This window comes from Colobus angolensis, unplaced genomic scaffold, assembly GCF_000951035.1.
Source record: "Colobus angolensis palliatus isolate OR3802 unplaced genomic scaffold, Cang.pa_1.0 Scaffold231, whole genome shotgun sequence".
Lineage (NCBI taxonomy): Eukaryota > Metazoa > Chordata > Mammalia > Primates > Cercopithecidae > Colobus > Colobus angolensis.
In genome coordinates, this window is record NW_012115500.1 from 3,700,815 (window position 1) to 3,764,990 (window position 64,176).

A 64,176-nucleotide genomic window follows, 5' to 3' on the forward strand; every position below is an offset into this window, starting at 1 on the left:
GTATCAGCAGCGGAGGCTGCAGAAGATAGAATATTGCTGAACAGCAAGTGTTGCTGTCTGATTCTTGCTCTGGAAGCTTCGTCTCAGGGATGTACCCCACCATGTGAGGTGTGAGGTGCCAGTCTGCACCTTAGTTGAAAATGCAGAAATCACCCGTCTTCTGTGTTGCTCACACTGGGAGCTGGAGACTGGAGCTGTTCCTATTTGGCCATCTTGGGCACGCCCCCAAGATATTCTATTTTATTATCTTTAGAAACTTTTTCATTCACCTTTTATATTTACAGTTTCAGTCTACCTGGTTTGAGGTAAAAGTCAAGACTGATTTGTGTGTGTGTGTGTGTGTGTGTATGTGGGTTTTTTTTGCAGCTCCTCATCTGTTGAAGTTTTTTTTTTTTCAATTTTACTTTTATTTATGTATTTATTTTATTATATTTTAAGTTCTGGGATACATGTGCAGAACGTGCTGGATTGTTAGATAGATATACTTGTTCCATGGTAGTCTGCTGCACCCATCAACCTGTCATCTAGGCTTTAAGCCCCGCATGCATTAGTTATTTCTCCTAATGCTATCCCTCCCCTTGCCCCCTACCCTCTGACACGCCTTGGTGTGTGATGTTCCCCTCCCTGTGCCCGTGTGTTCTAATCTTTCGACTCTCACTTATGAGTGAGAACATGCAGTGTTTGGTTTTCTGTTCTTGTGTTACTTTGCTGATAATGACGGTTTCCAGCTTCATCCATGTCCCTGCAAAGGACATGAACTCATTCTTTTTCATGGCTGCATATTATTCCATGCTATATATGTGCCACATTTTCTTTATCCAGTCTATCATTGATGGGCATTTGGGTTGGTTCCAAGTCTTTGCTATTGTGAATAGTGCTGCAATAAACATACGTGTGCATGTGTCTTCATAGTAGAATGATTTATAATCCTTTGGGTATATACCCAGTAATGGGATTGCTGGGGCAAATGGTATTCCTCGCTCCAGATCCAAAAGCAATTGCAACAAAAGCCAAAATTGACAAATGGGATCTAATTAAACTAAAGAACTTCTGCACAGCAAAAGAAACTATCATCAGAGTGAACAGGCACCCTACAGAGTGGGAGAAAATTTTTGCAATCTATCCATCTGACAAAGGGCTAATATCCAGAATCCACAAGTAACTTAAACAAATTTACAAGAAAAAAAAAACATCAAAAAGTAGGTGAAGGATATGAACAGACACTTCCTAAAAGAAGACATTTATGCAGCCAACAAACATGAAAAAATGCTCATCATCACTGGTCATTAGAAAAAATGCAAATCAAAACCACAATGAGATACCATCTCATACCAGTTAGAATGGCGATTAATGGCGATTAAAGAGCCAGGAAACGGCAGATGCTGGAGAGGATGTGGAGAAATGGGAATGCTTTTACACTGTTGGTAGGAGTGTAAATTAGTTCAACCAATGTGGAAGACAGTGTGGCGATTCTTCAAGACTGATTTTTTTAATGGATATTAAACCAACAGCACAATTTATTGAAAAAAAAAAAAGCACCCTCCCCACTGCTCTGTAGTGTTCGTATGGAAGTGGTTTTGTTCTATTCTCTTTTCTGTTCCATTGTTCTATTATCTATCCTTGTGCCACTGTCATACTAATGTAATTCCTGTAGCTTTATGATCAGTCTTATTTCTGGCAGAAATAGTTTTATGACTTTATTTTTCTAGATCAAGAGTAGTAGTCTATTCGGGCTGTTGTATCAAAATACCAAAAACTGAGTAGCTTTTAAACAGCAAGCTACCAGCAAGGCACTTGAGGCTGAAGTTTTCGACTTGGGAATATGCCTTTTCCTCTGATTGCTTCTTGTTACTGTGTGTTTGGTATATCACTTTTAGTTGATGTACTTAAATGTGGTTTTCTTTGTACTGTATTTATCTTGCTTAGAGTTAAAAGATTTTTAGAAGTTTTTACTTGATTTTTTAAAATCATTTTTAGAAAAATTCAAAGGCATCTAGCACTAAGCCCTGTAGTAGCTTCTGAATAAACAAAAGCCCATATGGGTCAGTAGAGCAGGTACCTTTGCATAATCACTGATGAGTAAAGTGATGGGGACATCAGTGAGTCTGAAATCAATCTGCCCCTATGGTGCACTTCAAAGTAATTAATCCACACAAACTACCTGGAGCTGTGCTTTGCCTGTAGTAGATCTATGTATATTTTGTGATTATTGTTACTGCTTTCGTTACAATATTCTTTTCTCTCTGTCATATTAACATATTTCCATTTTTCAAAACAGAGGAAATATGAAATCCTGTAGTACCAAATGAGCAAAATCCAAAGCACCTTGTAAACTATCATGACCAACACTTAAAACCATGTTCAGAGTCATAAACCACACATTTGATAAATTGAGCAATGAGGCCCAAGATTTGTACTTTTTCTCATCCTTTTCTTTGGAGAATTTAATTAATTAGTCTGCCACTTTTCCAAAGGTCTTCATCACCTGAGTCATTAAGTTACTTTTGAGTTCTCCCAGGTGGCAAATTAGCCATGTAGCTTGAACGTTAAGTGGATAATAGTGTCTCTTAATGATGCCTTATAGATGCCTTTAGAGTTAAGCAATTTTTTTCTTTCAAGGTTGGAAATGTTTTTGTTCAGAAAAACTGAAGAGCATCTTTTTCAGTGATATAAATAGTTATATTAACATTGAACACACAGAGCAGCAAAATATCTTTAAGTACTTAATAGGAGATAAAATCCAGTAAACAGAATTAGATGATATGTTATTTAGAATGTTAACTTGATACTAAAAAATTGACATTTTTGGAGATATATGGTATCATGGTTATGATTTTAAAAAGACTTCTTAATTTTTTAGCCCCATACTGAAATATTTATGAATGAAATGACATGATATCTGGTATTTTCTTCAAAATAACATGGGAGGGCCGTATTACTCAGGGTATCGAAGAAATAAGATTGGCTCTAAGTTGACAACGTAAGCTAGAGGATGGCTGTTTAAGGATTCATAAGGCCAATCTGCCACCCTTCACATATACTTTTAATTATCCCTAATAAAAAGTTTTTTAAACTATTGGGTAAATATTAGGTGACTTAATACCAACAAATCCCAATTGCTAGAAGACTATCAATACCAATTTAATTGCTACATTCTCAAGGTCTATGAAGGCAGGATTCATGGCTTAATTCACTTTATACTATGAACTTTTTATATTACCCATCCTATTGTTAGGAGCTTGATACAAGTTTTTTTGGTGTATTAATGATCTTTCTTTTCTAATTTAATTTTTTGAGTTCTGTGATACATGTGCAGATGTGTAGATTTGTTGCATAGGTAAATATGTGCCAGGGTGGTTTGCTGCAACTATCAACCCGTCACCTGGGTACTAAGCCCCACATGCATTAGATGTTTTTCCTAATGCTCTCCCTCCCTCCTCCCCGTCCCCTGACAGGCTCAGTGTGTGTTGTTCCCTCCTGCCCCCCACCCCTGCTATGTCCATGTGTTCTTGTTGTTCAACTCCCACTTATAAGTGAGAACATGTGATGTTTGGTTTTCTGTTCCTGCTTTAGTTTGCTGAGGATAATACCTTCCAGCTCCATCCACATCCCTATAAAGGACATGGCCTCATTCCTTTTTATGGCTGCATAGTATTCTATGGTGCATATGTACCACATTTTTTTTTTCTTTTTTAAAATAATTTTACTTTAAGTTCCGGGATGCATGTACCAAAGCAGGGGGTGCAATCCTAGTCTCTGATAAAACAGACCTTAAACCAACAAAGATCAAAAAAAGACAAAGAAGGGCATTACATAATGGTAAAGGGATCAATGCAACAAGAAGAGCTAACTGTCCTAAATATATATGCACCCGATACAGGAGCACCCTGATTCATAAAACAAGTTCTTAAAGACCTACAAAGAGACTTAGACTCCCACACAATAATAGTGGGAGATTTTAACACCACATTATCATTAGACAGATCAACAAGACAGAAAATTAACAAGGACATCCAAAACTTGAACTCAGCTCTGGATCAAGTGGACGTAATAGACATCTACAGAACTCTCCACCCTAAATCAACAGAATATACATTTGTCTCAGTGCCACGTGGCACTTATTCTAAAATCAACCACATAAATGGAAGTAAAACATTCCTCAGCAAATGCAAAAGAACTGAAATCGTAACATACAGTCTCTCAGACTATAGGGCAATCAAATTTGAACTTAGGATTAAGAAACTCATTCAAAACCACACAACTACATGGAAACTGAACAACCTGCTCCTGAATGACTCCTGGATAAATAACAAAATTAAGGCAGAAATCAAGAAGTTCTTTGAAACCAATGAGAACAAAGAGACAACATACCAGAATTTCTGGGACCCTGCTAAAGAAGTGTTTAGAGGGAAATTTAGAGCACTAAATGCCCACATCAGAAAGCTGGAAAGATCTGAAATCAATACCCTAACATCACAACTGTAGAAAAGCAAGAGCAAACAAATTCAAAAGCTAACAGAAGACAAGAAATAACTAAGATCAGAGCAGAATTGAAGGAGATAGAGACATGAAAAAACCTTAAAAAAAATCAATGAATCCAGGAGGTGTGTTTTTGAAAAAAATAACAAAATAGATAGACCACTAGGTAGACTAATAAAGAAGAAAAGAGAGGGGAATCAAATAGACACAATAAAAATGATAATGGGGATATCACCACTGATCCCACAGCAATAGAAACTACCATCAGAAAATACTATAAACACCTCTACACAAATAAACCAGAAAATCTAGAAGAAATGGATAAATCCCTGGACACATACACCCTCCCAAGACTAAACCAGGAAGAAGTCGAATCCCTGAATAGACCAATAACAAGTTATGAAATACAGGCAGTAATTAATAGCCTACCAACGAAAAAATGCCCAGGACCAGACAGATTCACTGCTGAATTCTACCAGAGGTACAGAGGAGCTAATATCATTCCTTCTGAAACTATTCCAAACAATTGAAAAGGAGGGACTCCTCCCTAACTCATTTTATGATGCCAGCATCATCCTGATTCCAAAACCTGGCAGAGACACAACAGAAAAAGAAAACTTCAGACCAAAATCCCTCATGAACATGGACACGAAAATCCTCAATAAAATACTGGTAAACCAAATCCAGCAGCACATCAAAAACTTTATCCACCATGATCAAGTCGGCTTCATCCCTGGGATTCAAGACTGATTCAACATATGCAAATCAATAAATGTAATCAATCACATAAACAGAATCAGTGACAAAAACCACGATTATCTCAATAGATGCAGAAAAGGCCTCCGATAAAATTCAACATTCCTTCATGTTAACTCTCAATAAACTAGGTATTGATGGAACATATCTCAAAATAATAAGAGCTATTTATGACAAACCCATAGCCAATATCATAATGAATGGGCAAAAGCTGGAAACATTCCCTTTGAAAACTGGCACAAGATGAGGATGCTCTCTCTCACCACTCCTATTAATGATCTTTGTTCTTCTGTTAAAAATTAGCAGTGAAGTAATGCATTTATTAATTAGCTTGATTAATATATATTGATCTGTACATATATATTAAAACCTCATGTTGTATGCCATAAATACATAAAATTTTTGTCAATTTAAAAAAATCTCATTGATTCCACTTCCAAAATACACCCTGCATCTTGTTACCTCTCAGTCATCTATCAACTGCCTGTAACAGTTAGACATCACTTGTGGGAAGAGCCATTGAATCCAGACTTCGAGAATTCTCCCAGCCTTCACTTTTATTCCTCTACAGTCTCTTCTCCAAGAAGAGCGTGTCAGTCCTCCTCTTAAAACCAGTGATTCGTATTGCCTATAATACAGACTTTTTACCATGGCCAACAAGGTCCATGTGATCTGCCTTCTGCTTGACTCTCCAATTTCATCTCATACTGTTCTCTCCCTCCTTTAGTATATATTTTTGTCACTGAGTTCTGTGCTCTGAGCAGAGGCACATCATACACCTTCTGGCTGGAGCCAATGTTCTTGTTTCCTTTGTTCGCTGTCTCTTCCCCACATTCTCTGCATGACAGGCCTTTCAGTTCTCAACTCAGGTTGTCATTTCCTTAGAGATTGCTTCCATGATGTGTAGTTCATTCATAACACAGGTTACAATCTGCCTTGTTTATTTGCTTGTTTATTATTCATTTCCTCCAGTAGAAACCCTGTGTTTCTCTCTCCTCTTATCTCATCACAAGTCCATCACACTACTTAGCTCACAGAAACCACATTTCACTGAAATCAAAGATGTGATCAATTGTAGGATGCAGTATTTGGTTATACACCATCAAGAAAGTAAAAACACTGCCAAGTAAACTACGTACAATCCTAATTTCTTTTGATTATAAAAAACTTGACTTTCAAGAAATTAAAATGTGATTTTTAAATGCATTCTTGAATTGATGAAATACATACCTTGTTGAACACATGAAAAAGTGTACTTCACTTAATCATAATTAGTTGTTTGCTAGTGATCTTTTGAGGACAATTTTTTTGAAAAAGATACCCATGTAGAGGCCAAGAGATTGCATAGGTGATGAGTAACACTATATTATGAAAAAGAGGATATTGTTAGTATGAAGAAGAATGATTGTATGAGTAGCGGTTCCAAACTGCCAATTACTGGCTTGTCAACAATGACCCCAGTTCTGTAGGCCTTGAGTGGGCCAGGAAACTGGAATGCCCAACAGACAGACACTTTAAGAGACTCGTATACAATTGTTCTGGAAATAGATTCAACCCTCTACAGAGGGAAGACAGAAAACAGAGATGTAAATTGCTAGAGCTGGTAGTGGGTAGGTATGGGAATATGCATCTGATTGCCTCTATGTGTTCAATAAAATATGAGGTCTTTGGTTCAATGTAGTAGGATAGGGATGTTGGAGCCTTGAGAAAGAAGGGAATGGAAGGAATAGTTAATGCAGAGGGTATGAAATCTAGAGGAAGTAATATATTCTATGGAAATTGAATAGGTTTGCAGATTTGAGAAATACTGCAGTAGAAAAGTAAGTGTTTGATTGGATGTTGGATGGTATCCTGATGTGGTTGAGTAATAAATACCCACTGCTGAAGGAGTATCAAGACAACCTGCCCTCTTTAGCTGCCTTGGATTGTTCTAGTCCATAAACTGCATTCAGTTTCCATAAAACCTGTCCATTCCTGAGTGGCTGTGAGATTGCTGCCTCCACTGTTATCATTTATATAGTTAAAATAAACTCATAGGTGAGGAAGACTGGATTCGAACACTGACCTGACAATAAAAAATTCAGGCTCTTAATCACAAAAATGTACTGCTGCCCAATAACAAGTGCCTCTCAAGGTGGCCCAAGTAAGCCCATTTTCTGTGGACTTAAAAAAAAACTATCTTTCACATTCCGAAAACTGCATAGTTTTCTATTTAAATAGGAAAAACATACAGACTCCTAAGATGGCTTCATGCTCGGCCCTTGTGCTCTGGTCCAAGCTGGTTCATCTTTGCATAACAGCCTCATCTTTCCTTACTCACACTTTGTGGTCCAGGCTGCTGCTCATCTTTAAGAGCCATGCCAAGGCTGTGATCTTTAAATTCAGATGCATGTGCATTTGGGCGCTATACAAGTTCAGATGCATGTGCATTTGGGGTATGCTAGTGCTGTGTTCTCTTTCCTCCAGGCCTTTGCCCAAGTTGTCTCTTTTGTCTGCCTGGAACCCCTTCTCACCTTTGTTTGGCTAAATCCTGCTAGTCTTAAGCTCTCACTTGAAACCTCACTTCTTCCAAGAAACCTCTTTGGATCCCCCCAAGTCTGAGGTTACTGTACTTCTCCTGACACCTTGTACTCACCATTTTGCATCCTGATTGCCTCTTTACTGACCTGCACCTGCAAAGCTTCAGTACCTAGCCCGTACCTGCCTCAGAATCGTGCTCGATAAATGTCTACAGAATATTAAAAGAGGAAATATTTAGTCATTTTTTAATGCTTAAGTTCTATACTTCATTAAACCAGGTTCTTAGTATGTTACACAGGGGTTTTTATCTACACAAAAATCTCCTGAGAATTTTTGTCTTGAGGCAGAACAAAATAATTCATTCTAAAACATAATTTGAATTATAATAGCATCGTAACACTGTAACATGAATAATAAAATCTGATTGGGACTGTAAGCAGACTCATCAGAAAAAGTAGAAAAAAATGGGCACATATTTTTAAATCCTCTCTGGGCCATGTTTTGTACAATAGTAGCATAAAGTTATGCAACAATTTATACTTTTAACAGGTCAATACTAATAAGGAGAATTATCCAAAGCCAGCCTCTTTCATTTTGCTTTCAGCTTAGCTCATGTTCTTTACTGATATTCAACATGTCAGCCTGCGACTTCTTAACTACCTTACCTCAAGCTTGTGCCAGATAAATAGCAATGTTAACAGTTACTATGAATTTAGTTTTCTTTTTTTAACTGCTCTCTGTGACGTTTTTCTTTCCCCAAACTGCGTGGCTTTCTCCTACTCCTACCTGAGTCTTCATGGCATACTTTTCTACTGCAAGTGTGTAGGCTTTGCTTTCTGAGAATGTCAGATTCACCCAAAAAAAAAAGAAAGGATTTGGTGTTGTTTGTCATCTGGAGTTTTTAGTGCCTCCCTTTACTACATTAGGATGGACAAAAGAGATTGTAATGCCATGAATATAAAGAGTTATTGTTCACTACTTACGAAAAACACTCTAGCTACTCATTATTTTAAAGTTGTTTATTTTAATCATTTAAAAATTAGTTGTGTCCATACTTTGTGCTATAATCTTTTACTGTAATCTTTAATGCTAACCATATCTAGTACTCCATACCACATACTAAATGTCACGTTTTGATGTATCCTCCCTTCTCTCCTAATCTAGCGCCATAGTCCTTTGAATACATTAATTTTGTAAAGTATCTCAGTAGTAGCCAGATTTCATAAGGATTTTTTTACACTGTTGTAGCTAGTTTCATTTTCTTACTTGTTCCTATGATTCTCATTATATAGGAACTATTTACTTTATGTTCTTAACACAGAAAGTCAGAGGAAACGGTTATTTTTTGTAACATTTTTAAACTATTAGGCATTCTACATTACAGAATCTCTGTTGTCCTTTTAAAATAGTAAAAAGTGCCCAGAGTTTAGTGCTGAAGTATTCTGCAGTGATGTTGAAAAATATGAAACACCTTTTAGTTGGCATGTTGTCTAAATGCTGCCTGACCCTGCAGTTCTTGCAGTTGCTGCATCATCTGAATGCTGTGTAACCTTGCAGTTTCCAGAAACATGAGATGATCATTTGCTTCTTTGGTGAGCCTGTGGCTTAGGTCCATTTCTTTTCACAAAAACAATGATCAGAGAAGACTTAAATGCCCTGTAAATCATTTCAGAAACATTATATAGTGATTATTTTGGTATTGCCTAAAGCAGGTATCAAGGTGATTAACATTGATTATGTTATCTTAAAAATTGCACACAATCCTTTATTGCAATCATGAAATAAGTAATACTGTATACAAAAAAAAAAAAAAATGAAAGAAAATAACCAGTGACTTTTTTTTCCTTCCATCTGCTCTTCCATCATGCAGGTACAACTTGGCCAAGTAGAAATCAAATGCCCCATCACAGAGTGTTTTGAATTCTTGGAAGAAACAACTGTTGTCTATAACTTAACGCATGAAGACTCCATCAAGTATAAGTACTTCTTGGAACTTGGCCGTATTGATTCCAGCACCAAGCCATGTCCTCAGTGCAAGCACTTTACAACCTTCAAGAAAAAAGGACATATTCCCACCCCTTCCAGATCAGAAAGCAAATACAAAGTAAGCATTTTCACCAGAGTTGTGGGTTAGACGTCACATAGCAGAGGCAGCCAGATTAGATCCACTTGTGGTGGGCATTAAGGGGGCTTCTTTCCTTTACGGAGCTGAAGGTGAGCATATATTGGCCATCATTCTGAAAGCCTATGGTTTGGGGAGGCTGATGATAAGAGAGCGCTCTTAAGGAATTAATTACAGTTTTTTCTTTGACTTTAACCATGTTAAAAATTAATCTAGTAACCTTATTGGAAGACTGATCTTTAATAATAGTTACTACTACCAAATACTAAATAAATACTATGGCTTTTTCTTTACTGTTATGGACGTGGTTTTTTTCAGTGGTCCCAATGTAAGTCTCCTCTTGCTCTATCTATAATAGGTAAAAATAGTATAAATGATATCATTCATTTATTCAACAAATACAGAATGCTGTATATGCTAGGCAGTGTGTTAAGTTTGGAGGCTATAGAGCAAATGTGATCTAGTCCCTGCTTCAAAAAAGTCTAATGAAGATAGGAGAGACAGGTGTTCTAAAAATGACCATCCAATATGATTAGAAAAAAACCCACAAAACTGTGTACATATAGGGTGCTTTGAGGACACTTAAAGGAGGGTTGGACTCTAGGATGTCAGGAATGGCTTCACAGAGGAGCTGCAGTTCTCCAGACAGATAAACATGGTGAGCATTTCAGAGCAAGGAATGAGTAAGTGCACAGCCCCTGAGGCTAAGGCCAGGCTTGTTGCAATCAAGTGCTTCTAGAGCTGGTGGAGAGTAGGGGAGAGGCAGCTGATCGGGCAGATAAGAGCAGATCATGTTGAGTCTTGTGCAGTTTGCGCAGAAGTTTGGATTTAACTCTGTAAGCATTAGAGAATTAGAGAAATGTCATCTGGCAGCATTCATAGAAGCTATCACAAGAGGGCCAGACAGAAGCCTGGGAAACCAAGGCAACTACTGTGGCAGCAGAGCATTGCTTCACTGCCCTGATCGTGTATTAGAATCACCCAAGAGCTTTCCTGACACACCAATGCCCCAGGCCCACCCAGAACAATTGTCTTCCAAAGTTTTGAGCCTCACCAGGTGACTAATCCACAGCAGAGAATCTTTGCAGTAAATGAAGCAGAAAACCAGTGAGGCTGTGGCAGTAGTTTTCATCCTTGTCATTACAGCAAAATGGCAGGATGAAGTGGTTTCAAAGGCTGTTTGAAGTCCTCTGCATTTAAGGTAAGTTTCTGGTCACATTCCCTTTCTTGAGAGCAGCGGTTACGTTATTCATCTTGTAGCTTTGAGGGGACCATGGTTTAGCAGGTAGTTTCCTCTGCTGTTGCAGTGATAAGCTACGGTATTTGTAGGTTAATCAAAGCTTCTTCATGAGTCCTTCTTTGAAACTGCTTGACTCTCATAGTTAATTTACTGTTTTTATGTAGGCCATTCTCTATCAGGTATAACTGTTAGAAAAAAAATCCTTTTTTTCCCTTCTATAAAAAGCATTATTTTTGAGGTTGCAAAATTGTATAACTAAAGTATTGCCCTACAGTGGTGTTGAAAGGTAACTGAACATTAATAGAATACTTTTATATCATGCTATATATCCTTAGATTATTTTAAGTTATTTTTATTGCAGTTGTGTGTTACTGTATAAGAACAGGAATTTAGAAGGGCTTATAATTCCGTAAGTTAGGATATTCAATTTTTTTCTAATATTTGATATATAGAAACTCAGACTATATTAAGTTTTAAAATTACAGTAATGAAAACATGTACAAAATTGAGTTAGAGTGGGAATAACTGAGTAATTTTTAAATGTGTTGTTTTCATCAAATGGGTAATGGAGTTATAATTTAAGTCAAAATTATGGCAACAGTGAAATGTTTTATGTCTCATTTCATCTAAAATCACCAAAATCCTGTTGTGATGAGTGTAATGTATCACAGTACACATGTATTGAGAGTGAAATGTGTAAAAATTGACAAATAGAAGATTCTATATTTATATAATTTTGAGTGATCCCATGCTATTCTGGTAACATTTCCCAGAGGTCAGGCTTCTCCAATGTCTATTGATTTGTGAGTAAGGAGAGAAGCTGGGACAAATGAATCAACATCTTAAATTTGTTAAACTCAACTGATTCCTTTTGATTGGTAGAGGAAAAGAAAAATTTGCTTTGGTGTGAGGAGGAATTCAACAACACAATGAATGTTGATTATGAAGCAGTTAAGATCCTCAGCAGTGGGTGTGAGGTGGATATCTCATTACACTATAAAATGAAACTTCAGCAAATTTCAAAAGAGTAAAACTACCACAGAATTTGAGGATGATTATTTTTGTTACTCTTCTTTACTAGTGTAGAAGAGAAGATCGATAACAGAAGTCCGTAATCTCCTTGATCTATGTTGTACAAAGTTCTAGCGATGATTCAAGTAATTCCTGAAGCAATAATTTTTACTTATTTTAGTGTAAAGTTTATATAACATTTTTCATCATGAAACTCTGTGGTCTACATTAACATTAACTACCTGATTTACATGCCCATACCTGTCTGGGTATTATAGGTAAGGAGAGCACTGACATGGATACCCCAGCCAACCAATTGTGAGATTCATGGGCCCAGTATGGCACCCTGTACTGAGATTAAGATCTTTGTTCTTTGTGATGAACAGGTGAACATTTTTTATTTTGCAGTATTTTTAAAAATTCAATAGAATAAGGTAGTTCCAAATTGGTGTCATTTATTGTAACTTTAAGAGAGTGAATTCAAGTACTCACACACAATACTTTGCATCATAAGGCAACAGAAACAGAAAAAAAAAAAAGATTGCTGCTATTGTCTGACATATCTGTGCAATTTAACGTCTCTTTATAGTAATGTTTACAGGCTTAAGTGGGTTTGTATCTATTGATAAAACCCTTGTAACGTTTATTTTAATATCATTCTGAGTCATTGATTCACAGTATCTTGATCCAAGGTGCCATTCTTTGAAAATTTATTATGGCTTTTGCTGTCAGTTCAGCTGTTTGAAAATATTATAGCTGTTTTATAGCTGCGTTAGTGCTTCTCACATGAAATTTGAGACCTAAAATATCATATTTGGGGGTTTTAATTTTTGTAAAGACCACTTGTCAAATTGTTTGTACTCAGCAGGTGGATAAAGGGTAAAAAGAATATAACAATAAGCAGTAACTAGAGCTCTTACCTGTCCATTTATCCTTCTAGGCCCAACACCCAACAATTCCCTTCTGGCAAAAATTTGAGTAAATAGAGCTTTATATTATGTTCTGAACACTGTCAGACTCATACCAGATCAAATAGAACAAGTGCATTTGTGAATTGAGAGATTTACATTCAGACAACCTTGCCTTTTGTCAAATCCAGTCTCACCTTTTCACTCATAGTATTTCTGTCTTCTTCTCCCTAAAACTCTTGTCATGATGCCAAAAAGGCTTACCATTCTATTTCTACAAGATTGACTTCAATTTCCAACTAGAAATCTAATTTCTAACCTTAATAGTTCCTATAATTTATCAGTGCAACAGCAACCACATATCAATAAGAGAACAAGTTAATGATGGAGAAATAAAAAATATTGAAGTTGTGACTCTAATGTCCTCATGTGATGCCTGGAGACAGACACATCACCCACACCGAAAGCTTTTCACCATAGCAGTTATCACCTGGGATTTTATGATACATGTTTGTGGTTATTTGCTTTAAGTTTCTCTTTCTAACTGGTCTCTAGGAGTCCAGGTCCAAGTTCCCTTCATTCACTGCTGATAACCTGTGTCAAGCACTATGTCTGGTAGAGGGTGCACTCAAAATATATTTGTTGAAGAATTCATTTAAGAGTAAACACATTAAGCCTTGAGATGTTGCATTTACCAGAGTGGAAAAGGCAGGTCAGAGCACTGCTTTCAAACTGGAATTAAACTCTCAGCCTGTCACACACTAGCTCTGTCACCTTGAGTATCGTTTCCATGTCTTTAACTGGGGATAGTAATAGTACCTATATCATAAGAATATAGTAAGAATTAAATGAGATCACACATATAAATTGCTTAGCACCATGTATGGTACATACTGGAAAGGATTATGATTATTATTATTATTAGGCAAAGAAAGCAGAATGAGCAACCCTGGATATTGAGAAGGGCATGGGGGAGTAGAAAAGAATATAGTTGAAGTAAAACATGGGGTGAGTGGTGGACAATGGGCAGAAAGGAGGGGTAAAATTGACTATGTCTGGAAGAGGAGGAGCAGGTTTGGGAAATGGAAAATTAATTCAGTTTGAAATACGTTGATAGTTTTAAGTTTGAAGACCCTTTAGGGCATCAAAGAGATGTCCAGAAAACATGACTCAGGGGTGATTTGGTGGAAGTCATCAATATTGGGGGCAGTGAAGGGGATGGTCATTGAACTTACAAAAATGAAAAAAATATTCTTTGGGAGATAGAGGAGGTGACAGCAGTTCTTTATGGAAGAGAGGAGAGACGTATAAAGGATTAAAAGTAGTTATTTTACTCATACAAGTTGTACTGAGGTAGGTGCATTTCTAGGTTTCGTTCTTATTCCAAGTGTAGACTTAAGAAATGATTCCCCTTTTCATATCGATTTGGAGAAAGAGTTGAAGGTCATGCTCATCAACATGTTAGAGAACATGTTAGAGGTAATTCTCTTGTTGGTTTTCTTCAGACAAGACTAATAATAATCCCCACTCTTTTTCCCACAAATGTTAAGCAGAATCTTGATAATTTATACAATGGCACTTTTGACGCATCTTTCACCACCAGGTGAAAGAAAAAAAGCCAATAAAATTCCCTGGAGAAACTCTGTCTGTGTTCTTACCTTATTTCTCTACCTGTCTTTTTTTCTTTCTTATAAACCCTCTGAGTAGAAATTACATTTTATAAACACTAAACAAATATTTTCTCATGTGGTAAAAGAATTTTCTAAGGGCTTTAAGAATACAGTCAAATCAATCGGTTGTTGAGAACTGGTGTACTTTAAAACGTGCTTAATCTTCCTTCTGGTAAAGATGACTGGAGAACTGTTTCCCATATGTAAAAATGTGTAAAGTTTTCCCATGAACATGTAATTAGTATGCTGTTTTGTTCCAATTTTCCCTAACACCATCACTTTAAGTTGACAGTGTTTACAAATGGAGAATCTGGTTGTGCATCTTCCCTGCAAGGTTAGGGTAACTTACAACACACACTGATTTCTCTTGGGATTAATATATCACTCATGTCAGGAGCAGATAGAAAAAAAGTGTAGTTTCTTAAATGGTTGTTGTTGGCATAGATTTATGAGGCAGATAAAGACAAAGTTGTCTGGCCCTGTTGATAGACGCCAGTGTAAATAAAGTGTGTGTTACATACATTACCCTTGAAAAAAATATGTAGCACTCAGGTATGATGCAAGCCTACTAAATTATATTAGCATTTCTTTCTTCAGTTACTAATGAAGTGTTTTGCTAAGGCTGTTCTTTGTTTGCTTTTTTGATGCATAAATTAGACACAATGTTTTTAGAGGTTTTTAACTTGTGCTTGAACTTCTAACAGCCAAATGTTGGAATTTATCTGATATTTTAGCCTACACTTCACCTTAAAAACAAACAAACAAAAAAAACTATAGTAATAATCAAATCTTGCAGCTAGGATAAATTGACCTGCAGTGGTACTAAAAACCGTTTTCACTTTATCCCATTGTCATTGGGTCTTTAGCACAATGAACAAGTGAAGAATCGTCTCTCTCTGATGGCCCCCGTGATAGTGTGTTAAAGTAGACCAAGTGTGGTGTTCATTATAAAATGGTCTGGAAGATATTCTGAAAGAAATAAAGTGAAGACCTTAGATTTTTTATCTACCACCCTCTGTAGTACTACCTTTCCATGTTTACCTACTTAGATTTGTAAGAGAATCTACTGGTGCTGTGTACACAGTTCACGGATGCCCTCTACAATATGCCTACCAGTTGGCCATGCAGACTCTGAACACTGCTTTTGTGAAGGAACTTGTTGTTAATAGAATCATTCCTTTCCATTTCAAAAACCTCAGATTTGAAAGAATTCATTGTTACCTTTGGGCTAAGGTATGCTTCCCTCCTGCCTTCACTTATTCCTCACAGAGAATATTCCCATTTTCTTTTGTACACTGTAACACAATGGACCTCTTGCTACTTTATGTGGGTACCTCTTGTGAGATGTCATCCTGATGCTGTTGTGTTCAGAACAGGACATCTTGTTCAAAACAGTATGATACCACATTTTTCTGGCCAGAACTTTGGGCTATGCAAATCAGAGAAGAATTTTCCAGTACCCTTTGTATTCACCAGTGAAGAAGTGGGTCCTCAGACAAGAAATAGACCCAGACAGATGCTTCTCTGGGCTTTGCTCTGTGGATTTACAGGAAGAGTCTGTAAATGCCTAAGGTGTTTCCATGTGGTAGGAGCAAGACAGACTGATATGGAATAGTGATTTTCAAATTAGGGAGAGAGTACTTTTTCAAACAACCCCCATTCTCAAGTTCGACATGCTGTCCAAAAAAAAAGCATGAGTCTGGCTTGAACATAAAAGCTAATATTAAGGTGAATGCTTTGTGCCATAAATAATTGTGTTGCATATGTAAAAGGAAACCAGTATTGAGGGAGTTCAGTAAGGTTATTTATATAAATAGGCACCATATCTCAATATAGCTTACCTTGTCGTGTGTTACTCTGCATTTTGTGTGTGTGTGTGTGTGTGTGTGTGTGGTTTTATTTGTTTATTTTGTTTTGGTCTGCTGTTGGTCCTCAGCCTTTAGGAAAGTTTCTATTTCCCCTTCCAGCTTAGTTTTAGCTGTGCTGTGAGAAAGTAAGGCAAGGATCACTTGGCCACATTCGCACTGTGTTCAAGGGTGCAGTGTCTCATGAAGGCTGTATGTTACTGGCATTTCCATGCAGGGAGAGCTCCCCAAGTAGGCAGTGAAATCTCAGGGAGTAAGATCAAGGCAAGAAGTCAAAACATATTTTCCCATATGGAGAATTTCTTTCCATTGCCACCCTTTCTTTCCAAAGCCACAATCTGGCTTTAGGATTTGATGTTATAAGGGAGCAAACAGTGCTTCCTTGAAAGTATTTGAAGCCATGCATCAAGACTCATTTTCTCCTCTCTATAACATGCTGTACCTCTCCACAGCTCATCTTCAAGAAAAGCATCTTCAGTTTTTAAAACATTTTTATAACTAATAACTACAAGATTTCACAGTTATTTACCATTTTGGTTCATTTCTTTAGGACATACCCGAATCTGACAGCCATGATTTTTACATGTTTCCTATGCAGAGTTTCTGGACCATGGTATATTTTGGGGGACATGCCAGGATTATAGGAACTTACTGGCTCTGTTTATTGTACACTTAGCAAGGATCAAAGTTGAGCTAGCTGAAGTGACATCTCTGTTCAGGCTACATTAGAACACTTGCTGTTTCCCCAGTGCATCGTGTGCTCTTGGGCCTCTGTGTGGTGGCTCAGGATGGACCCTCTACCCAAAGTGTTACCTCAACACTTGTCTCGATAACATTCTACTCATTGTTGAAGGTCACATTCTCTCTGAACGCTTATGTTCCAGCCTTCACTGAAGCCTGTTTCCTTGGTACCCACTTGTCCTAGCTTCTATTCTAGCAGTTACTATATGCCTTTATAGCTCTTTTGGTTTATATCTGTCAGAGCCCAGTAAGTTCCTTAAGGACAAGTATTTTCATTTCTTTCTGCATGCAATCAACATAGGCAGTTCCTGCTACTTGAAAGTGCTCAATAAATATTTGTTGAACGGGAAAATGAATTGATAAATGTGTTTCATTATTGAGAATCTGAACCTGAGGCTCTAGTAAAGCAAATCTTTTTTGGAAAACTGAATTAGCTCTTACATTTGCAATGCCACTTTACACATGGATGTTGTCTAATATTTTGAATTTGATAAGTAAATATTTTGTGATTTGTTTGAAACAATGATGTGTATAGGGGTGTCTAGAATTTAGGCAGGAAAATAATGATCTGGGGTTTTCTTTGGTTTTAGACACTGTTTTTATTTTGTGGATTGTTTCCTTACTTGACTTGATGAATTATCAGGAGAAAATGCCATTTTCCTAGGGCAGCTAAGTCAGTGTACTTTCATTTCAGTATAGCACAGATTTCTGGTAAAACTAAGGGTATTCAAAAGTCAAAAGTCTAATGTAAAGTTCTTTTATCTTTTGTTGATTCTGGAGAAAGCTAATCAAGATTCTTAGCTCTGATAACTTGATTCTTGAAGCACCTGAAGCCCTGCTTGCCTCTTTTAGAAGAGTTTGTGCATTGATCATAGTGTTCAGTAAAAGTTCATTAGGGTAATGTGTTTAGTAAACATCATCTGATAATATAGGAATTAGTAATACCATCTCAGCCACTAGTCATAAATTAGATATGTTGGTTTTTCTTTGAATTCATTTAATGTTAACTGATATGTGGTACCTAAACGGTGTGCAAAATCATTCATTTTACATGAGACAAAGCCTTTGACAAACACAGTTCACTGAGGAGTGAACTTGTGGGCTGTTGGAGAGATTAGACATCTATATCCCTAATGGAAGTTCCATAAGAAAGGTACTGAATCTGGTTGCAAGGAATAGGGAAGACAACTTGAAGAAAGGAGCATTTGATCAAGATAAGATTTTAGTAGATGTAATTTATTGGACTCTTCCAGTTACCCGAAGCAGAAATGTGCTGTTTCTTGGGCTACCTCAATTAGTGAGGTTTACCCTAAGGCTCCATGGGGAGTAGGAAGGGCAGAAAAATATTCTCTGCAGCTGTCCAGGCAGGCCTCATAGAGAATCAGACACAAGCTCTGGTAGTGTGAGAGCACATCTGTCATCTCACCAAAAGTCAATGTCTGTGTCCTTCTCCAGTGATCTGCATTGTAGTCACTTAGCTCTTCTCTGTCTTTGCCTCCATGAAGGCATCCTTTGTATCTCCGTGACACTCCTCAAGAGAGAAAAATCTATCTTGGCTAATCTCCATTCAACAATGAGCACCCCAGCTACACAAAGCTCATGCCACCACTTAGGCAGCTTGCCAACTAGTGGATACGTGTTTTTGGCTTAGGGACTCATTCCTGGTCCAATAAATTGTGGTCTGGGTGATGGAGTCACATGATATAAAGCAGAGCCTCTCAAACTTTAGGATGCATACGAATCACCTTCGGACCTTGTGAAAATGAGCACTTTTGGCTCTAAGGTCTAAGGATTCATGAATTCACCAAGTTCTCAGGTGATGCTGATGTTTCTGGCCCTGCAACCACACTTTGAGCCACAAGGACAGGGCATGATGACTTCTGTGTGAGTGTAATGACTAAGAAGGCAGGCACTCCATGTGGTGGGTCTGTGGTTGTGAGATAGCATTTCATGTGGAAGAATAACTGTAAATAAAAGAGTGGAGGAAGATGCAGTGTTGATGTCTATATGTGTTTACATAAGGCCAATTTTGAATGTGATTAAGTTCAAAATGAATGAGGCATCTTCAGAACAAAAAATCTGGGACAATTTCACATGTAGTCTTTTAATAACCAAGTTGTTGGAGTTGGCTATTAGTCCTTTTATGATTTTAATTCCAAGCAAATAGTGATTTTGATGTTTTCAGTGAGAGATAGCAATCCAGTATGAATTTAACTTACTCATATTCACTTGAGAGCCTGCCCCATAACTCTGGTCACAGTTTCCCACTAAGTCTGTGCTGTTGGTGAGGATTTGCAATAGGATCTGCAGTAGGACTTGGTTGTTCATTATGAGCCAGAGTCCCAGGGTGGAAACAACATGACAGATTCTTTATTATTCCGGTGCCTTAGGAGAATCATGCATTGCTGTAATTGTCTTCATTAGAGATTCACAAATGTGATAGTTCAGCACTTAGTCACAAAGATCTTTGAGCCGTTCAATGTCTGACATTATAGAGTGAATCCCAGTTTTAAAGCATCTTTACATTCATTCTAATATTTCATAAATATAATCTAAGACTGGTTAAAAACTAGAGAGATCTTTTCAAAAAGTTTATTTAATGATGCTAGAATCTAGTGATTCAGAATTATGAATAACGTCCAGTAGAAAATAACTAAATTAACTATTCAGGTCTTCTGACTTAATGGTAGATGCCTAAGGAAAACATTTTCTTCCTACTTTCCTCATTTCATTCATTACATTCAAAAGGAAGGCTCCATGTGATATTTACATCTAGTCTTCATTGCTCAATGACAAATGGAAGTAAAGATTTTATATTGCTTTCTTAGCTGAATCTCATCTACTTCAACTTGTTTTCTTTAAAAAATGATTTATTTTAATTGTAATGATCAAAAAGGAAAAAAAACAGTTATTTTAAATAACTAAACAGTAACATCCTTTTTTTTTTTTAATTTTTTTAGTTAAACCAAGTAGTTTCTCAATTTATATAGAGTAGATCTGGAAAAGAATTTTCAAAGTTCACCTTATCTTGGTAATCATGTGGAATTCTGACTTCTTAAATAGTTTAATGATATGACCATCTTTGACTACCACGTTTTTAAGTTGCCAATTGTCAAAGAACAAATGCTGTTTGGTATAAGAAGTACAGTGAAAAGTATGCTAAATGTAGAGCCAGACAAACTTACGTTTAAATTCCTTCTTAACACATATTTTCTCTGTTACCTTCAGCAAGTTATTTAATCTATCTGAGTCTCATTTTCATCATCTGTAAACTGACGATGTTCATATCTACCTTCCAGCATTATTTTGAGGATGAAAATAAGTAATGCATGTAACATATTAAGCATAGATATTACCATTGAACAGAATTTTAATAAATAAATAAACATGAAAATCTTTTAAGCCTTATGACAGAATGCCAATTTTATATAAAGTTAATAACAGAAGTACTTTTACTTCATATTTTCACAGGTGGAGCATTATCCATTCTTGACATAAGTGAAAATTACAGTGCTTTGCATTGTTAACAGAAGAGGTGTGATTGTAATTGCCACTTCAAAAATCTATATAGTAGATCCTCCATTGTCAGAAAAGTTGTTTTCCAAAAGCTTAAGTGACAATATTGTGTATAGTTTACCAAAGGAAATTCTAACCTTTAAAATGTAGTCAGCAAATTCACACGTGCTGCAGTGACGTGACATAGAGGAGCAAAGAGAGTGGTCAGTTATAAATATAATTCATAATGAGACAATTATTAATCCATTGTAATCACATGAGGCTCTGTAAGTCAGGCTATACTCATATGCTTTTAGAGAGTTAGGAGTGGAAATAATGTGTATGAATGGAATATTCCACTATCATTCACAATAAAGGAAGTCGGGTAAAATATCTTCCATGTCAAGCAGAAGACATAGTCTTACTAAACTTACACATGCACTGTCATATACCCCTCCACATAGTGAAATATGAAGGCCCATTTCTGATGGTTTTCTAAGTACAGGCCACAGGGCCACTATATTGATATATTTCTACTAATAGAATGCTTTGCATTATTTTTATAATTAGCCTCCCTTACATTGGTAGTACACCAGGAGTATCCATAATTTTAGATGCTGCTTCATAGCAAATGCTGTTCTAGCAGTTTGTGACTGTATTTTTGTTGTTGTTGTTGTTTTGAGACAGAGTCTCACTGTCACCCAGGCTGGAGTGCAGTGGCACGATCTCGGCTCAACTGCAACCTCCACCTCCTGGGTTCAAGAGATTCTCATGTCTCATGTCATCCTCCTGAGTAGCTGGGATTACAAGCATGCACCAACATGCCCACCTAATTTTTGTATTTTTAGTAGAGATGGGATTTCACCATGTTGGCCAGGCTGGTCTGTAACTCCTGACCTCAAGTGATCCACCTGCCTCAGCCTCTCAAAGTGTGCTAGGATTACAGGCATAAGCCACTGCACCCAGACTGCTACTGTATTTTTTATTTGATGAAGCATCTGTGGGGCTTTTAAAAAATAAAATGAAATAAGCCATTCTCAAGAAGACAATGGAAATGGCTAGGTAATTCGTTCAAGGGAAAGGTGAATTAAAGGGCAGCCTGAGTGTGTGGATTTGGGGCCTTGTGAGTGAGCCTTCAGATTCAATCTGGGAGATTGCACTTAAAATCTGGGAGATTTTCCTAAAGCTAAATTGGTTTGCAGAATCAAATGTTTAACTCCAGGACAGCCTACAAATAGCCAAGTCATCCTCGCCAAAGCAATTCTTTCCCCTAGTAACAGAGTATTCATATCTTAGTGTAGTTTTGGTCTTATAGAGGGGGAGGCATTTTAAATTATAAACTTTTAGCTAATTTCCCCAAGCATCACCTTCTTATCCTTTTAGACACTTTCAGTATGTCCACTAGTAATTAAAATGATTTTTTCTTACACAGATCCAGTGCCCTACCTGCCAATTCGTCTGGTGTTTTAAGTGCCACTCTCCTTGGCATGAAGGTGTTAACTGCAAGGAGTACAAAAAAGGAGACAAATTGTTGCGTCACTGGGCCAGCGAAATTGAGCATGGGCAGAGGAATGCCCAGAAGTGTCCAAAGTGCAAGGTGAGATAACTTTTAGGAGGAAAAGAAAAAACCTGTACATCTGGATATGACTGAACAATATTTACAATATTGAAGCAAATTATAACTGTCTTAATGCAGGTATGTAGTAAAAGAGTATTTGCTTTTTTATTTTAAAAAAGTAATTATATAATTAAACTGAAAATTTTTATAGATAAACAATGTATATTCTTATTATTTGCATTACTCTTCAAAATTTAAGGAGGCCACATATACATATTGACTTAAGATACTGGAGTCCTTGTATTACATTTAAAAATGAGGATGTACTTTATAGGAAAAATATAGCATAAAAGTGATATAAAAGTATTATTTCTAGTCTGCCACATGTACTATAATTACTTCTCAATTATATAGGCTTTGAATCCTTGCAATCTTGCTTTTCTTTCCTTGGTGACATTGCTGATCACTTAAAAATTACATTAAATTGAACTGATTGTTTTGCTTTTTTGCAAATCTGGTGAAATAAAAGCTCATAGCTAAAATCAGGACTTAGGGATTTTATGAATCCCACTTTTCATCTTTCTTTTGATAATCATGCAAGTAATCAAGACTTAGCAGGCAATTTGAGCTCAGACCTAGATGTGTTGAAAGTTAGCCAAGTCAACAGCGAGGGAAGACTCTCCTATGGAGAGGTCAGCCAGTAAATTCAACCAGAAAACTTTGGATTTGATAGTTATAGTATAGGGATCTGTTGAAGTTTGAAAGTTTTAAAAAATCTTACTTTAGAAAATCATATGTTCACGTACATTTGCAATATGTGGTTTCTACCCTTTGCCAAATTTATTTTTGGAAAGAATCTCTAAATTGGCCTAATTATCTTTTAAGCACAATTCTGCAATTACTTCTTGGAGATTTATCACCAGATAAATGAAACTTGATTGCCAGAAAATGTTTAAAATTCAATAATTATGAATACAATTAGAAGTAAAAGTATATTCTAAGCCTATAAATGAGCATAATAATAATAAATGTGCAGATTTACTATACCAAATTCACATGCTAGTTCACAAATATAGTAAGGAAAAAGTATTGTATGAAATAACGTGTTGCATTTTTAGCAATTCGAAGAAATTTTTGAAATAATTTAGATGACCTGGCTTTCTAATAGAAGTGATGTCTAAAGATATTTGGCCTAAAGTTTTCTTTGTTTTCCTGGTAGAAGGCAAATTCATCCACAGTCACCCATTTTGTTTTAGGGCTACTTCAGATGACTGCATCAGTTGGCTCAGTGCTCTTATTTTTCATTCCATTACAGAACAACTAGAAAATGAGGGCTTTCCCCCCCTTTCTCTTTCGTTTTTAGTTTATTCAAAGCTACTGCTCAGTTTCAAACAAAACAAAGACCAATAGGGACTTAGAGTACTGTTAAGTTATTCTACTTAACAGTTACTCGTAAGTACACTTTATATCCTTCGGAAAGCTGTAAAAACAATGACAAGTTAGCCTGGTTCTACAGCTGAATTTGGAATGAACACCACTACAGCATTATACATTGGGGAAATTCTGAATAAACTGATGTAACACAAAATACATACATTTATTACTGTAATCTGTTAACCCAACCTTAAATGGACTATAATGTAAAGAAAGAAAAAGAAGCCAACATGGGGAATTTACTGAATACTCTAACAACTTCCCACAGTTGTAACAAATGTAGATAAACTGTTAAGAGAAAGCATAAATGTTGGTTCCCTTTTGAAGTAGTAGCTAAAAGGTCAGGACTTTAAAAGGGATTACCTTTTAAATAGCTGAAAGGAAAAGAACCATGGAATCAGTTGACATTATTCCATTGTAGCAGAGAGCCTACTTTCTGGTGGGATTTGGATTCTATGAAGTTTCTGTCTAAGTCGTATTTTATGATTTATTTGGAGTATAAATGGTTTCATTTTTCGTTCTCTTTTAAGCATGACTTTAAAACTTTACCTTTTTTGTTGGACCTTAAAATTATGTTTTGACCCATGAAACATTTCTATTGTTATAACAGAAACCCGTGAGGAGGTATTACTCAGTGAATTGATTTTTGTTTTATACTGTAAGGCTTTCTTTTCATAAATATATCTTTTACCATTTTTAAATATAAAGTAGGAGGATTATAGGAATTTGTGAAAAAGAAATGAAGAATTTCTCACATAATGCCTCCAGGTAAACAATTATCACATATTTTCATATAAATGCTTTCAATCATGATAACCAAATGTATTTACAATTTTGTTATGAAAGTATATATATTTGTACACTACTATAGGTATATGTTTTAGATTATTTCATAATTTTAGTAAATATTGTTATTTATTTATTTTGAGACAGAGTGTCGCTCTGTTCCCCAGCCTGGGGTACAATGGCACTATCTCGGCTCACTGCAACTTCCGCCTCCCAAGCTCAAGCAATTCTCATGCCTCAGCCTCCCAAGTAGCTGGGATTACAGGCATGAGCCACCATGCCTGAGTAATTTTTGTGTTTTAAGTAGAGACAGGGTTTCACCATTGTGGCCAGGTTGGTCTCAAACTCCTGACCTCGAGTGGTCCACCCGCCTCAGCCTCCCAAAGTGCTGGGATTACAGGTAGGAGCCACCACGCCCAACCATATTTTGATTTTCAGATGATTTGTTTATCAAGGTGATATAACATCAGATAGAAATTTGGAAAAGAGAGGGAAAATATTCACCCAGAATTCTGCTGCTCCAGTATACTCACTCCTAACATCTTATTGTGTGCCCTTGGTCTTTCACCCTATTTAAATGGCTTTTTAAAAAGCTTTAGTTGTGGTGTTCAAATAATTTAATATCATTAGTATTTTCACCTAACATTGCAAACATTTCTCATATTACTAAATAGTTTTCAAAACATATATTTCATTAACCATGAACTGTATAACACTTGCTTAAATATTCCTCCACTATTGGATACCAAGGCTTGCTTGGTTTGTTCTGGGAATTAAAAAAAAAAAGTGTGTATTATAAATAATGTGTGGATGATATTCATCTAGAATTTTTTTTCCATATTTTATACCTTTGAAAGCATATATTTATAAAAGTAGAATGATTGGGTTAAAGAATATCCAAGTTTTTAGTATTTAGCACATATTGGCAATTTGCTTTCTAAAAGGAATGAATCAATTTATAATTCCACCTAGAAAGTTTGAGAACCTGTTTCAGTATGAGCATTTGTTGGCATTTTAAGTATTTTTTAAAATATTAATTTAATAATTTTAAAATATTTTTTCTTATATTTTGTATTTTCCTGTTTGCTTGTAAGCTGAATATAAATTCATATATTTTTGAGTTTGTAATGTTCCCTTTTAAATTTTTCTGTTCATACCCTTTGCCCATTTATGTGGGTGCATATTTTGATTTTCAGATGATTTGTTTATCATGGTGATATAACATCAGATAGAAATTTGGTGCATATTTTTATTATCAAATTATATGAGCTCTTTATTTAGATATTTAAATTCCACTTCTGGCATTATTTTCTTCACATTTTCCCTATTTTCTATTTCTTCCTTTTTGAGTGGTAGGTTTTTCTTTCTTTTTTTTTTTTTACTTAATTGATTTGCATATGTATTGTTTAATGTTTTTTATTTTTGTTTGACCAAATTATTCTCTTTCTTTGTGGTCAAATACACAAGCACATATATGATATGAACACATATTTTTATATATTTACTTTGTATATCTTTTGTAAATATGTTGCTTCAAGTTTAAAAAGCCATTTATTCAGAAGTTTGATTAAAAGTTCAATTTTCTTCCTTTCTTTTAACTGTCTGATTTTTTAATATTTTAACTCTTTAATCCAACCATAATTTACTTTAGTGTTTATTATGCATTGGGTACCTGAAGTAATATTTTTCCAAATTGAAACCATCTAACCTAATTGTGTTTATGGGATGACTTTCCCTTTATCAAATGATTTGTAATTTATCTCTAAATTATATCTTAAATTATAATACATGATAGTCTCTTTTCTTGCTGCTAATTTTTAAAGAAAATTCTGTACTTAACACTGGTGAGTTTTAAATGATTATGCCTTTGTTAAATTTGGTAATCTAGGCAAGGTTTGATAATCTATTAATTCATTATTTTAATTAGTATTCTAAACAAAACAAAATTTTATCTTATTTGTTTATAAACATTACTTCTCTCTTAGTGAGCTTTTACCTTTTTATCAAATGGATAGACCAATTTAATACATGATATAGTATTATGAAGAGATTTGACTTGTGCTTAGAAATCAAAATGTTTATTTATAATTGTATTATGGCAGATAATATGGATGAACATTGAAAGTTTTTTCCTCATAATCGAGATACTTACTTACAAGTATGATTTTTATAGTAAGATAAAAATATACAAACATATCTAGAATGTATTTATAGAACATTTTTATGAAAACATAACACCACCACATTAAGATCAATTTTACTTAGCCTTTTTTATTTGAATCTCGTTGTTCCTTTCTTTGATTTTTTTGTTTGTTTGTTTTTTTGAGACAGAGTCTCGCTCTTCTCACCCAGGATGGAGTGCAGTGGTGCTGTCTCGGCTCACTGTAACCTTCACCTCCCAGGCTCAAGAGATCTCCTGCGTCAGTCTCACGAGTAGTTGGGATTACAGGTGCCCACCACCACACCCGGCTAATTTTTGTATTTTTAGTAGAGACAAGGTTTCACCACGTTGACCAGGCTGATCTGGAACTCCTGATCTCAGGTGATCTCCCCGCCTCAGCCTCCCACAGTGCTGGATTACAAGCATGAGCCACAGCTATATTAATGCAAAGTATTGTTCAGTCACTTATGAAACACCATTTTTTATCTTAACAATGAGTTTTCTACTTAATGTAAATTCTTAGCCTACGGAAAATATGTGCTAATTTTGAAATGCCTTCTTTAGTTATCTTAGTTATCACAAAAATAAATCTAGTTTGTAGACTTAGTCATTACAAAACCAAATCTAGTTCATAATTGTTTTAATATTAAATTTAAAGCAAGTAGGCAATCTAAATTTTGTTGGAAGTATTAGAGTATTTGTTCAATGTCATGCAAAAATTCATTTTAGACTGTTGTATACCACAGATTAGATACTAAAGTCTGAGTTAAAAAGAAAAGTTTCTAAGTCAAAAATTAAAAGTGAGATGCATGCTAAAAACAGGATTATACATTATAAAAGCAAATAAACACTTAATAAGCACGGGCACACATATATACACTGAATTGCAATTTATTTTATTCTAGGGTCAACATATTCATGGTTTCTAGATGACAGGAAGTTACTTTTCTGTCTTTAAAAGAAATATCAAATGTGAATAGTCATTTCTGTATTCTGATATGCCATCTCTATACAAAGTACCTTTGTCTGGTGCGCTTTGTTTGTGGTGTTAACACAGTAATAGTAACACTAACATGTACTGACATTTATTGCATATCAGTCTCCTTTGTAGTTACTGTAAATATATTGTCTCATCCAAACTTCAGATGTGATACTAAGATTCTGATTTTCAGTGTACCATTCAGATCATCACTATTAAGTGATTTGATAAAACTTTAAGGTTTTGCACAATAATTGTAGCATAACAGGCTTGGTAGTATGTAAGTTACATTTGTTGTCTCAATTCTCAAAAGAAAGTTGTAAACAAGAGGTAATTACCACCATTTCAAAATGCAGAACCAGTTTCAGAGACTTTAAGTAATGACCAAAAAAGCAAGCAAAAAAAAGTGAATTGTATTTAATCATAATTTATGATAAGTGTGGAATTACAGGGATTTACTTGTCCTGATATTTCCCTTTAGATATTTTATTCTCTTAAATCCTATAACAGAATGCTTTGGACAAGAATGTATTGACTCAAAGAAAATGGATAATTTTCCCCTGTTCACGTAAGGTCAACACAAAAGCCATTTTTGTGGTCTCTTAGATCTGTGGCTATATAACTTTCAGTTGCTGAAATAAGAATGTGAAGTATTAATGTTGTATCTTATAGGTATCCTGCAGTTCCTTAGTACTTCATATATCACTACAAAAGCACATTCAGAGGCTGATGACTACTTTCAAATAGTGCCCATTCAGGATAAAATAGCTTTCCCTGAATTACTGATAAACCATTTTTAAGTCTCAGATTGCTTGAAATCACTAACTCTGGAGCAAGGGTTATCATTGGCACTGTTTTTATGGTATGCCAAGCTCTAGACCTTAGTTGTTAGAAGCATGATTATTTGATGGCACATACTTTCTAGGATATTAACTGCATTGTATCCAATCCCTGTTTTTATGACAAATAATGTTAGTACTTGCTTACTATCCTGAGATTAAATATAATGTGACTACTTATAATATTTTATTTTAAAAATCAATATGTTGTCTTAGTTATAAAATAGAAATAAGTGAAAATATTATAATGAAATAATGCATATTTTAACATGTAAATACTCAGATACCATGACAGTTTATGGTACCCAAAAATGAAGAAATAATGAAGCAGTCAAATTTGTGCATGCATTTAGATTTAAGAAACCTTGAAGTGAAATTTGAATATATTGCATGTCATCTATACTTGTATGTATATACATACATGTATTTATGTGTGTGTATGTATGTGTGTGTGTGTGTGTGTGTGTATATGTAGGTAGGGTACTAGAAAATGTAGTGTACATTAAAACCATGCAAACATGTTTTGGGCTTATATAAAGTAGAATTAGGTTCTAAATATAACCAGTCTCATCAATTTACACAGTAGTTATATAACTGAAAAATTCATTGTATATTAAAACCATGCAAATGTTATTTTGTGTTTATATGTAAAATAGAGTTTGGTTTTATCCCAAGATATTTCAAACAGAATTTTACCAATATGAATGTCGATGAATTTAAAAATTACACAAGAAAAGCTTAATTCTATATTGTGCAGGATATGCTAAGCATTGCACGACATCCATAAATGCCAGCCTCACCATCTTTGTGACAACTAGACATGCCAACAACAACAACTAAATTCTGAAGCGTCTCCTGGGGCATGAGAGCACCTGTTGAGGGCTCTGTTATAGATGATGAGGGCTTCTGCAAAGGATGAATTCCAGTGATCTATGTAGACAGGAAATTGAGTGAAAAAAGGCTGTCCATTTTCCATGTGGGTGCTGATGGAGACATTTCTGCTAAAGGATCTAAAGCTTTCTTATGTAATTCATTAGTTTCCATTTTCATTTCCTTTCAGGTTTTAAGAGTTGCTTTCTCTTTCTACAGCAAACTAGCCATAGAATTAAAAACAGAGCACACATTTTGCTGTTGGCTCAGTCGGTAGGCAGATCATAAAGTTTTGGGGAACTGTGAGAAAAGCTATACATCCAAATAGCTACTCACCATCTTCAACCGGATCTAATAGACTTCTCCAATACAGTATGTTCTCTTCTCTGCAATACGGTTCTTCTCTTGGCTTCTCCGTCTCAGTAAATGGCCACTTCAGTCTTCTAGCTGCTCAGGCCAAGAACTTTAGGTTATCCCAGACTCTACTTCTTTCATTTCCCATGTCCCATGAGTCATTATGTTTTGTAGATTGTGCCACTAAAATGTATTTAGAATGTGACCACATTTCAGCACCCCCACTATCATTAACCTGGGGCAAGCCATCATCACCTTTCTCTCTCCAGGATTTGTATGATAACCTCCTAACTGGTTTCTCATTCTTCACTACATTCTTAACCTAGCAGCTAGAATGATGCTGTTAAACATAACGCAGATTACATCACTGCTCAAAATTGTCTGTGGTTCCTATCTCACACAGAGCAAAGTTAGTCCTATGGCGCCCATAGAACCCGTCACCCTCTGGACATGTCCCCACTCTGTGACTCCTCTAGCCTTATCTTTCCTTCCTTCACCCGCCTACTGTCAAATTTCACTGCTGGCTGTGCTTCAAAACAGCAGGTATTCTCCCTTCCCAGGGTGTCAGACTTGCCTTGTCCCTCTGTCTGGAATGTTCTTGCCAAAGATGTGTGCATGGCCAGCTCTCTCACTTCTTACATGTTTTTGAGGAAAATTCAGCTTCTCAGTAAAACTTCCCTTGGTCACCTTATCTATAATTTCAAACCACCCTCCCCTGCCTCAGTAAGTACTATCCCCTCCCATATGCCTTATTTTTTCTCCATAGTATTATATTACTTATCACTACGTAAAATAATGAACATATTTTGCAGCCATGAGAGCAGATATTTGATCTATTTCATTCTCTGAGTTACCTCTAGTATTTAGAGCTGCTACCAGGCTTTGGATAGCACTAAATAATAGATAATGGCTGAATAAATAAATGAATATACTTTTTCATTCTACCTTATAAGGACTTTTAATGAGAATTTGTTGTGTGCACTGTAGGATGTGGTTCTTTTTCTCATGGAATTTGCAGAAGGGGAGACATAGTCCCTAGACTGACAGTCATAAACACTATTGCACTTAAGTGGAATGTTGCAGGGAGTGTTATACGAGGGTTCATTGCGAAAGGACTTAACACCATCTTGAGGAATCCGAGGGAGCTCGGTTGTGGAGGATTGTTGGATGGATTATGACATGTTGAAAGGTATCCTGAAGAGGGAGATTACAATTAAAACTGCAAAGGCACAGAGCCAGGAAGTGTTTGATGTCTATGGGAGCCATAGGCACTTTGTGGTTAACTTAGCATATGGTTTATGGAAGGAAGTGGTGACAGGTGGGGCTGGAGAAGCTAACAAGAGCTGGGACTTTGCAAACAACATTAAGATAGTTGGGTTGTATCCTCCAGACTATAGGGGCCGTTGAAAAATAAAAGCAGGAGAATAATGGTATCAGATTTATATTTTAGGTTGGCTGCTTGTTTATTTTATGGTGGTAGCTGTAGACGTGTAAAAGGAAATAATGACAATATGAATTAGGCTAGTTGTCAAAGGGCTGGAGGAGAAAAGAATTAGATAAATATTGTGGGGCTAAAACTATCTGACCTCCATGGAAAGTTGAATGTGGGAAGTAAAAACAGGATAACCACCGAATATTTAGTATGGGTATCTAAAAGGATAGTGACACCATAAACTAAAATAAAATAGTGGAGACAGAGTTAGATTTATTTATTTTCTGTTGCAGTGGTGAATCATGAAATGATGATAAGTTTGGTTTTGTTCACTTGACTTTGAAATGGCTGTAAGGGATATAGATGTATCTGACTAGCAAACAGTTGCTATGTGAGTTAGAAGCTCAGGAGCCAGGTCAGTAGAAATAAAGATCCACCTTTGTTGGAATATAGTTGAAACCATTTGAATGTGGAAGTGATCACCCAAGGAGCAAATGCAGTGTGATGAGTCATGGATGGAATTAAGGGCTTGGTGAAGGAACAGGAACCTCCGAGAGGAGAGGAGAAACTGGAAAAAAGATGTCACTGAAGCAAGAGTACATCAAAAGTCAGGGAGGAGGTACTGAGCGACTGATTAAATCACACAGAGCTACAATAAGATAAAAATTTAAAACATGTTCACTATATTTGACAGATAGGGGATCATGTATAATATTCATGTGTTTTTTTAAAAAAGTGTTTATCAAGAACATGTTGTGTGTTGGTACTGTGCAAGGCCCTTTAATGAGGTAATGAAAAAGAAGTACATGATCTGGGCCCCCGTAGATTTTATAGACTGGGAGAGTAGAGAGTCTGAATGGAGGGATACAGATAATTAAAGAGTTTTAAAATGTAGAGTGAGGAATGCTGCAACAGGGCTAGTGCAGGGTGCTTCTCAGTTAGTAGATACAATGCCATAAATATGCTGAATTTAGAATTCTCTCCCTACCTTTAAGTCCCCTTAACTGGTGAACTGCTACTTGTCCTTCATTTCTTAGATCAAATGTCATTTTATTAGAGAAACCTCCTTTGACCCTTACACCAGATCAAGCTCGTCTATTGAGTACTGGTCTTCATACTTTCTACTTTTCCTTCACAGCATTTGGCATAGTTTATGAATATATATTTGTTAGTACAATCAATTACTATCTGTCTACACCTATAAGCTCCTTAAAGGCAGGAGCCTTGTCAGATTTTATCAATGAACAAAGTATTTGTTGAATGAATAAATGAATGAAAGACAGCTAGATGTTTCAGCAACATGGGATTGCAGTCAGCTTAGGCAGAATTGACATGCAAGTAAGAACAGTGAGTATTCTTTGGGAAAATGTGGTAAATATGAAAAGGTGAGGGTAATCATTGGGGAGAGAGTCAGGTGGAATTAAAGGAAGGATTTAGTAGGATGGGATGTATAATCACAGAGAGGAGAGGGGAAGATGAAGCTGAAGGAGGGGAAAACTGGCATCTGAAGATTTCTGAGAACATGGGGCAGTGGGATCAAGGGAAGTAGTGTGGTAAAGAAGAAGGAAGAAAACTAGCCTCATTTATTGTACGGCTCTACCCTGAGGAATGAGATTTGGACAGTATACTGCACTTTAATGAATTCTTGCCATTATAAATTAATGATAAGACATAACTTGAAATACATGAAATTTTCTATAACAAAAAAAACCTCAGTACTTTGGAGACAAAATGCTATCAGAATGTTGGCCTTAAAAAGCTAACATGATAGCAGGAGACACCAAATAATATTGAAATCAGCATCTTATTTATTTTTGCAACATAGTCCCCTGTGATAGAAGCAACTGCTTCTTGTTCATTTGGAGTTTTACATCTGATAATTACCTCTAAATAGTAGTCTTTTACACCTAGTCCTTGAAATCGTCTGTTGACTCCCTGACATGGCAGTGGAGGATTCGTTTTACTTACTTGAATTTAGCTGCATTCATATTGCTGCAAAGGATGTGATTTCATTCTTTTTTATGGCTCAGTAGTATTCCATGGCCTATCTATACCACATTTTCTTTATCCGATCCACTGTTGATGGGCACCTAGGTTGATTCAGTTTGTTTGCTATTGTGAATAGTGCTGCAATGAACATACAAGTACATCTTTTTCATAAATGATTTTCTTTTGGGTATATACCCAGTGATAGGACTCGTGGGTCCAACTGTAGTTCTAAGTTCTTTGAGAAATCTCCAAACTGCTTTCCACAGTGACTGAACTAATCCCCATTCCCAGCAATAGTGTATAAGCATTCCCTTTTCTCTGCAGCCTCACCAGCATCTGTTTTTTGACTTTTTAATAATACCATTCTGACTGGTGTGAAATCTCAGGGGATTTTTTTATTTCAATAGTTTTTGGGGTACAGTTGGTTTTTGGTTACATGGGTAAATTCTTCAGTGGTGATTTCTGAGATTGTAGTGCACCCATTATCCGAGCAGTGTACACTGTACCCAGTGCGTAGTCTTTTATCCCTCATCCCTTTCCCACTCTTACCCCCTGCTCCAAGTCCCCAAACTTCATGAGATCATCTTTATACCTTTGCATCCCCGTAACTTAGCTCCCACTTATCATTGAGACCATACGGTATTTGGTTTTCCATTTCTGAGTTACTTCACTTAGAGCAATGGCCTCCAGCTCCATCCGAGTTTCTGCAAAAGACATTCTTTCATTTCTTTTGTGCTCCTGAGTAGTATTCCGTGGTGTCTGTATAGCATGTTTTCTTTATCCACTCATTGGTTGATGGGTACTTAGGTTGGGTCCACGTCTTTGCAGCTGTGAATTGTGCTGCTATAAACATGTGCATGCACATGTATTTTTCGTATAATGACTTCTGTTCTTTTGAATAGATACTCAGCAGTGGGATTGCTGGATCAAATGGTAGTTATACTTTTAGTTCTTCAAGGAATCTGTTTTCCATAGTGATTGTACTAACTTGCAGTTCCACAAACATAAAAGTGTTTTCTTTTCACCACATTCACGCCAACATCTATTGTTTTTTGACTTTTTAATTATAGCCATTCTTATAGGAGTAAGGTGGTATCTCGTTGTGTTTTTAATTTGCATTTCCCTGATAATTAGTGATGCTAGCATTTTTTTCATATGTTTGTTGACTGTTGGTATATCTTCTTTTGATAAATGTCTGTTCATGTCCTTTGTCCACTTTTTAATGGGATTTGTTTGAGTTTCAGGAAATTTTTTTTAAAGCTTTCCTTGTAACTTTTGTTTCTAATCAATTCTTCCAGGTATCAAAAGTCGTTGCAGGAAATACATATATAAAAATACTTTTAAAAATAAATTAGAGGTTAGGATTTTATCGAGAGTAAAATATTTGTTGGGAGCAGTAATACCTAACAGTCAATTTAGTTATCAAATGCTGCTTAAACAATAAAGTAAGCCTTCATTTCTTGGTGAAACTGGAGACAAATACAGATGTATACTGACTTAGTCATAAAACATTGTAGGTTTAGCAGTTCATTTATTGTTATTCTTCTACCTCATGATTAGGTAGAACCTTGTTTGAAAATAAAAGGCCACGTTCCAGTTCTATTTTTTTAGATACTTTGTGGCCATTTTATTGAACTAAATGTAAACCACTTAAGGAGCACAGGTACTGTTTTCTTCATGCGGATGGTTCCCAAGTTAGGATGGTCTGACATGGTTTCGACTTTTCTTATCATTTTTCAACTTTTCCGTGATGTGAAAGTAACATGCATTTGGTAGAAACCATACTTTGATTTTTGAATTTTGATGTTTTCCCAGGCTTACAGTAAGCTGGGCAGTGGCAGCGAGCTGCAGCTGGCAGTCACGCACGCCATCACGAGGGTGAACAACTGATACCCATAGTGGACTGGGTTGCCAGCATTTTTTGGATGTTATGTTTTGTGTTTTCACATCCCATGTCTACAAATTGCCCGTTTTCAGCCAATGATATTTTCAGCTTGGAGCATCTGCCAGTATGTGTATATATAGATTAATCTCTTATTACAGGTTTTAATCTATCCTCTGAAGAATATCCTAGGGACAAAAATGGCTCCTTGTGTCATTTCCATCTACAACAATGTAGACTTAATATCAAACTCTTAAAAGGGAATATCTAGCTCATTCTGAACATTTCATCTTATCACCTTAAGTATAGGAAGATATAAGTAATGCTTAGTGCCTAAATATTCGGTTCCTTAAATGTCAGTCATCCTTATTTGTTATAGCTAGAAGAAACTATGAGTACTAACAAATCAAATGTCATTCGTGGTTTATGAGTGGTCAGTTTTATCTAATGGATTAGGAATACCTAGTCTTTCTCCATCTTTTAAGTAAAAAGAGAATTTTGGTACTAAATTTTAGCTACTTGAGCAATTAGTTTATTTTTTAGCAGAGCTAAACTGATGAATATTTTGGGAGCTGTAATAAAAAATAAAAACAGCTTCATTGAGAACAAAATGAACTTTCTGTAAATATAATTTAAACCTATGTTTTAAGACTTTATGTTTTAAAAACAAAGCTGATGGCCGGGCGCGGTGGCTCAAGCCTGTAATCCCAGCACTTTGGGAGGCCGAGACGGGCGGATCACGAGGTCAGGAGATCGAGACCATCCTGGCTAACACGGTGAAACCCCGTCTCTACTAAAAATACAAAAACTAGCCGGGCGAGGTGGCGGGCGCCTGTAGTCCCAGCTACTCCGGAGGCTGAGGCAGGAGAATGGCGTGAACCCGGGAGGCGGAGCTTGCAGTGAGCTGAGATCCGGCCACTGCACTAAAAAAAAAAAAAAAAACAAAGCTGACACTGTTACAAAGTGAGACTGATAAAGGTGTACTTGCAGAATTCATTAGCATAAGAAATGTATTATCCCCCGGTGGTATGAGTTCAGAATTACAGCTTGCTTAGCAAATGTGAAAAATAATGTCTCCTGTTGCAGATTAACTTGCATTTTGTTAGTTTATTTCTCTGTTAGTGTCAAATAATAAAATATTTATATATAATCAAGATATATTCATAATAATATTAAAGGCAGCATTGTGTACTTGACAGTTGGTAAATGATGAAGCAATTTTTTCCATGATTATGTGTATAAAATACTCAAATTAATCTATAGAGCCATATAATCCCAAAATGTACAAGGTTACTATAGAGCTTACAATTTTACCACTTCCTGTACAGAAATATTATTTGATCAACAGTATTTTAGTTGCCTGCTGTGTTTGGAATATAATAATACTAATAAGGAAAGACTGTTAAAAGAGATAGGCTAGAAATTGCAATCTTAATTATTTAAATGAAATAATAAATAGGCCACATAAAGATTTTAGAACCCAAGGAAGCAATATGACAAACAGATATAAAATTACACTGAAAATTATATGTGAAATATGAGGCAAAACTTATTAGAACAAGTTTTTCTGTCAGGAAAAGTGATGCCATTTGAAGGAAGAATGGCATAGAATGGCAAAAACAAGAAGACACAGCTATACCTTGTGGAGGGAGAGCTGACACGTTTGTCTGACTGGTTGGCAAATAATATGATGATATTCTGGTGTTACCTTTTAAGTTCATAATAAGAGACTACTTAGCATAATAGAGAAATAGACGTGAATTCAAAATCCTTTCTCACAAGGATTATCGCTCAGGCAGATTACTTTTCTGAGCTCTGGTTATGAAAAAGAATGCCAATCTCATGGTGCCGTTGTAAGGCTTCAAAGTGCTAATCTGTGTACAATGCACATAATAGGCTCTAAGCAAAAATCAGTGCTCTTTCCTTGATAGATCACCCATGACACTGCTATCAGTGTCAAATCAGGAAATTTGTTAAGTCGTATTATCTCTACTTCAAGATCAAACACAATATATAGTCAAAAAGTTGAGTGTACGATGCTTCGGGTTTTCAGCAGTTGTCTTCAAACATGTCCTGGTGCTCATGTGGTTTAAATAAGGATCAGAAATGATTCAGAGGTCCTGTAGGGCTGTTGGCCTGTGGTATTCCTAATGCCATTTACTGTGCTAAATGGATGTGGCTATAGTAACCATTGATAAACATAAACAACGGAGGGTAAGTGCTGGACTAGGGACTGACTTACAGAAAGCTAAAGGGTTTAAGCTTCAAAGACCTTCACCTGCACAGGTCCCTTCTTAGGCCTTGTATCTAACTGATATTTGTAAGTTGCATTATTTTGCTTAAAGAAGGCTTCTCAAATTAAACAATCTACAGGCCTCGCAAAACCTGGATCCACTGCTACTGGTCTGTCACATAAAAGGAAAAAAAATCACCATGACTAAAAAAGGATGAGGCAACCCACAGCAAGAAACATGATTTTGCTTTTCTTGCCCAAATCATGATTTGTTGGTAACCCTTGACCCTAGGTGCTTATATGCCCTTGACCGTACCCTTGCCTATCTAGGAAAGCACTCTCTGGTCCAGCATCAGCCTAAGAATTGCCCATATGAAGCAGTAAGAAAGGGGACTGCCTGGCAATCCAGGAGCTTGCAGCTAAAATACCCAGGTATTTTATTTCTGGCATTTTAAGTGGGTAAATGGGAATGTGTAGATGGGAAACAACTTCTATTGAGCTGACTCCCTATGGGCCAAAACGAGTTTGGCGCTGTGCATAGGTTATCACATTTTACACTGCTTGGTAAGGAATATTTTCTAACTTGACACTTGGGAGAGGTAAAGTAACTTCTTTTTAAACAGCTAGTGGAGCTAGAATTCAAACACAGGGCTTTGTGAAGTCAAAGCTCATGTTCTTTCCAACCTCCCTGTAAGGCTGAAGCTTACCTGCCAGGTGTCAGCCAGCCAACTGGAAAGGAATGAACATTTGATCTCCCAGTTCACCTAACAATTTTGAATACATAAAGTCCTGCCAGCCAATTGGCAAACTTTTTTTCCTTGGTTGCTTCATTTCCCTGTGTATGAAGCACCCGTCTGTAATACGCTGTATTCCACTTAATTATTACTTCTTCAGAATGGTCACAGTCACCAAGAAACTTCCAGTTAGGTAGGTAGGTAGATAGAAGATAGATAGATAGATAGATAGATAGATAGATAGATAGATACATACATACATACATACATACATACATACAGACAGACAGACAGACAGACAGACAGACATAGATAGATACGTAGATAGAGGTGGGAGGAAGGGGGAGAGAGAGGTGTTATCATTTAAGTGAAATTTTTATGATTAACGACCATTACTAATTTACAAGCAGCCTCATGAGTTCTTTTGAAATTGATATTGTTCCTTTAAATTGCAGTTTTATATTTTAGTTATTTAGTCCCTAAAACTGAAATACTGCACATAATTTGGAGTTAGGAACTTCAAAAAATTTTTGTTCCTAAAAGCTGTACGACAAGGTTTCATTTTAAAGCAAAGAAAAATTTTCATCTCTCAACCTTTTCATTTCTCCTTTCACGGAGCTCTTCTCTTTTTCCTGGATGATTTTATCCCACCTCCATAATCACTGACCAGTTTTCTTTTAACGTAGTTATAACTACACTACTTCAGAAATTCAAATAAATACACTGTATTAGGGGAAGGAAAGGATAATTTTAAAGGAAATATGCAAAGTTGTGGCCTGTGGCCAAGGCTTGACTGACAAGAGTCAAACAACTACTGAAGGATTTGAAACACTTGTTAATTGTAAAATTCCCAATTGCATTAAAATACTCACTGACACTCTAGTCCCGAAACAACACAATGAATAGAAGCTTACACTAATCAAAATGGTATCGAGAGTGTTTTAAATAAAATTTGTAAGCAAAGAACTCACATATGAATGAGTAAAGATGTGACTTGAATGGAGCAAGTACCTACCGCAAGTGCAATCTTGTCCAACCTGCGGGCCCCTTGCTGCCCAGGACAGCTTTGAATGCGGTCCAACACAAATTTGTAAACTTTCTTAAAACGTTACGAGATTTTTTTTGCAATTTATTTTAGCTCATCAGCTATCATTAGTGTTAGTGTATTTTATGTGTGGCCCAAGACAATTATTCTTCTTCCAGTGTGGTCAAAAGATTGGACACCCCTGTCGTAGTGAAATAGAAAGACTGTTTTTAGGAGGTCTCATTTTAGTAGCAGGAGAGCTGGGCAATTGTATTAGTCCATTATCATGCTGCTATGAAGAAATACCTGAGACTGGGTAATTTATTAAAAAAGAGAGGTTTAATTGACTCGAAGGCCTCAGGAAACTTAAAATCATGGCAGAAGGCACATCTTCACAGGGCGGCAGGAGAGAAAATGAATGCAAACAGGGGAAATGCCAGACGCTTATAAAACTATCAGATCTGAGACTCACTGATTATCACAAGAGCAGCATGAAGGAAACTGCCCCCATGATGCAATTCCCTCCACTTGGCCCTGCCCTTGACACGTGGGGATTGTTACAATTCAAGGTGAGATTTAGGTGGGGACACAGAGCCAAACCATATCCGCAGTGTAACCAAAATAGTATTTATTTTGATTAAACAATGTTAATTTAATTTATGTTGTCTTTTATTGTTATTCATGCAGCAAAGTATGCACAGATAAAGATGGCTCTAATTTATATACAGTACCTTTCCATGAGGATTCTAAGTTGAGTTTCCAATTTTATCTCAAAGAGTAAAGCCTTGATTATAACATGGTCTCAGTGCTTGAGGCAGTGACTGCCACACTGTATGGTATATATGGTGTATGTATAGATACCATGCCTGCACTGTATGGTATATATGGTGTATGTATAGATACCATGCCTGCACTGTATGGTATATATGGTGTACATATATATGTATATATGGTGAGCTACCCAAAAATGAAATCCTTGTTACATGATGGGTGAAGCTGTGTTTACATGTAACTTGACTGCAACAATAGAGGAAGGTACTCAGTTGCACAGATGGTATTGTACAAACAGTTCTACAAACAACACATTTACAAATAATATTAGAGCTGAAAACTAAAATGATATTGCAAATACATTTATATCTGCTATCATTTCCTTCAACAAAGAGACTTCTGCTTTTTGATATTTATTCACAAAAACTTTTATGTAATCCTTTCTTTTAAGGAATACTCTTTATCTCTGCCTATTCCCCCAAGCTGGCTCATTCTTGCTGATCATAGCAAAAACAAAATATACTTTCAAAGCGTTTTAAATTGCCTCCTAACCACTGAGCTAGGTGTATGTCTGGAAAGATAAATGCGTCTTCCTTGGAATGTGTTTGCTTTTATATTGGTCAAGACAAGTCAACAGATTGAGTACTTGAAATATTATCAAGCTCTGCACACATGAAAGTATTTGGTAAAAAGATAATCTTGGAGGGTATGATTATAAGCAAATTCACAGCCTCAGGAGTGCTATGAGAGACTTTTATTTTGGTGAAACTGGTAAGTGTTGTTTCATAAAATTTGTGATTTTACTTTTTAAAAACTTGACTAACTTTCCTTCTCTTTCCCTCTCTTGCTGATACAGATCCACATCCAGCGAACTGAAGGATGTGACCATATGACCTGCTCACAATGTAACACTAATTTTTGTTACCGATGTGGTGAGAGATACCGCCAGCTCCGATTTTTTGGAGACCACACATCAAACCTCAGTATATTTGGATGCAAATATCGCTACCTCCCAGAGAGACCTCATTTAAGGAGATTAGTGCGAGGGTCAGTCTGTGGTGAGTGTCTGACGTGCTTATGGGTATCTTCCCTGGGAATTAAGTAGTGAAAATAGAACTTGGAAATGTGCAGCCATGGTAATTCAGAGCACCTGCCATGTGCCCAGTATTTACAGGAGGATATTCTCTCACCCTTTAAGATTAAAATTTTAAACTTAAATTTTGTTACCAGGACACTACTTATATGAGCAAGTAGATTTTGTTTGAAAAAGCAATTTAGTCATCACACATAGAAATCTGAAATTATTTGCCTCTTAAATTTCTGAAACCCTGTTGTAAGCCACTTAACAAGAGGGGCCGTGTCATGTATATTTTTGTAATGGACAATATCCAGCAGCAGGTCAATATCCTCCACTCATTCATGGAGGACATGCAATACAGTACAGCATGGAGCATAGTCTAGGAAGGCAGGGGAAAGAAATCTACCTTTTAGAGCCCTGTAATAGAGTTCCATTATATCTATATAATTGGTAAGTTGTATATATTTTCCATTGTTTTAATTATTAATAGGTAACAGTTAATATAATAATATCAAATGCCCTCAGTGCATACAAACCCAAGTTTAATTATCCAAGTGAATTATCCAAGTGAAAATGCTTTTGTGGATTGACCCCCTCTTCCTCAACAACACATACTAGCCTCATACACAACCCCTTCCCACACTGGCACACAAATACGCAAACAGAAACACAGACACCTGCCCATAGACAAATCACCCTGGCCAAATGCCACTGCCTTTGGGTAATACAAGGTTCTTTGATGGAATATTTCTTCTTCTCCTCCTCTGGAATGTATTCCATTCCCTGCTGCTCTGGAATGTAACCATGTGAGATTTCTTCCCCTTTTTCATCATGTGGATGTCTGTTAGAATTCCTTTTCTGGCAGTGTTTCTCATGTATAGGCAACACTTTTTATCATCTTCCACATTTCCATTTTCCTTCTACTTTTGCCTAGTTACTTAATGAAAATCTTTATATCTCTCCTTAGCCTTTGGTCACTTCATAACTGTTGTGAACCATTTTCCTCCTTAGAAGCGTATGATACCTGATCAGAATGAAGTTGATGTTAGTAATACATTTCTATCAGGTAACAGATAGAACATATACATGCAAATGCACTTTCACATATGGAAACCAGTGCCATCATTTTCTAAAATCTATGTGATTTCTATGAAAATATTCTTCCTGAGGTTAATGGAGCATAATTTTCCACAGCCAATAACATTCAATAGTCAAGACTGCTTTTAATGATTTTCCAGTGTGTGCCGCTTCTTAATTTGCAAATATGGTGGATGTTATCATTACATAACCAATATATATGTATTAAACAGACATTGGAGGGATAACTAGGGAATCTAACCTTAACCTCTAATACCATGAGAAAATCAATTGCAAATTAAGTTTTGAGATAGAATCTATTTGCAAATCTGTATATGCAGAGAGCAACATGAAAACACAAAATCACTGTATTTTCTGCATTGCTATTTTATTTTCTACTTCAGTGCCACCTCTAATTTTGTCATGGCAGCGTGTTTCCTTCCATTCTTTATTTTAAATAGAGAAGACATTTATTTGGCTCATGGTTCTGGAGGATGAGCAGTCCAAGATCCAGTGGCTGCATCTGGTGAGAGCCTTCGTGCTGCATCATAGCATGGCAGAAGGGCCAGCAAGCCCACGAGACAGAGAAAATGGGAGCCAAACTTACCCTTTTGTCAGGAACCCACTCCACTGGTAACTAACACACTCCTATGATAGTGGTATTAATCCAGTCATAAGGGCTCTGCTCTCAAGACCTAATCACTTCTTAAAGGTCCAACCTCTCAGCCTCCTTTTTGGCCTGTCTTTTGTGGGTGCACGTGCTTGTGTGCACATAAAATTACATCAGGTTAAACCTGTCAAAGTAGGAAGCAGCTGGCTTTAAGATAAACTCTTTCATTCACATATACTTTCCCCACCCCAAGCACAGCTGCCTCTAATTGCTGTTGGACCATAACTCCAAGTGAAGTGGTCCTCCCTCCCCCATCTCCACAAAAAGCAGGAAGAGGAATGTTGTAATTTACAAAGTTACTTACTCCCTGCCATTTCAGAGAGAAGATGGAGTATAGGGAAGCCCTCCCACCCACTGTCCTTGTGTGATGTAACACAACTTGCTCCCTCAGTCTTGGAATACAGCCTCATGTGGTCCTTGGCCAGAGGCGGAGAAAGGGCCTTCATCTCTCACAGCTGAAGGGTTGGAAACATCGTCTTCATTCCGTGTAACCTGTAACCACGTGCTCAGCTAGAGATCAGAGGTTCTGCTCATATATTATAAAGGAGAAGAGAGATTTGGGGCTGATTAGCAGCCTCTGAGATAGAGGCATCTCCCCAATGAGGTGTGGGCAGATTATTAAAGCAATGATACTGGGAATAAAAGTGGCTGAGGATAAATTTTAAATTCTCATATTACTCCATACAAAAATTCTGAGTTTTTAAATCAAGTCATGTAATTTTTAAGAATAGGTCTTCAATTGATTTCTAGATGACAAATAATTTATATGAACAAAAACAAGGAGCCGTCTCTGAAAACGAATACCCAATTAAAAAAAAGAAAGACAAGCCTGGAGCCAGAACTGAAGAAATACAAATAGCCAATACATATGTTCAAAAATATTCAGTGTTATTAGCTGTCAGAGAAATGTAAATCGGCAGTCTCAAAATGAGATACTTTGAGTATTGAGTATTAAGTATTAACTTGATAAAACATCTGCTAACTATTGACTAGCAAATGTTTTATCAAGTTAATACTTAATACTGGACTTTCATGCTTAATGAATTGAAAATTTTGTACAATTCTTTCTCAAAGAAATTTGATACTAATGTGAAGTACATTTTAAAACATGATAAATCTAGATAGACTGAAAATGGTTTATGTGCAAGTATAATTTAAAATAGAGAAAAAGGAACAAAAAAGTATAGGAATATTTAAATAAAATATGATATATGGATATGATAGAATATTATTTCAGCAATTGAATATGATGTTTTAGAACAATGTTACTAACCCAGGAATAAGAGATATTATGCCCAGTCCCTTAAGACAGTTTCAAAAGTAGATGTAAATATGTTTGAACATGGATTACATAATTGGAATAAGCTTATTTCCTATCTGGTTCCTTGAATTCTGTGATGTTTGAGAGGAAAAAGAAAATCAATGCTGTTAACTTTTTAGTCATGTTTTATTATTAGGAAAATATACTGATAATTAAAAGGAAATATGAATGAACAGACCGAGCTATGTCCATAGGAGAAAAACACATTATTTTAAAATATATGTGCTTATATATTCTAAACTCTTAAGCATCACTTTAAGAGTGTACTAAATGTAATTTTCAATGGGACTTACTACTTACTTGGATTCTGTCATTGGCAAAAAATATAAATAAAACCCAAGTCTAGACACGGTGCTAATTGAATGGCGATCTTTTTAAATTAGATGTTTAAAACAGTAGTATTGTACACATGCCTGGTCATCTGGTTCCAAAGATCATTTCTTAATAATAAAAAAGTTAGTATGTTTTGACAAACTTCCAACAAATGGCTGTGTTCGTTTCTTTTTTTAATGTAATTGGTTTTTCTAAATTACTGTCCTTGATTTATAGAATGATGTTGCTGTGTCATTCTTAAATTGCCATGTGAAGTCTACTGCAAAGTTTCTCACTCTCATCTCTTGTGGCATTTGAGTTGTGCAGCTCTGAAGCTGTGTCACATGCCTTGAGGTTTAAAATACAAAAACAATATGTTATTTATTAGCCTCTTTTTGTGCCTGTGTCTTTCAACGTCAGTGGGATTCTTATGTTGTACTGTGCTATGTATACTTATGGCTACAGTTTATCGTCACTGCTTAATGATTCATTTAGAAAAGAAAATGCTGGCTGATACCACTTGACATCCTTACCAGCACTTTGCCTTTTTATTTTATAAGTGCTTCCTTTTTCAATTTGTTAAAATGATTCACTTGAGTAACTTTCAGCGTACTGCATATTTATTCGTAGTTTTCTCTAACATCCTGAAACGTCCCCTTTGTAGTTCAGTCTGTTAGGCGTTCATATTATTAGTTTTCTTTGGACCCAGGATGTAAATAAACCACTTCTTTAGATGTGGGCTTGGACAGAAGCCCTCTGTAGGACCTACCAGCTCTCCATGTTGTGAGCTAACAAGATTTTCCCCTACCAACTCAAAATGTGCCACTTCTTTCTTAATCTTCTAGCATTGCGAACACTGAAAATGGAAAGGATCTTAAGGAAAAGCACAAAGATGAACTGTCTTGTAGAATACAGTAAGCCAGTTGCTTTGGAATGTTTTTGGTTAGAAAGGATAAGTGATTTATGTTTGATGCATGTGCTCAGGATTTCAGTGAGGTTACTAAACTTACACGTGTGTATCTGTTCTATACCTAATCCTGATATAGTTCTTAGATATATACAGCCTTAAGTGTAATCAGACTACTTAAAAAATAATATACACTGTGGTATTTAAAAAGCATCACTGTAATTATATAGTAAGTTAGTTTTAAGACTCCTTAAATTATTTTGCCTTTTGTTTTCCAGCTGGAAAATTATTCATTGCACCTCTAATTATGGTTTTGGGATTGGCACTAGGGGCCATAGCAGTTGTAATCGGTAAGAAACACTTCATGTATCTGAGATTAGAATTATCTGAGGGCCATAGAGAGAATATGAGTGTAAATGTAATAATACGAATCAGTTATTAAATGGACATAATTTCTATTGTATGCCTGCTTTAGATAGAGTACCAGCATATCATTTAAAAGATCAGAGGAGTGTGTTTCCTGTCGGATATGTTAGTATGAATTGTTCAGTCTATGAACATTGTGATTCATGTATCTTATAAAGCATTATTAACTCTTTTATGATACAAAGTTAATAGAATTAGTATCTTAGGGAAAAAGGCAAGTGGAATAGAACTCAAATTTTCTAATTCTGAGTTCAGGTTAAAGCATCAAGGAAAAGAAGTTCTAGTGCACCTTATGTGTTTCGTTTGGTCCAATAAAAGATGCCATGGATACAAACAGATAATCAGTGTGTACAGGAACATATACCCAACATACACTTGAGCACTGACAAATAGAAAACCTTGCAGTGATTTGCTTGCATAGTTTTATTTATGCAAGTATATTAAAATATATATTTTAAAGCAGTGGTTCTCAGACTCTAATGTGCTTTAGAATATCCTCGAGGGCTGGATAAAACACAGATTGCTGGTTTCTATCTGCAGTTTCTTACTCAGTATATGGGAAAAGTCCATTGATTTTTATTTTTAAAAATTTCCCAGGTGATACTCATGCAGTTGGTTCAGGGACCATACTTTGAGAACTATTGCTTTAATAATTTTAAGCTAAATGCTATAGATGAAGGCTGCTTTGATCATTGTTCCATATATTAGATTTTTTTTTTTTGCTAAAAAAATGATTTTCATGTGTCAACTTCTGTTTAGCAAGTAATAAATGTGCAGAACAGAATTATAAAGCATCTGACATTTAAGTTCTTGCAATGTGAGTTAGGACATTATGAAATAGGTATTATTATCTGTATTATACAGTTGAAGAAATTAAGACTTACTAGGACCTCATAAGTGGTGGAATCGGGAATCAAACCCAACATTTGGCTCCACAGCCTGTATTGTTAAGTGATATGCTATACTGCCTGAAAGAAGTATGAGTATCATAGTGTGCAAATGATATGACTGTGGACAATAAAGAAGATTTAAACCAAAGTTTTGATATTTTGAGAGGAATCATTATTATTAAACTGGTATCACTGAGGGTGCTAAAAGGGGAGAAGCGCTAAAGGGAAATATTAAAGAAGGAAGTATTGTAGAAGTGAATACATTTCATAGTGTAGATGTCTTCCTCTTTTCATGTTCATAGATTGCAAACAAACAAACATGGATATTTTAAAATAGGAAAACCTAAATGCCTCTCATCCTAACTAACTTTAATTTTTTTATCCCTAGGTTTATTTGTATTTCCTATCTATTGCCTTTGTAAAAAACAGAGAAAACGGTCACGGACAGGTATGCACTGGTAGCATGCGGATGATTTCATCCAGCTTAGCTGGTTGGAGTAGGAGCGATACCAAATGGTACACCCATCTGTGAGTCACATCTTGAAAAATACTGAGAGGAACCTTCTACCATCTCATCTCCCAGTGATTCTCCGTGGGCCACAATGCCTCTAGCTATGGTGCACTCCCAACATGGTATCCTGTCCTTTCCCTAAACAAATTGCTGCTGCTTTTAAAAAATGGTCACTTTCATAAACTGTAAACATCTGTATCATAACTCTGACCTTTGTGGTTCTTGGAAGAAGATACTTTAAGAACCAGTTATCCTCAGAATTCTTCTGAGCACACCTCTTCTGAGAACTGCTTGGACTGTCTTTGAACTCTACACCTCCTTCCAGGCCATCTTGTGAGACTTGGTGTGAATAGCTGAAGTCCTATCTGTACCAACAAGCAAGGCCACTTTTCAGAAGATAAGAGTTCACTGAATGCACCTATTATAATCTGTGGCCCCAGCAGTATAATTTCTTTATCTTTCCAACGTTATTATTGCTAAAAGTCTCAATGTCCAAAAGGGAATGAATGAAAGTAAATTAATGAGAAGAATACTAAGTTACTGAAGTGTTTATGTGTAGGGGTGTGAATGTGTGTGTATATAAATATGTATTAAAACTAGGCCCAGTAACCTTGTACTTACCCAGTTCCATACCGCTACACTATTTTTCCACATTTTTGTAGACCTATTGAAAGATGATGGTTCCTTTGTGGACATAATTTGGCAATGTATTAAATTAAAGTCAACATAGACAACAGGCTATTTTGATGCTGAACTTTTCTATTTCTTGCTCTTTCTTTTTGTCATACAAACACAGAAATTTGTGCAATGTCACCCCAAGGAGTATTAAGCTTTGTAAACTGACAAAACTGGCTGCTTTTAGGAAATCCTCAAGATCCAAATATTCAGTCTTTTTAAAAATCTTACATTTTGAAATACATGCTTCACTCTATAGATAAATCCTTCACATTGGGATTATTTAATCTCAAAAACAAGTTTGCTCTAGAGAACTGCTTAAGCCTTTTAAAAAAAAAATCGTATTCTGCTAATTTTTTTAACCAACTTGTAATTACAGATAATTCTGCTTTAGGTCAAGGTCTTACATCATTTAATATACTAACCCTGTTCTCTCTTGCCTCCTCCTCTCTGTTTTTATTTGTTCTCAAGGTTTTTCATAAAAACAAATACTAGTTTTGAAAGATTTTTTCTTACATTTAACTGCTCAAACATGTAATATTTTTGGGGGCGTCTTCTTATGGAGGAGTTAGTTTGAAAACTTTTTATGTTCTTGAGTTTGTCCAATATCAGCTGCTTTTGGGGAAGGAAACAAAAAAGTGAAGGAAATATTTTCAGGAAGTTTTTCTCAACCTACGAAAGCTTTAAAAATAAGAAATAGACAAGTAACTAGACTCTGATATGCCTTTGTTTTCATCACAAAAGTTCATCAGCAAACAGGAAAAAAAAAAAGACCCCTAAAAAGCCTAAAGCTTTGAATTGTCTCCAAATTCTTAAAATTAGTCGTCTGTCTTAGATGTACATTTGTCAGCAACCTTGTCTGATTTGAAATAGATGATATGATAAAACATGCATTAACATGAGTAGTTTGTTTTTGTTGAGCTCCAGAGTGTAAGAATATTTTATTTTTGTTTGACATAAAAAGTGAAGTTTACTTGCGTGAATAAGAAGCCAGCATGCTTTCATTCTTTCCAAATAACACAGAATAATTGTACTACAGTTTCTGGATTAGTTGTCTATTTCCACTTAAAGGAGTGTGTGACATTTATGGTTCGAGAATAGCATATTTCTAAAGCATAATATAATACAAGAAATAGTGATGCTCTGGTTTCACAAACTTATCTTTTCATTCACTCATCCATCCATTTGACAGATATTTATTGAGTGCCTATTTTAGGTGTTCTAGTGTTAAGACTGAAGGAAGGAGAATTTCTAGCCTGTCATAAGAGTACTTAGGTTTTGTAAATTCATCTTTCCTGAACTTAGGCATTAGTTCAGCAATATGTGAATATGATGAACTCTAAACCTAGCTGATCTGTATATGTATGATGTATATATATCATATGTATGGTATATATGAAATATTCCCGTAACTGCATATGAACACATATGCCATATACATATGTACCAACTGGCTGAATAACATACTCTTTGGTCTTGGATAATCTGTTTTCTAGGTTATGTATCTGTTATCTTTGGCCTACTCAGGGATTTTTATTTCTTTCTTTAAATAACTTATCTTTTGAACATATTTTTATATTATTTAGAAAACTTTCCAATATTCCTGTTACAAAGTGGTGTCTGTTTTCAGTGAAGGCTATTTCACCAATGCTTGAAGTAGCGTGCACTGTGTTGCACAGGTTTTTCATTTTTCTATTGAGTAGATATTTTTAAATTAACATATACATTTTTCTCCTTAAAGGGTCATATCTATTAGGCCTTTCCCTGCTGGTAACTTAAAATGATTATTTGTGAATTTTTTACTAAGTTTCATCAAGATCTTTAAAAGAGAGAAGAAAATAAAAAGTATTATTTATATGTCAGTGCCAACTTTGAAGGTAAAACAATAGTAGTAACTTTTGGGAGAAATTCTAAAAACTACTTTAAAAAGAAACGTGCACATAAAATAAGTATCTTTCTATCATGGCCTGTCATTTTATATGCTCTTATTGTAAATTTAATATATACTACTTTAAAAAATTGAACCATACAGAATTTATAAAATACAACTTTCTCTGCTTACCCCACCCCTTATTTTCTAGGGGTGACCACTGTTAATGGTTTGGTATGTGTCTTTGCAGACACTTTCTACAAATAAGTGTGTTTGTGTTTGTGTCTGTGTGTGTATTCATTTTATACAAATAGAAAAATATTCTTACTGTGCTGCGACTCTTTGTCATTTTATTATATATCAGTAGATACCTTTCTGTAAGTGTTTAAATAGATTTACCTCATTCTTTTATAAATTACTGCATAATCCATTCTAGGGGTATACTTTAATTTATTGAATTAGTCCCCTGTTGAATGGACTACAAGATTATTTTCATTTCTGTATTACAAAGAAAGCAAGAGTGAAGACCCTTTTGCATATAATTTTGTCACCTTGCGTGAACATATCCATAAGATTGTATATTTGTTTTTTACAAGATCTTTGTAATAAACATTGTAATGTAATTTCAGGAGATGAGGTCACAGAAATAATATGAGACCCTTTTTTGGATAAAAAGAAAGATTGTACAGGAGTGCATAATTTTTAAAGAAAATCATCTTTTGAAGGATAATTTCCTTTCTGCCTGATTAGCCAAATAAATACCTTGCCAAAACTTACAATAGGAAATCTTTTTTCAATAAAAATAAAATTTGAGGAGATGTCTGTCAGATAAAGATGAATTGACTTTTGGATTGCCTCATTTTAAAACTTGAGGGATTTAAATGAAAAACTCAAGCCAAATTGGTGATACTTTTCACATTTTTAATAACACTATCCATTTTTGTGTATGTTGCTTGACAGAGGAACTTAATTATGCCATTGTGAAAAGTAGGAAAGAATATGTTGGCAATTATAAATGCCCACAGCAATTCCCAGAAAAATAGATTATGTATGATTTGGTGGGATAATTATAAATCATGGAATAGTGTATGTATGTGGAGTTAGAAGAGAGGGGTCAAACCTTTTGGTACAAGCAACATCGTGTTGCCACCACCTTGATTTTCTCATAGGTGCTATTGTATCCTAAGAGTAGAACAGACAAGAAAACAAAGATAATTAAACACAAGTCAGGTTACAACATGGTATCTGTAATTGTACTTTCTCTGCTGTGGTATCAAGATTCAGTGGTGCTTGTCAGAAAATACCTTGTTCTATGACACCCACTATCTCTTAAGTCCCAAGGCTCCAACTGAGCCTTTATCTTTCAATCTTACCACCCAAATATATGACTGCTCTCCTAAAATACCTATGAACCACTGTAATCGTTTCCAGTCCCTGGTGCCCTTCCTCATCCTCATTTTTCTCCATACCTCTGCTATTCTAACTATTCCTCTTCACTGACGGAGAAGAAGAGAGACAGGAGGGGCCAAAAAACTCACTCTGGCATGTGCGAAGCATTAGCATTCCTTCCTGACCTTTGTCAAATGAGGGCACATCTGCCAAGACATGGATTCAGCTGCTCCCTTGTTAAATGAATTTTTTTTAACATTACACTTTTACACTGGCTGTTACATTTAGAGTTATGAAAAATTTAGTGGCCTCTATAAACTTAACTGGCATACTTTATTAAGTACAAAAACAAGAAAATTTATGCCGAAAAACATTTTTAGATTTTGATTTTATAAGCAAGCTGCACATAAGCCTTAATGTGAGTCTTCACATTGGATTATATTTTTATTCTTCCATATTTGTGGCTGAAATCTCTCCCAACTGTTGAAAGTGATCTTTCCCATGGTCTGCTTTATTGTTTTATGTTAATATCTGTTATAAATATAGCCTTAAAATTTTGTAATGCACTTTAAAGTACTTGTACCATTTAAATAATGACAAAGTTAAAGCAATCAATGCATACATTTTAATGGAGACAATATGCAATATACATATATTTCAATGGAGATAGTAGGATAACAGTGTTAGCAAATATGTGTCATCTCTTTAAATTTGAGAGGAATCAGAAGCTAAAGATTTAAAACAAAACATACCTGAAGAAAAGTAGCAATGTCTGAAATAATAGTAATCTTGGAATGTTTATCAGGACCCCAAACCTAGCAAATAATACTCAGTAAGTGTTACCTAATATATCTACTTGGAATGTTTGTTTAAAACATTGAGTTAATTTCTACTGAAAGTTTTAACTGCAGTTTCATAATTCATGAGTTCTATAAAAGAAATCTCCCTGACTAAAAATACGATCAATCAAAACTACCAGTTTTGCATACCAATCCCAAGTTTAAGCATATTTTGTATTTAAAGTTATAATTTAATTATGATACTGTCCCCCCTAATATGGAAAATAAGTTATAAAATTCTTTTTTTTGAGACGGGGCTTCTCTCCATGTTGCCCAAGCTGGTCTCGAACTCTTGGACTCAAGCGATCCCTCCTCCTTTGCCTCTGGAGTAGCTGGGATTACAAGCATACACCTACTATGCCTGTCTTCAAAATCACATTGTTAATTTGTATAGCCACAATTATTAATTTGATAAAACAAATAATTTTATAGAAGCATTAAAGTATTATCAGGACAAAATCAGAGTTACAAAGTTTGGGGAGTATTTTAAGATTGTGAAATGTTACCTTTTGGATGCAAACCAATGATACAAACATTTAAGAGAGAATTACAGTGCGACTCCTTTGTAACTGTGATTTTGAAAATAGAACAAATACACATTTCATAGCCTAAAATTGTGTGGGACTTCTATTGTTACTCTTTGTAAGGCTGAAACTTTAGTTGACTTCTTCCAAATCCAAGAAACAGAGTCAAAGTAGTGAGACTATTCTCATTGCTACTTTGGAGCATTAGCTGAAGCGTTACTATATCACATACCTTACAAAATCCTTATACATATTGCCAGTTTTAAAATAATGTAATTATGCATGTTACAAACTATATATATCTTTTTGGCTAAAGCACTATTTTAGAATAACAATATGAATGTAAAAGGCAATAATTTTTTTAATACACAAAACATTGCCATTGCCTTTTTCTGTCACTTCCTTTTTCCTTTTAAAAATTTTCATTTGGTGTATCTAACTTTGTATTACTTAAATTGTTCAGACTTACTAACATAAAAAATACTTTTTTTCAGTTCTGTGCTATATTGTGTCACTCTATTCCATTATTAATACTAAATGACTTTCCTTGTGAAATGATACCCACATACTTCAACATCAAGCTCCTTTTTCTCTTAAATTTCCTAATTATCTTGATTTTTGCCTTTTCAGTCTTCTTCCCATCTTGGCCAAGTGTGGGATAAATTCTGTCTCGCCCTTAACTCCTTTCACTGTAATGAAATGAATTCAACACTGAACACACTCCAGAATTTAGCTCTGGTAGTGAACATAATTTACCTTGGCTTATTTTATCGGTAAATGGAAATGTATTAGGAGTGCCTGGAACACTTTTCCTCTTGATAGGAGTTGGAGAACACTGCCTAGCCCTCTGCCAAGAAGTAAGTCAAGCAAATGAAGATACCAGTTGGATCAGAGGGCCTAATAATACTCTAAAACCAAGCTTCAGAAATTGCTTCGTGACTGTTGTAAGATCAATATTGTGTTTGCATATTAGTTGGACAGAAAGCATGTGTGGACATTCATCCAACCTGACCCCAGGTCACTCATTCTTCATCCAAAAAGGGTTATAGGTATGGTTTATGGTCTTTGTTTCAGCAAAAAGTCCTACAGCTTGGACTTGGGGTGGATTTACATAGTGTAGCATTTGTATATAAGATTCAATCATGGATTCATACTCTGTGAACATTGTTAGATTTTTGATAATCTAAAGTAGATCACATTGAATGTAACTGATATTAATCCTATGCTAGAGAAAACATTTGTCATTTGCAAGTGTTTGACGTTTTTATTGATATGATTTAGATATAAGTCACACTCAATGTATTTAGTATAGATTCAGTACATAACAGAAAAGAACAAGGGAGAGGCAGACTTGAGTGTTAAAGGACCCCAGAAATTGCTGAAATGTCCTTTTAGATTCTTGTGACTGGCAAGCTATGCTGTCACTGGTTCTCTGCAAATTTGTGATGTGTTCACCTCACCATGCCCCAGCTTGGGAAGTATTATTAGTAATCCAATCAAATTCTTAAAAATAGCATTTTTGTGAATGTATTACTTCTTCAATATTCCAATATATCTGTATTGTTTCAAGCCACTAGTATCTAAATATTTGATATAAATATCTGAATTCTTTCATTTTATAGAAAATTAGCATGCTTTATATTTCTTTATAATGAAAATTTTAGATAAAGCATCATAATTATCAGCGGACAACAAACCCTTCTAAGACCATTTTTTAAGTGTCATATGGCAACTCCTCAATAACTTTTATTATTTGATCATTTTCATCACAATTACAATCCTCTAGATGGTATTTTAAAAAGTAGACCAACTTTATATTTCACATGAACAGAATAATTAGTTTGTGTGTGTGTGTATGTATATATGTGTGTGTGTGTGTGCATATATATATATGTATATGTAAAACCATTTACCTTGACAAGGACAATGTTACAGATTTTGAATATGAAAATTAATTGACAATTTTGTTCCTTTTAGAAGAAATTATTAACATAGTAATTAGTAAATTCCGAGAGATGACAGAAATGGTTTTCTGTAGAAGGAACACAACAGTGATGTTAAAATATTAACGAACTAGTTGTTTTGATTCTATTTTAAACAAAATTGTAAGGCATTTTTATGAAACAAATATATTTATATCAATGTATATTTCAAAACTGTGGACAATTAAATTATTCATTCTTTTCCCAAATAGAGTAAAATAATAAAGAGAAAAAAAATTGAGTGTTAATCTGTTATTACTGTATATTCAGAAATTACAGTTCTAAGGAATTATTGCCATCTTTTACTTAAATATCAGAATATATTCCATTTTAATTATATTTTCCTTAACAATAGAAAATTAGAAGAAATTTCTTGATTATAAGATGGATAGTAATTTGTACCAGATCTTGTCCATCATTTCATTAGATTACATATTTTTAGTTTTCTATAAAATTTGCTGCCATTTTCCAAATAAAGTTATAATATTTTTCAGGTTTAAAATGGGCCTGGTTGAAAAGAGATGTCATTGATTCTTTTTAATGATATTGGAAAATATTTATGCAATTTTATTTTTTAACTTCTCTATTTCATTAGTTATACTATTAACTTTGATAATCACAAAACTGTGTGGAAGAAATCATTCTGAATATATTTTATGAAAGAGGGGGTAGAGTAAATTTTTTTTTTAATTAGACAATGTTGATATGTGGAAATCTCTCAAAAGAAATTGCAAAGGAAAAATTCTGTTGAGATGAAATGTTAGGAAATAAGGAGTATCTTAAAAACCTGATTTCTTACACTTCTTAGAGCAATCAACTTATTTCCAAATGATTATTTCATGCTGTTGGTTCCATGAATTGTGTTTTTAGTATAGTATATACTTTTCTTCCACGTTAGCATTTACACTCTGATTGCTGAAAGTAAAGGAAGAAGTTGGTGAATTAAAGCCAGGGAAACTGGGTTTATTCTCATTTTCCGATAGCACTAATGTATAATCCCTTTAACCTTCCATATGGTGCTTTGTGTGACGAGTATATAACATTTATATATGTTAATAGTGCCTTATTTTTTTCACTTGACTTTATTTCTTATCTAAAGAGCCATATATTTTTTGTGAGTGTTCTTTGGTCCCTCTATTTAACGTGCTATGGAGACAGTGTATCTTTAGGGTTGTATATAGGCTGCATTTGCTACCTTAATCTACTGTATTATCTCTAGAACAGCAGGTTAGCCAATGTATTTTTCCTAAATTCATTGTTCATTTTTAAGCTAACCTATACAAATGGATATTAAACACCAGAAATTAAAGCCATTAAAATTGAACTGTACTTTAAAACCGTAACAAATGCTAATTAAGTTTAGAACTTAGGAGTTGAAATGACTCTCAGTTTTCTCTATAGCTCCAATTAGGACAAAACTACCAAAAGCATTAAAAATAAAAGTAACTGTATGGTACTTCAGGAATTTGACCAGTTCCGGCAATATTTTGTCAGTAATATACTTTCATACAGATGCTGGAGAACCATGGTGTCTGCTATTTACATGTTATTCATTCCCAGTGAGCTTTATCAACATCAAGCCTTTTTGTATAATATGTTATTTTGCTCTTCTTGATCTGTGCCTTTTGTTTTAGCTTTATACAAAATGCTGGGTTATATTCTTTATGTATCATAATATATAATTCAACTTTTCCTGATGAATGTATGCTGAATAATTAAAATAAACCATGTGCTTCGAAAAGACAAAGACAGGTTGTATATGCAGATATGTGTAAATATTTCACAAAGAAAAAGGAAAAGAATCTTCCTGCCAACAGGTAGGTCCTGCTGGACAGGACCTGAACATTAAGAGATTTTTTTTTTTTTAAAGCAGTGAAATTTAAAAATCTATTACCTCAAGAATTTTCAGTCGATGTGTCAATGTACTGCTCCTTCTTAGTAAGTACAGTCTCACGTGCTGCTGGCGGTAAAACCAACCCAAGTGTCAGATCACACAAATTTTAGGGACAAGTCTTTCAAAAGACGGACACCTTGTGATATTTCGGAGTCTAATTTCGGACTTTTCATAATGTCTCAATGACCTTTTGTTGTGGTTGGGCTTTTATAAAAAATTATTTTTGGTTGGTTGCTTTAGAATGGAAGAGTAATCTTAATTATGAAGTCAGATGCATGGAAGAATATAAAGACACTCACATGAAAACTGTAATGGTTTTCAAACTATTTTGATTGTCATTGTACGAGCTAGTGTATGGATTACTGTGGAGTGCTGTTTACCGCACGATGTGTGCAAGACATCGTGCAATGTTATTTAGCAATGCGTAATAAAAGTTTTTAAAAGAGAAAATTCTTGTCTTTTTTTCCAATAGATTTGAATTTTTAAAAAATTAAAAAATAAAATTTGACAACAACAAAACTATCATGCCTAGAGTTACTGGAGTAATTTCTACATTGGATTCTAGAAATGGAGGAGCAGGAATGAACCAAGGTGTGTTTTTGGGAAGGTGGATTGCGTTGTGTTGCTGTGGCATGTTTTGGGGAAAGAGCACAGAATAGTGAAGATCAGTGCGAACATTCTGCATGAGGCATGAAAAAGAAGCAGAGTGTGGAAGTAAGAGATTAGCTTAGGGTGGTCATTACTCACTATAGCAAGGGGCCTATACAGGGATGGGAAAGCAGAAACCACAAAACTGCTAAAGCCAAATATATATGCCTACTCTATAACCTAGCAATTATTTTCCTAGATCTGTCACTAAGGAAAGAATGGCCTTTGTTGACCAAAGGGTAAGTACAAGAATTTTCCTCAACAGTAAAATCATGAACATGTTGTAGTATATTCATAGAATGGAATATTATAGAACAATTGGAATGAAAATAATTTCTAAAAATTACAGAGCAATCCATGCAAAAATACAGTTGACTCTCACAGATACTATGTTAAGCAGATGAAGCCAGGCACAATAGAGTATATATATTGTAGGATCACATTTATATGATGATCTAAAACAGACAAAACTGATCAATGATAATAGAAGTCAGAACAGTGATTACTTTTGGGGTGGGTATTATTGACTGGTAAGGAAAATAAAAAATCTACGATTATAGAAATAGTCTGTTACTTCATGAGGGTGTTATTTGGGAGGCTGAGGCAGGTGGATCAGGAGTTCAGGAGCTCAAGGCCATCCTGGCTAACATAGTGAAACCCTGTCTCTCCTAAAAATACAAAACAAAAAATTAGCCAGGTGTGGTGGTGTGCACCTGTAGTACAAGCTACTCGGGAGGCTGAGACAGGAGAATCACTTGAACCCAGGAGTTGGAGGTTGTAGTGAGCTGAGATCGTGCCACTACACTCCAGCCTCGGCGACAAAGCCAGACTCGGTCTCAAAAAAAAAAAAAATCTGGATCGGGCGCAGTGGCTCAAGCCTGTAATCCCAGCACTTTGTGAGGCCAAGGCAAGCAGGTCACCTGAGATCAGGAATTCAAGACGAATCTGGCCAACATGGGAAACCTGTCTCTACTAAAAATACAAAAATTAGCCAGGTGTGGGGCGGGCGCCTGTAATCCCAGCTACTCGGGAGGGTGAGGCAGGAGAATCGCTTGAACCCAGGAGGCAGAGGTTGCAGTGATTGGAGATTGCACACCACGGCACTCCAGCATGGGCAACGGGAAACTCTGTCTAAAAAAAAAAAAAAAAAAAAAAAAATCTGGAATGTATTTTATACTTCCATTTTAAAAATTAGTGGAGCAAAAAAGATACCATATTGTCTTTCTTGGGTCACTAAAATCCTTTGAAAACATGATGTTTAACCTTTCAAGCGGCATATATTTTAGCTATTTATAGTTTCCTGCTATCAGCAGACTATAGTGAAAATTCTTGAACAAAAATCTTGAGATAAACCCTTAGTAATGGACTTGCAAGGTCAAATTCTAAAAACAATTATGAAGCATGTGTTCCCACATATATCTAAATGATACCGTTCCAAGTTGATGCAAATTTATGTTCCCATCACCAGTTTACAAGAGTATTTATTTCATTTCATTTTCACCAAAACTATTTTATCTCTTTTTAAAAAATACTTGCCAATTTGGCAGGTAAAAAATGGCATCTAATCTTTTTAAATCAGACACACACACACAAACACACAGTGCCAAATGTGTTTTCTAAATTAACTTTTCCTTAAATCCATTTGCATTTAGTTCCTTTCATGGTAATAAGCCCTCATAATTTCATTCTGTTTTCCTATATTTCCAAGCCCCAAGCTGCTATGTTTAAATACAAAAATGGTGATTCTTTTTTATTATAGCTACAGTTGCCAACACACACATACATAGAACAGCAGAGATGTATTTAACTTAGACAATTTACCACAAATATGTGTCATGACATACGCTCCAACATAAACATGAGACGGGAATCAGGAGTCTCCTGTTTCTTCTGGCGTTCTGGTTGCAGAGTACCACTTCCAGTGTTGAGCAGGCCGAATGTGATTCTGGCATTTAATAGTGTTTATCAAACTACATACCCCCTTATTTTGAGCCAATTATGTCATCTGGCACACAACAATTTTTTCTAATGCCTTTAATATAGCTGGAATAGTCCATTGAAAGATGATGAGTCAGTCACCAATGGAGCCCCTGCTTAGGGAGTTTCTTACTCACCCTTACCCAATCCTGTGCTCCACATATTTGTTAATTAAATGTATATTTCAGTAAGGTACTGTTAGGAGACTGGTATTGAAAGTGAAGTGGTTAGATTATTAAAAATGAAACTCCTGATAGGCCCGGTTTTAACTCTCAAATCACAATTAAGGTAGGTTTGTGAAGAAAGTAAGAGCTCTGACACTAGGCTCCTGTATTTAAACCCCAAGTTGGCTTCTTTCAGACTATATAACCTTGGGTATGTTACTTAACCTCTCTGTGACTCAGTTTTCTGTAAATTGGGAATAACAGTGCAATGCCTCCAAGGTTAGTTGTGAGGATTAACTGAGTTTTAATACATGCTTAAGCACTTAAAATAGTGCCTTGCTCTTAACAAGCTGTCAGTAAATGTTAGTTCTTCTTAGTGACCGTGCTTCATTTTAAACACGTTGGCCGACACAAAATGATTCATTGATGTCAGTTACAAGTAGTACAGAATACTGGCTTAGTATCACTCCTAGACATTGTGTCAGGGCTGTGATATGAAGCATTCTAAAAGGCAAATTATTTTAATGGATAATGCTTAACATGTACATTTCTAGAGTAGCATATTGGTTAAATATAAAATTTTGCTCAAAGAGTCAGTTATCATATGTTAGCTGACATCTATTGTTCTGTCCTCTGAATAATTCTGTCTTACCCACCCAACCATGTTGTCCATTAGGAAGCTGCCATCTTTTCTCATGCTCCCGCCATCAATGAAACCAATTGATTCACAGAGGGACACCCAAGTCAAGTTAAGCCAATTAATCCGCTCCCTAGGATTTTTGAACCTGAGACAATAAAAAGCCTGTCTCTGTCCCCTTTTAATGATGTAGCTGTGAAATGTGAGCTTGGAAGCTTCCAGAAGCTATGTTTCTGCCACCTACAAGAGATGGTCATGTGACTAAAGTGATTCACTTAAAGCCAAGGAATGGCAAAGATTGCCAACAAACACCAGAAACTGGAAGAGACAGGGAAGGATTCTCCTCTAGAACTGTCAGAAAGAGCATGACCCTGCCAACATCTTGATTTCAGACTTCTAGCCTGCAGAACTGTGAGACAACACATTTCTCTTCTTTCAACGCCCTCAGTTTAGAATGAAGCTGCTGACAGAGAGAATGTGAGATGAAGCTAGAACAATCCTGGCAGCATTCTCAAGAATCTCCATCATCCCAGAGACCTCATTGTTCCTCTGTTTTTTCCAAGCATTTGGTCATGTGAGATAGGGCCTGGCTTCTTTTTCCCATAAGCCTCACAACAAGCTTCTCTGGCCTTCTACCAATATGGTGGCTGAATTCTGAGAGCAACATCCCAAATAGCCTGGAAATTGAAGCTACCATTTTCTTTTCTCTCTCTTTTTTCATTTTTATTTATTTATTTATTTATTTTTTTGAGGCAGAGTCTCTGCTCTGTCTCCCAGGCTGGAGTGCAGTGGTGCGATCTCAGCTCACCGCAAGCTCTGCCTCCCGGGGTTCACGCCATTCTCCTGCCTCAGCCTCCCAAGTGGCTGGGACTACAGGTGCCTGCCACCAGGCCTGGCTAATTGTGTGTGTGTGTGTGTGTGTGTTTAGTAGAGATGGAATTTCACCATGTTAGCCAGGATGGTATCGATCTCCTGACCTTGTGATCCACCTGCCTTGGCCTCCCAAAGTGCTGGGATTACAGGCATGAGCCACTGCACCTGGCCAAAGCTACCATTTTCTTAAAGCCTGGACCCCAAAACTGGTACCACACCATGGAAACAGTCGCAGCAGATCATGAAACTTGTCCCTGTCTCCTGACCTATAGAGACTGACTCTCTGAGGCACAGTTGCCATTTATTCATGCAACAAATATTTTTTGAGTTCCTACTACATGCCAGATACTATAAGTCATGGTTATAGATTAGTGAACAAGAGACAAAAAATGTCTGCCATAGAAAGGTTACGTTCTAGTACAGGAAACAGACAAATAAGCTAAATAAGTAAATTGTAGGAGTGAAGGGAGAAAAATAAAGCAGGGGAAAGTGACAGATAGTGGGGGTAAAAGGGCATGGGCTTCTGGGAAGGTAAAGTTTGAGCAAAAGTATGAGAGAGGCAAGAGAGCTGTATTGATGAGCTAGCAGGGCATTCTAGGCAGAGCAAACAGCAGAGACAAGGGCTCAGAAAGGCAAGACTCCAGAGTAAGCTGGAATAGAAGGAGAGGAGAGGAGGATAAACAGAGAGGTGGGGGCAGTGCTACAAATGTAGGTGGGTAATTATGGTGCATTTGCATTCAGTTTGAGTGAGAGGAAAAGTCCACTGAAGTTTGTAGGCAGAAGGGTGATATGGCCATCCCTGAGTCCCAACAGGATCATTCTGGCTGCTACAATGAGACTAGAGTGAAGCAAATGGACAGAAGAAAAAGGTACAGATCAGTTGGCCAGAAGGACAGCTCCAAAATAAATAATGGCTGTATTCTTCTTCACACAGCTGAACTTCTCCCCATCTTCGCTAATGAAAATCAAATCACTTCCTTGGTAATAGTTTACTTTTTCTCTGTATTCATTCAAAAAATAGCTATTGAGCACCCATAGGAGGATGTCCATGTTGTCATGGATCCCCAAAAGAGAATGGCAAATCTCTATGTGACAATCAAACTCACAATTTTTTCAAAGTTCTCAAAAGTTGGTCCAGAAAAAAGTTACACAGCTATTTTACGCTTAACCAAAAATATTTTAGTGGACTTCGGCATTCAAACCTTCAGCTATGTGAGGGTGAGAAGTTCAAACTTTGGGGCATGGATTTGAGATGCCCAAGACAAAAACCTGGAGTTCGTCCTGTCTGGCTACCTTTCACCCAACCTAGCTCAATCTATTATCAGCCCTCTCAATTATATCTCCTAAATAACTTCTCTCTATTCACACCTTCACCCCTTAATTCAGATTGTCCTTATTTCTTACTCAGATAATAGCAAGCATTGGGATTCTTGCCTTCAGGTTTCCCCTCTGTTTTGTCCATGCCTGTGATGTGACTGGCCATAGGCACTGTCCACTGCATCCTTCACAGTGCTATTAGGGTGATGCTACAAAAAACAATCTGACTTTATCACTTCTGTCTCAGGATGGGGTTTTCTGAGAAGCAGATTCCTAAATGGAAATGTGCATGCCGGACGTTTATTGCTAAGGTTTACTGCACATCTACGAAGGAGTGAAATAAACAGGATTGGGCAGAGAGAGAAACTAGACTGCAATGAAGTCCCCACACAGGCCTGAGCTCATCAGTCATAACCTATCGCTGGAAGCTGGGAAGACCCTGCAGAGAGTTGTCCCAAATTGAAATGAGGATAAACCTTAACACTCTGCATAGATCAGTCATTGAATGGGAGCTGCCCTTGGGAGCATGACTTTGGGAGGAGCTGACTCAGCTGAGAACACTCCAGAGTGGGTTCAGATTAGAATTCTCAGTCATCAACACTCTCAGGCAGGGCAGTGAATGAATCAGCCCCGGGAACGGGTGGTTGGGATGAGACAGAGTAGCTTGGGGCAGGAGGAGGGCGTGGGGAAAGGTAACGGGTGCAGATGGAACCTGCACAGCACGTTCCAAGTTACCTTTCCAGTCCTTGCTCACTGTTGAGACATTGGGATCCCCCAACCCCCGACATTAAACAGAACTCTTCCTTCCACCATGTTCTATTAATATAATCAACAACAGATTGGTTATCTATTTTTGCTTATATTATGCATGAGACCTTCTAGCAAGAACGTGAATTCCCTGAGGTCGGGGATCATGTTCTATTCATTTTTGGATCCCCTGCACCGTCTATGGTAACTGGCAGGTACATCACAGGCATTGAAACGTTTGAGGAACAAATTACAAAACTATAAAGCAAAAATGTTTTATAAGAGATGTGCCCAAGACGCCTCCACTTCAGAATGATGAAGCCAGGGATTCCAACTGGGTCTTCCTTCTCCGGAGTTGTAAGTGCACTAGGTTAGAATCAGTGGAGGAGCAGGAAATGGGAAGAACACGAGGCTGGAAATGGGAAACCTTAGTTCCAGCCTCGGTTCTCATCCTCCAACTGGCATGCTAACTTGCCCTCTCTGGGCTTCCTCGGTCTCTTATTCCTTATATTGTAGGTCTTGTTATGAATAATTTCAAAACAAATATTTATCTAGCGCCTACTATGTGTTCACATAGTCTGTCCACATGTATGTAATCCTTACAACCCCTCTGCAGTGTTACTAGTATCCTCATTTACAAACAATGTGGGAAAGAAAAAAACAAAGCTAAACCCAGTTAAACTAAAAAAAAAATAAAATTTAAAAAATACAATGCAATGGTTTGTTTGAGGTCACACAGCAAAGGCTCAAATCAATCTCAAGTCTCCTGCCTGCCAGCCTGCGGTTCCTGCCCTGGGAAAATTCTGTTATCTCTTAAGCAAATAATAAGTAAGGGAAGAGAGAGATGCCCTTTCACAACTGCAAAATTCTCTCCTCCCCAATTTCCAGCTCCCATCACCAACAACGAAAACAAAAACAAATCCGGATTGCCTTTGTCCACAGTATAGAGGGCGAGGGCGAGGGCGTCAGCGGGGCTGCAGCCTCCACACAGAGACCGCTGATGGCTCCGCGCCGCTCAGTTGATCCCTTCCCAGCGCACAGAGCAGGAGACTCAAGGCCCACTGCCCACGGCTGCGAAAACCTTCCTTCGGGAAAGCGGAGCTGGTGCACGCGGGCATCTTCGTCCCCCGCAGCCCCGGCACGCAGAGGGCGGCGGCCTGTGGTCCAGAGCAGTTGTGCTGGCTGCCGGGCGGGGGCTGATCTGGCTCTGGGTGCACGGAGGGGAGCGCGGAGTGAAGCGCACGGTGCGCACTGCGGGACGCTGCCTGTCACCTCCCTGCCCCTGTTCGGAGCACAGTCCCGGGAGGGCCGAAGTCCCCTGGGAAGATGCGCGAGGAAAGCGACTGGGAGGCAGCAAGCAGCATCTGCGTGTGGGCAACACGACCCGAGGCTGTCTCCATTACCTGCGTGCTGAAAGCACAAAGGCTTTTTTTTTTTTCTTTTTTTGAGGAAGTAAATCTATGAATTAAATTAAAGTACTTTGGCGGGGGTTAGAAAACAGTTTTCCGGCCGGGCGCGGTGGCTCAAGCCTGTAATCCCAGCACTTTGGGAGGCCGAGACGGGCGAATCACGAGGTCAGGAGATCGAGACCATCC

General features: G+C 36.3%; 1 protein-coding gene across 1 annotated transcript; it reads left to right on the forward strand.

Annotated features, from left to right (window-relative positions):
• The first annotated feature begins 9,619 nt into the window (after nt 1-9,619).
• On the forward strand, nt 9,620-47,799 carry RNF217 (ring finger protein 217). The gene is given in 6 exon segments (XM_011944462.1): nt 9,620-9,859; nt 22,240-22,404; nt 40,710-40,911; nt 45,497-45,568; nt 46,509-46,635; nt 46,923-47,799. Coding segments are annotated over 6 exon segments (840 nt in total). The 3' UTR covers nt 46,957-47,799.
• The last annotated feature ends 16,377 nt before the right edge of the window (nt 47,800-64,176 follow it).